Source organism: Hyla sarda, chromosome 3 (assembly GCF_029499605.1).
Source record: "Hyla sarda isolate aHylSar1 chromosome 3, aHylSar1.hap1, whole genome shotgun sequence".
In the NCBI taxonomy this organism is placed as follows: domain Eukaryota; kingdom Metazoa; phylum Chordata; class Amphibia; order Anura; family Hylidae; genus Hyla; species Hyla sarda.
The window spans coordinates 119,160,475-119,232,563 of record NC_079191.1 but is presented as its reverse complement, the minus strand read 5'-3'; the positions used below and the strand labels follow the sequence as shown (position 1 = coordinate 119,232,563).

The following is a 72,089-nucleotide window of genomic DNA, read 5'->3' as shown; positions in this document are numbered from 1 at the left end:
TGCATTTTAATTTTGATATTGGAATGCAGATTAAAGTTGTTACATCAGTAGCAGATTCACAGTCAGGTGTACAGAGCTTTTACAAAGAAGGAACAAGGTGTTCCCCATTTAATACACCAGACAAGTACAGTGGTCCCTCAACATACGATGGTAATCCGTTCCAAATGGACCATCGTTTGTTGAAACCATCTTATGTTGAGGGATCCGTGCAATGTAAAGTATAGGACAGTAGTCTACAACCTGCGGACCTCCAGATGTTGCAAAACTACAACACCCTGCATGCCCGGACAGCCGTTGGCTGTCCGGGCATGCTGGGAGTTGTAGTTTTGCAACATCTGGAGGTCCGCAGGTTGAAGACCACTGGTATTGGAAGTTATTCTCACATGTCCCCGCTGCTTCGGACCGTCACCGCTCGTCACCGCTGTTCTGGATGTCGCCCTCCATCGCTGTTGCCGCGTCCCGGGGTGTCCCCTATGCTTTGGCAAGGCCTCTGCTTCCCCGGAATCCTCGCTCTCCGTCGCCGCCATCACATCGCTATGCACACCGCTCCTATTGGATGACGGGATGGCGTGCGCAGCGACGTGATGACGACGATGAAGAGCACCGACTATGCAGGGGATCCTGAAGAGGACGCGCCGGAGCCCCGAGAACAGGTAAGTGATTGTCAGTGGACCACACTGGGCACCGTAAACGGCTATCCAGTGGCGGCTGAAGTGGTCTGCACTGCCGGATAGCTGTGTATGCGATGGCCCCGACATACAAAAGCATCATATGTTGATGCTGCCTTCAACATGCGATGTCCTCTGAGAGGCCATCGTATGTTGAAGTGATCGTATGTCGGGGCCATCGTAGGTCAGGGGGTCACTGTACACTGTGTTTGAATAGTTAATACCTCTTTTGCTTCACTAGAAATTTGTGAATTTTCCAAGATATATTTTGGTTCCGATTTGACGAATCTGACTTTTAGATTAGTTTTCAATTCTGATTCAGATTTGGCAGTGCCCCAATTTCCAAGCGATTGCCCATGCAAACTATGGACAGGACCAGTGATGCCTGCTAAATGCAGTAGTCCCTGCTCCTGTTTAATAGACTACATGGCTATGCCCAAAGCAGGGTGCCAGGCCATGTAGTAAGTAAAAGATGTGATGAATACAGCTGCCTGCAAACTAAATAAATCACAAATAGTTAGCATTTTAAAGAATCAGATTTTTTTTTGCAAAATTTGGAACAAATCTTATTTGTGCTGAATTAATTCACCCGTACAAAGGGCATCAGGATCTAATTGCCTCATATTACCCTAAATGGCTATTAAAAAGCAAAGAGGACAAAACAAAAATGCAAAAAAAGAAAAAAAAATGTATTGCTGTATTGTCAAGGGATAAAAAAAAAAGATGTGTTTTGTAATTACATAATTTTGGGCCCTTAACTATTTTCTTTTCAGGGCAAACCTCTTAAAACCTCTCTGTTGTATATGGGATAGTATTATTTTGAGGTACGTCTGACTTTTTATTAATTTTTTTTGTTTAAGTTTTTATTGCATTTACCATGCAGGATAACTGGGATAAATAATGTCATATGTTTGGTAATTATGGTATTGTATGTAATAATGTAAATGTTAGTGTTTTCTAAATACATTTTAATATATTTAAATTTTTATTAAACACACACACCTGCTCTGTAAGGATAAGCCTCAGTATCTGAGCCTACTTTCCTCACTGACGGGAAGGGGTTAAAGGGCTCATCACTTGCACATCCAACTTATTTAACTATTAATGATAACATTTCATCCTATAAAATGAACAATGGTTATACACTGCTCAAAAAAATGAAGGGAACACTAAGATAACACATCCTAGATCTGAATGAATGAACTAATCGTAAGAAATACTTTTGTCTTTACATAGTTGAATGTGCTGACAACAAAATCACCCAAAAATTATCAATGGAAATCAAATTAACCTGTTGGGGACGAAGGGCGTATGCATACGCCCTTGCGTCCTGGTACTTAAGGACGAAGGGCGTATCCATACGCCCGTGGGAATTTCGGCGCCCGCCGCGCGCCGGGCGGGGACCGGGCCGGGGTGACTGCTGATATCTATCAGCAGGCACCCCATGCAAATGCCCAGGGGGGTCATTAGACCCCCCCATGTCGGCGATCGGCGCAAATCGCAAGTGAATTCACACTTGCGATTTGCGCCGATTCCGGGTCATTACGGGTCTATGATGACCCGGTGACCCGGAATAGAAGGGGGATCGCGGGTGTCTAAGACACCCACGATCCCCCTAAAGCGATAGGAGTGAGGTGGCAGGGTTGCCACCCCTCCTATCTCTGCTATTGGTGGTCTAGACGCGACCACCAATAGCAGATCTGGGGCGGAGGGGTTTACTTTCGTTTTCCCCGTCCTGCCCACCCACAATAGGCGGGGCAGAACGGGGAAAACGAAGAGGACCGGGCGCCGACGTCCACTTACCCCTCCGGAGGCAGCGGAGCGACAGGGATCGGCGGCGGCGGCGACGGCGACGGAGATCTGCGGCGGCGTGCGGCAGAAGAGGACGGCTCCCGGATGCGACGGAAGCCGGTGAGTAGTTGCATAGCAACATCTAGAGGGCTACAGTCTGAGACCACTATAGTGGTCTCTAGACTGTAGCCCTCTAGATGTTGCAAAACTACAACTCCCAGCATGCCCAGACAGCTGTTTGCTGTGTGGGCATGCTGGAATTTGTAGTTTTGCAACAGCTGGAGGTCTGCAGTTTAGAGACCACTGCACAGTGATCTCTATACTGCCCTCTAGATCTTGAAAAACTACAACTCCTAGCATGCCCACACAGCTGTTTGCTGTCTGGGCATGCTGGGAGTTGTAGTTTTGCAACATCTGGAGGTCCACAGTTTGGAGATCACTGTTCAGTGGTCTCTAAATTGTAGCACTCCAGATGTTGCAAAACTACAAATTCCAGCATGCCCACACAGCAAACAGCTGTCTCGGCATGCTGGGAGTTGTAGTTGCGTACCTCCAGCTGTTGCATAACTACATCTCCCAGCATGCCCTTCTGTGATCAGACATGCTGGGAATTGTAGTTTTGCAACAGCTGGAGGCACACTGGTTGGAAAATACTGAGTTAGGTAACAGAACCCAACTCAGTATTTTCCAACCAGTGTGCCTCCAGCTGTTTCAAAACTACAACTCCCAGCATGTACTGACAGACCGTGCATGCTGGGAGTTGTAGTTTTGCAACAGCTGGAGGCTCACTGGTTGGAAAATACTGAGTTAGGTAACAGAACCTAACTGAAGGTTTTCCAACCAGTGTGCCTCCAGCTGTTGCAAAACTACAACTCCCAGCATGTATTGACAGACCGTGCATGCTGGGAGTTGTAGTTTTGCAACAGCTGGAGGCTCACTGGTTGGAAAATACTGAGTTAGGTAACAGAACCTAACTGAAGGTTTTCCAACCAGTGTGCCTCCAGCTGTTGCAAAACTACAACTCCCAGCATGGACTGACAGACCGTGCATGCTGGGAGTTGTAGTTTTGCAACAGCTGGAGGCTCACTGGTTGGAAAATACTGAGTTAGGTAACAGAACCTAACTGAAGGTTTTCCAACCAGTGTGCCTCCAGCTGTTGCAAAACTACAACTCCCAGCATGTATTGACAGACCGTGCATGCTGGGAGTTGTAGTTTTGCAACAGCTGGAGGCTCACTGGTTGGAAAATACTGAGTTAGGTAACAGAACCTAACTGAAGGTTTTCCAACCAGTGTGCCTCCAGCTGTTGCAAAACTACAACTTCCAGCATGTACTGACAGACCGTGCATGCTGGGAGTTGTAGTTTTGAAACAGCTGGAGGTTTGCCCCCCCCCCCCATGTGAACGTACAGGGTACATTCACACGGGCGGGTTTACAGCAAGTTTCCTGCTTCAAGTATGAGCTGCGGCAAATTTTTTGCCGCAGCGCAAATTCCTAGCGGGAAACTCACCATAACCCGCCAGTGTGACTGTACCCTAAAAACACTACACTACACTAACACCTAATAAAGAGTAAAACACTACATATACACCCCCTTACACTGTCCCCCCCCCAATAAAAATGAAAAACGTATTGTATGGCAGTGTTTCCAAAACGGAGCCTCCAGCTGTTGCAAAACAACAACTCCCAGCATTTCCGGACAGCCACTGATTGTCCAGGCATGCTGGGAGTTTAGAAACAGCTGGAGGCACCCTGTTTGGGAATCACTGGCGTAGAATACCCCTATGTCCACCCCTATGCAATCCCTAATTTAGTCCTTAAATGCGCATGGAGCTCTCTCACTTCGGAGCCCTGTCGTATTTCAAGGAAACAGTTTAGGGCCACATATGGGGTATCTCCGTACTCGGGAGAAATTGCACTACAAATTTTGGGGGCTTTTTCTCCTTTTACCCCTTATGAAAAGGAAAAGTTGGGGTCTACACCAGCCTGTTGGTGTAAAAAAAAAAAAAATTTTTACACTAACATGCTGGTGTTGCCCTTTACTTTTTATTTTCACAAGAGGTAAAAGGAAAAAAAGCCCCCCAAAATTTGTAACGCAATTTCTCCTGAGTACGGAAATACCCCAGATGTGGGCGTAAAATGCTCTGCGAGCACACAACAAGGCTCAGGAGTGAGAGCGCACCATGTACATTTGAGGCCTAAATTGGTGATTTGCACAGGGGTGGATGATTTTACAGCGGTTCTGACATAAATGCAAAAATATAAATACCCACATGTGACCCCATTTTGGAAACTACACCCCTCACGGAATGTAATAAGGGGTACAGTGAGCATTTACACCCCACAGGGGTCTGACAGATTTTTGGAACAGTGGAACGTGAAAATGAAAAATTCTATTTTATTGTTTGCACAGCCCACTGTTCCAAAGATCTGTCAAACGCCAGTGGGGTGTAAATGCTCACTGTACCCCTTATTACATTCCGTGAGGGGTGTAGTTTCCAAAATGGGGTCACATGTGGGGGGTTCCACTGTTCTGGCACCACGGGGGGCTTTGTAAATGCACATGGCCCCCGACTTCCATTCCAAACAAATTATCTCTCTAAAAGCTCAATGGCACTCCTTCTCTTCTGAGCATTGTAGTTCGCTCGCAGTGCACTTGACGTCCACACATGGGGTATTTCCATACTCAGAAGAAATAGGGTTACAAATTTTGGGGGGCATTTTCTCCTATTACCCTTTGTAAAAAAGTAAAATTTGGGGAAAAACCAGCATTTTAGTAGAAAAATATTTTTTTTTCATTTACACATCCGACTTTAAGAAAAAGTTGTCAAACACCTGTGGGGTGTTAAGGCTCACCGTACCCCTTGTTACGTTCCTTGAGGGGTGTCATTTCCATAATAGTGTGCGATGTGTTTTTTTTTGCTGTCCTGGCACCATAGGGGCTTCCTAAATGGGACATGCCCCCCAAAAACCATTTCAGAAAAACTCACTCTCCTAAATCCCATTGTTGCTCCTTCGCTTCTGAGCCCTCTAGTGCACCCGCCGAACACTTGACATACACATATGAGGTATTTTCTTACTCGAGAGAAATTGGGTTACAAATTTTGAGAGGATTTTTTTCCTTTTACCCCAAGTAAAAATTCAAAAACTGGGTCTACAAGAACATGCCAGTGTAAAAAATGAAGATTTTGAATTTTCTCCTTCACTTTGCTGCTATTCCTGTGAAACACCTAAAGGGTTAACACACTTACTGATTGTCATTTTGAATACTTTGAGGGGTGCAGTTTTTATAATGGGGTCATTTATCGGGTATTTCTAACCAGAAGACCCTTCAAATCCACTTCAAACCTGAACTGGTCCCTGAAAAATTCCGATTTTGAAAATTTTGCGAAAAATTGGAAAATTGCTGCTGAACTTTGAAGCCCTCTGATGTCTTCCAAAAGTAAAAACTCGTCAATTTTATGATGCAAACATAAAGTAGACATATTGTATATGTGAATCAATATATAATTTATTTGGAACATCCATATTCCTTATAAGTAGAGAGCTTCAAAGTTAGAAAAATGCTAAATTTTCAATTTTTTCATGAAATGTTTGCATTTTTCACCTAGAAAGGATGCAAGTATCGCTAAAATCAAATTTATAAGTAAAAGCATTCCAGAGTTATTAATGCTTAAAGTGACAGTGGTCAGATTTGCAAAAAATGCTCCCGTCCTTAGGGTCATAATGGGCTCCGTCCCCAAGGGGTTAATCAACCAATGGAGGTCTGGATATGGAGTCACACTCAAAATCAAAGCCAAATGACCTCCAGGGTATTGGGCTGTAAGCACAACCCCCACCTGTGGATGTTGGGCTCTTATACCACCCTCATGGAGCCTGTTTCTGACCGTTTGAGTGGACACATGAACATTTGTGGCCTGCTGGAGGTCATTTTGTAGGGCTCTGGCAGTGCTCCTCCTGCTCCTCCTTGCACAAAGGCGGAGGTAGCGGTCCTGTTGCTGGGTTGTTGCCCTCCTACAGCCACCTCCACATCTTCTGATGTACCGGCCTGTCTCCTGGTAGTGCCTCCATGCTCTGGACATTACACTGACAGACACAGCAAACCTTCTTGCCACAGCTCGCATTGATGTGCTATCCTGGATGAGCTGCACTACCTGAGCCACTTGTGTGGGTTGTAGACTCCGTCATCTGTTACCACTAGAGTGAAAGCACCACCAGCATTCAAAAGTGACTAAAACATCAGCCAGGAAGCATAGGAACTGAGAACTGGTCTGTGGTCACCACCTGCAGAACCACTCCTTTATTTGGGGGTGTTTTGCTAATTGCCTATAATTTCCACCTGTTGTCTGTTCCATTTGCACAACAGCATGTGAAATGGATTGTCAATCAGTGTTGCTTCCTGAGTGGACAGTGTGAGTTCACAGAAGTGTGATTGACTTGGAGTTACATTGTGTTGTTTAAGTGTTTCCTTTATTTTTTTGAGCAGTGTAAGTGAATTATATAAATATGGGTGATAGAAAAAACTCCAACAAGAACCAATCATTTTCAGCAATACATATCAGTGCCAGAGGAAGCTGGACACTTATGTTATAGTTTATTTAAAGCCTACAAGAATTACAGTTTTTCAATATACTTATTTCTAATTCATCCAAAATTTCTAAATCACACACGTTTCCATGCACAGTTTATGGTAACCAATAAACATGCTCATAACAGCATTATGTTTTTATAGTGTATGATCTGGCGTGTAGACAGAGGGGATACTTATTCTCACTTGGTTTTATAGGCTTCTATCATTAGAAAATTCATAACAGACGAGGGACTGGAAACTTCTGCACATAAGGAACTGCATGCACTAAAGCCATTTCATGAAAGCATAAAATAGCGTCTGAACTGAAATAATTACTCACAGAGAGATCTTCAGCACATTTAGAGACAAGCGCCATCCTCTCCCTCAGAATTTAAAGGGAGTGTCACGATGCCGGCTGGCAGGTAGTGGATCCTCTGTGCCGGAGAGGGATTGGCGTGGACCGTGCTAGTGGATCGGTTCTAAGTCACTACTGGTTTTCACCAGAGCCCGCCGCAAAGCGGGATGGTCTTGCTGCGGCGGTAGTGACCAGGTCGTATCCACTAGCAACGGCTCACCTCTCTGGCTGCTGAAGATAGGCGCGGTACAAGGGAGTAGACAGAAGCAAGGTCGGACGTAGCAGAAGGTCGGGGCAGGCAGCAAGGATCGTAGTCAGGGGCAACGGCAGGAGGTCTGGAACACAGGCTAGGAACACACAAGGAAACGCTTTCACTGGCACGATGGCAACAAGATCCGGCAAGGAAGTGCAGGGGAAGTGAGGTGATATAGGGAAGTGCACAGGTGATCAGACTAATTGGAACCACTGCGCCAATCAGCGGCGCAGTGGCCCTTTAAATCGCAAAGACCCGGCGCGCGCGCGCCCTAAGGAGCGGGGCCGCGCGCGCCGGGACAGGACCGACGGAGAGCGAGTCAGGTACGGGAGCCGGGGTGCGCATCGCAAGCGGGCGCTACCCGCATCGCGAATCGCATCCCGGCTGGAGGCGGTATCGCAGCGCCCCGGGTCAGTGGATCTGACCGGAGCGCTGCAGTGAGGAGAGTGTAGCGAGCGCTCCGGGGAGGAGCGGGGACCCGGAGCGCTCGGCGTAACAGTACCCCCCCCCTTGGGTCTCCCCCTCTTCTTAGAGCCTGAGAACCTGAGGAGCAGACTTTTGTCTAGGATATTGTCCTCAGGTTCCCAGGATCTCTCTTCTGGACCACAACCCTCCCAATCCACCAAAAAAAAGGTTTTCCCTCTGACCTTTTTGGATGCCAGAATCTCTTTGACGGAGAAGATGTCCGAGGAGCCGGAAACAGGAGTGGGAGGAACAGATTTGGGAGAGAAACGGTTGATGATGAGTGGTTTAAGAAGAGAAACGTGAAAGGCATTAGGAATACGAAGAGAAGGAGGAAGAAGAAGTTTGTAAGAGACAGGATTAATCTGGCACAAAATTTTGAAAGGACCAAGATAGCGTGGTCCCAACTTGTAGCTAGGGACACGGAAGCGGACATATTTAGCGGAGAGCCATACCTTGTCTCCAGGGGAAAAAATGGGAGGAGCTCTTCTTTTCTTATCCGCGAACTTCTTCATGCGTGATGAAGCCTGTAAGAGAGAATTTTGGGTCTCTCTCCATATGATGGAAAGGTCACGAGAAATTTCATCCACAGCGGGCAGACCAGAGGGCAAGGGGGTAGGGAGGGGGGGAAGAGGGTGACGGCCGTACACCACGAAAAATGGGGATTTGGAGGAAGATTCAGAGACTCTGAAGTTATACGAGAATTCGGCCCATGGAAGGAGATCTGCCCAGTCATCCTGGCGGGAGGAAACAAAATGTCGTAAATAATCACCCAAGACCTGGTTAATTCTTTCTACTTGTCCATTGGATTGAGGATGATATGCAGAAGAAAAATTTAATTTAATCTTGAGTTGTTTACAGAGAGCCCTCCAGAATTTAGACACGAATTGGACGCCTCTATCCGAGACGATCTGCGTAGGCAACCCGTGAAGACGAAAAATGTGTACAAAAAATTGTTTAGCCAACTGGGGCGCTGAAGGAAGACCAGGAAGAGGGATGAAATGTGCCATTTTGGAGAATCGATCAACGACCACCCAAATAACAGTGTTGCCACGGGAAGGGGGTAAATCAGTAATAAAATCCATACCAATCAGAGACCAAGGCTGTTCGGGGACAGGCAGGGGATGAAGAAAACCAGCGGGCTTCTGGCGAGGAGTCTTATCCCGGGCACAGATAGTGCAGGCTCGCACAAAGTCCACAACATCCGTCTCCAGAGTCGGCCACCAATAGAAGCGAGAGATGAGTTGCACAGATTTCTTGATGCCCACATGACCTGCGAGATGGGAGGAGTGACCCCATTTGAGGATTCCGAGGCGTTGGCGTAAAGAAACAAAGGTCTTTCCTGGAGGAGTTTGCCTGATGGAGGCTGGAGAAGTGGAAATCAGGCAGTCAGGAGGAATGATGTGTTGCGGAGAGAGTTCAACTTCCGAAGCATCCGAGGAACGAGAGAGAGCATCGGCCCTAATGTTCTTATCGGCAGGCCGAAAGTGAATTTCAAAATTAAATCGGGCAAAGAACAGAGACCACCGGGCCTGGCGAGGATTCAGCCGTTGGGCAGACTGGAGGTAGGAGAGGTTCTTGTGATCGGTGTAAATAATAACTGGAAATCTTGATCCCTCCAGCAGATGCCTCCATTCCTCAAGTGCTAATTTGATGGCTAGAAGCTCTCGATCCCCGATGGAGTAGTTCCTCTCCGCCGGAGAGAAGGTCCTAGAAAAAAAACCACAAGTGACAGCATGCCCGGAAGAATTTTTTTGTAGAAGAACAGCTCCAGCTCCCACTGAGGAGGCATCAACCTCCAATAGGAAGGGTTTGGAAGGGTCAGGTCTGGAGAGCACGGGAGCCGAAGAAAAGGCAGACTTGAGCCGTTTAAAGGCGTCTTCCGCTTGAGGAGGCCAAGACTTGGGATCGGCATTTTTTTTGGTTAAAGCCACGATAGGAGCCACAACGGTAGAAAAATGTGGAATAAATTGCCTGTAATAATTGGCGAACCCCAAAAAGCGTTGGATAGCACGGAGTCCGGAGGGGCGTGGCCAATCTAAGACGGCAGAGAGTTTGTCTGGATCCATTTGTAGTCCCTGGCCAGAGACCAAGTATCCTAGGAAAGGAAGAGATTGGCATTCAAACAGACATTTCTCAATTTTGGCATAGAGTTGATTGTCACGAAGTCTCTGAAGAACCATACGGACATGCTGGCGGTGTTCTTCTAGATTGGCAGAAAAAATCAGGATATCGTCCAGATATACAACAACACAGGAGTATAAAAGATCACGAAAAATTTCATTAACAAAGTCTTGGAAGACGGCAGGGGCGTTGCACAGGCCAAAGGGCATGACCAGATACTCAAAGTGTCCATCTCTGGTGTTAAATGCCGTTTTCCATTCATCCCCCTCTCTGATGCGGATGAGATTATAAGCACCTCTTAAGTCCAGTTTGGTAAAGATGTGGGCACCTTGGAGGCGATCAAAGAGTTCAGAGATGAGGGGTAGGGGGTAGCGGTTCTTAACCGTGATTTTATTAAGACCGCGGTAGTCAATGCAAGGACGTAGGGAGCCATCTTTTTTGGACACAAAGAAAAATCCGGCTCCGGCAGGAGAGGAGGATTTACGGATAAAGCCCTTTTTTAAATTTTCCTGGACGTATTCAGACATGGCAAGAGTCTCTGGGGCGGACAGAGGATAAATTCTGCCCCGGGGTGGAGTAGTGCCCGGGAGGAGGTCGATAGGACAATCATAAGGCCTGTGAGGAGGTAGAGTCTCAGCTTGTTTTTTGCAAAAAACATCCGCAAAGTCCATATAGGCCTTAGGGAGACCGGTTACTGGAGGAACCACAGAGTCACGGCAAGGGTTACTGGGAACCGGTTTTAGACAGTCCTTGGAACAAGAGGGCCCCCAACTCTTGATCTCCCCAGTGGACCAATCCAGGGTTGGGGAATGAAGTTGAAGCCAGGGAAGTCCAAGGAGAATTTCAGAAGTGCAATTGGGGAGGACCAAAAGTTCAATCCTCTCGTGATGAGATCCGATGCACATTAGAAGGGGCTCCGTGCGGAAACGTATGGTACAGTCCAATCTTTCATTGTTTACACAATTGATGTAGAGGGGTCTGGCGAGACTGGTCACTGGGATGTTGAACCTGTTGACGAGAGAGGCCAAAATAAAATTTCCTGCAGATCCAGAGTCCAAGAAGGCCATAGTAGAGAAGGAAAAGGCAGAGGCAGACATCCGCACAGGCACAGTAAGACGTGGAGAAGCAGAGTAGACATCAAGGACTGTCTCACCTTTGTGCGGAGTCAGCGTACGTCTTTCCAGGCGGGGAGGACGGATAGGACAATCCCTCAGGAAGTGTTTGGTACTAGCACAGTACAGGCAGAGATTCTCCATGCGGCGTCGTGTCCTCTCTTGAGGTGTCAGGCGAGACCGGTCGACCTGCATAGCCTCCACGGCGGGAGGCACAGGAACGGATTGCAGGGGACCAGAGGAGAGAGGAGCCGAGGAGAAGAAACGCCTCGTGCGAACAGAGTCCATATCCTGGCGGAGCTCCTGACGCCTTTCGGAAAAACGCATGTCAATGCGAGTGGCTAGGTGAATGAGTTCATGTAGATTAGCAGGGATTTCTCGTGCGGCCAGAACATCTTTAATGTTGCTGGATAGGCCTTTTTTAAAGGTCGCGCAGAGGGCCTCATTATTCCAGGATAATTCTGAAGCAAGAGTACGGAATTGTACGGCATACTCGCCAACGGAAGAATTACCCTGGACCAGGTTCAACAGGGCAGTCTCAGCAGAAGAGGCTCGGGCAGGTTCCTCAAAGACACTTCGGATTTCCGAGAAGAAGGAGTGTACAGAGGCAGTGACGGGGTCATTGCGGTCCCAGAGCGGTGTGGCCCAAGACAGGGCTTTTCCAGACAGAAGGCTGACTACGAAAGCCACCTTAGACCTTTCAGTGGGAAACTGGTCCGACATCATCTCCAAGTGCAGGGAACATTGGGAAAGAAAGCCACGGCAAAACTTAGAGTCCCCATCAAATTTATCCGGCAAGGATAGGCGTAGACCAGAAGCGGCCACTCGCTGCGGAGGAGGTGCAGGAGCTGGCGGAGGAGATGATTGCTGAAGCTGTGGTAGTAACTGCTGTAGCATAACGGTCAGTTGAGACAGCTGTTGGCCTTATTGCGCTATCTGTTGTGACTGCTGGGCGACCACCGTGGTGAGGTCAGCGACAACTGGCAGAGGATTTTCAGCGGGATCCATGGCCGGATCTACTGTCACGATGCCGGCTGGCAGGTAGTGGATCCTCTGTGCCGGAGAGGGATTGGCGTGGACCGTGCTAGTGGATCGGTTCTAAGTCACTACTGGTTTTCACCAGAGCCCGCCGCAAAGCGGGATGGTCTTGCTGCGGCGGTAGTGACCAGGTCGTATCCACTAGCAACGGCTCACCTCTCTGGCTGCTGAAGATAGGCGCGGTACAAGGGAGTAGACAGAAGCAAGGTCGGACGTAGCAGAAGGTCGGGGCAGGCAGCAAGGATCGTAGTCAGGGGCAACGGCAGGAGGTCTGGAACACAGGCTAGGAACACACAAGGAAACGCTTTCACTGGCACGATGGCAACAAGATCCGGCAAGGAAGTGCAGGGGAAGTGAGGTGATATAGGGAAGTGCACAGGTGATCAGACTAATTGGAACCACTGCGCCAATCAGCGGCGCAGTGGCCCTTTAAATCGCAAAGACCCGGCGCGCGCGCGCCCTAAGGAGCGGGGCCGCGCGCGCCGGGACAGGACCGACGGAGAGCGAGTCAGGTACGGGAGCCGGGGTGCGCATCGCGAGCGGGCGCTACCCGCATTGCGAATCGCATCCCGGCTGGAGGCGGTATCGCAGCGCCCCGGGTCAGTGGATCTGACCGGAGCGCTGCAGTGAGGAGAGTGTAGCGAGCGCTCCGGGGAGGAGCGGGGACCCGGAGCGCTCGGCGTAACAGGGAGGTTGTCTGCAGATTTTTCCTGCCTGAACAACAATCAGAAATATATGCCGACAGGTTCTCCTATCACTGACAAATCAGCTTTTCATCCAGAAGATCTTCATCCTGACTTCACCCTTCCCCCTCCAGACTAGGCTGTATTCATAAAAAGGGCCGGTGCTAGACTTGTTTGCGCCAGGGCAAGACCCCCAGAAAGATACAGACTCTACACCAGTTTAAAAAATACAGACCCCAAGAAAAATACAAACCCCCAGTGTGTATTTTCATGCTGCCAGGCCCCATAACTAACGTCATGCGCACTTAAACTGAAGGTGAAGTGGGACAAATCGGTCAGCACATAGGATGCAAGGAAGACTCAGGGATATGGCATCAGTATCTTGTAGGGGCCATGCAGCACATCACTGATGGCAAACAAGGACACAGCACAGGTCCTGTCAGTATTATTGTGAGCAATCTGTGATGTCCTGCAGAATGGCCCAAACACAACAATGCTCACTCACTGTCACACAAGTCGGGAAGCCGCAGGCTGGAGCAGGTCTGTCGGCGGCCCTTTGTACTACTCTCATTGGAACATTCATTGCAATATATGACAGGAGAGATGAGCAGCCCATGGACTGACAAAGTCTGATCCTGCCCCCCAGGAGTAGAGATCCATGGGCTGCAGGCTATTATGCCATTGGAATCTGGGGGAGGCAGCCAAATGCGCCTTAGGCGGTTGCCTAGTTTGCCTTACAGCAGCAATGTCTGTGTTGATAAGTGTTAATAAGCAGAAATTTTTGACAGCCCTTTTTAGCCCGGTCTTGGTCTACATTTCCTGTGCTGCAGCCATAGAAATAATGCTAAACTCATATGTCCATGATTATATATGTATATATATATATATATATATATATATATATATATATATATATATACATATATATATATATATATATATATATATATATATATATATACACTGTATATATTCACATTTTATGTATACTTTCTTCTAATATCAGCTGAAAGGGATATCTTCCTAGTGATACTTTTTAAAGTATACTTGAAATACATAAAACTTAAATAAGTTTGTTGTGAGTGACAAATGGAAGTTTTAGCAGAAAATCATGATGATATTTCTTTTAAGATTAAGTAAAGTGTCCTCCAATCTCTGCAGGATTCACCATCAAGTGTTCACCGCACTTAATTACGATACAACTTGTTGCGAGCTCTTCAAGACGTAACACAAGAGAGTTCCACCACTGATGTCCTCCATTAATTAAACACTTTCTGTACGTGCTACCAACAACTCTACACTCAGCTTCTTATCCCTCTCTCCACAAGAAGCTTTAGATTCCAGTGACAGAAAATAACACTTTTATGCCATATACAATTATTATTTTTTTTATTGAACTTCTACATAGAAGTTACAGGGTCTTAAATTAGACTATAGTAATACCATGCCCTGTTTTATTTTTTATTTTGCTATGGCTCCCTACCAATCAAACATACTACACCCCAAGGGGTTAAATATATACAAGACCCAATAGTTCATAGCTAGCAATAAACTGTTTCATTTTATGTCGTAGTAACAACATGCCTGACAGCACATGTAATTCCTTGAAATTGAGTCATCCTTACATTAACAATATAAATCTTTAATCTTTAGATTTCTCATTTTAATGAAGTCATTGCAAGAAAGTTCTAGTAGTTATGATCTTCATCCATGAATTTCACATGAGTCACATGCAGCTTTCTTTGTGGTCCCTGGCAACCAAATCCCATGACTACCACCATCTAAAGATCACAATTGACAGAATCTTTATGTTTAAAGTTAGAAAAGTTGGGACCCTTAAGTATTGATAAGTCATTTAGTTAAGACATGGCTGCTGGCATCCACACCGATAGTAAGGTTAAAGGGTGGACTCTTGTCCATGTACTGTCTGGTATTGGTTCACATAAATAGGGCTAAGCTGCAGTACCAGACTTTGTGAATGGATTAAGGCAATACCACCTAGTTATATACTTACTGATCTTAGAAATATTTATTCATGTTAAAGGGTAAGTTCAAAGAAATCATATGGACACTATTGTAAGCAGGGATGCCATCAGAAATTTTGGGGCCCCTTACACAGCTTCAGGCCTGGGCCCCCCATCACCCCCCTCAGGTAGGTAATGCCCCCTGTGACCCCAGTAGATAGTTCCCCATGTAGGTCATGCAGGTAGGTAATGCCCCCAGTTAAGTAATAATGCCCCCAATTATACCCTGGTCACATTCAGTATATCCATGGTGGGTAATAATGCCCCCAGCTAGTTAATAATAACCCCAGTTATGTAATAATGCCCCTCACATAGGTAATGCCCCAAGTTATGTAATAATGCCCCTCACATAGATAATACCCCCAGTTATGTAATAATGCCCCCAGTTATGTAACAATACCCCCAGTTATGTAATAATACCCCCAGTTATGTAATAATACCCCCAGTTATGTAATAATGCCCCTGACATAGGTAAAAATTGCCCCCACATAGATTTTCTAAAACAAATAATAAAAATCCACTCACCTTTCCGCCGATCCCACGTTGAGGCAGGGCTGTCAGCAGCCTCCGGGGCGGCTTGGGACTTCTCCGGCAGGTTGCTTGATGAAATTACATCATCACGCGGCCTGCTGCGCAATGTACGCTCTTTGCAATTTGCGCACTGTACGTCCAGAAGCTGGAGACCGCTGTTTACACAGCAGTGTCCTGCTTCTGTGCTTCTGCTGCCGCAGTGGGGGCCCCTTACTGGTGTGATGGCTGTACCCCCCCTGACGGCGGCCCTGATTATAAGTCAACAGGATTCATTAGATGCCTCTAAGATCTGTGATTAGAGGGATCAGCATAATGTTGTAGCCAGGGGTTAAGTCCACTCAAGGGCTGGTCCTGCAGGACTAGTGCTATTTGGAACAATATTCCTATTTTGAAAAAAGTGCAGGAACCCCATTCCCATGTGTTCCTGCAAGATGTGAGCCCTAGTTGTAGCCTCTGGTATGAATGTAAGTCATAGCCTAAACCTGAATGTCTAAAGCAGACAAGGACAGGATAGAGCAGCAGCCCTAATTTCTTATAGGGGTACTCCACTGCTCAGAGTTTGAAACAAACTGTTTTGAACGCTGGAGCCGGTGCCAGGAGCTTGTGACATCATAGCCCCGCCCCCTCATGACATCACACCCCGCCCCCTCAATACAAGTCTATGGGAGGGGGCGTGAACGCCCCCTCCCATAGACTTGGATTGAGGGGGCGGGGTGTGATGTCATAAGGGGGCATGGCTATGACATCACAAGCGCCCGGTGTTGGCTCCAGCGTTCGGAACAGTTTGTTCCAAACGCTGAGCAGCGGAGTATTCCTTTAACCAGGCCATACACATTAGATTTCACCGACACAAACTGATCACCTAAAGTGCATAGGGCTTGTCAACTCTCCCCCAACAGATAATTTCAGGGGAAAGAAGGATTAGGCAGTTACATTTTAACATTCCCTATCCTTTTGTTCATGGGAGAGATGAGCAACCACCAGAAGTGTTTGGTTTTGACCTATCACCTTCTTTCCATTAAAAGCACTTGCAAGCTTGGCTGAGCTGAGCATGCATATCAATTGGTCGTTGAGATGTGGATGAAGGAGCGTTCAGCCAACAACTATTTACTATGTATGGCCAACATAATCATCATACCACTGATTCTAATATTAATCATTTTGTAGACACAATATTAATAAAGTTACATTCATACTTCAAGAAAGTGTTATATAAAGCAAATCATTATTTACCTCACTTCTGAAAGTTCAGCAACTGGGCTTTCTTTACAATAAGTACTTTTTTGGCCAGGTTACTGTGGGTACAGTTAAAAAAGAACTTTTTTTTAAATAATAAAGAAATTTTGTGTAAATGTTAGGCAATGTGCAGAGAAGTGGTCACACATTTTTAAAAGAACTGCAGATTTTTATCCTACCATTAAAGGGGTACTCCCGTGGAAAACTTTTGTTTTTAAATCAACTGGTGCCAGAAAGTTAAACAGATTTGTAAATTACTTCCATTAAAAAAATCTTAATCCTTCCAGTACTTTTTAGGGGCTATATACTACAGAGGAAATGCTTTACTTTTTAGATTTCTCTGATGTCATGACCACAGTGCTCTCTGCTGACCTCTGCTGTCCGTTTTAGGAACTGTCCAGAGCAGCATATGTTTGCTTCGGGGATTTTCTTCTTCTCTGGATAGTTCCTAAAATGGACAGCAGAGGTCAGCAGAGAGCACTGTGGTCATGACATCAGATAAATCTAAAAAGTAAAGCATTTCCTCTATAGTATACAGCCCCTAAAAAGTACTGGAAGGATTAAGATTGTCTAATAGAAGTAATTTACAAATCTGTTTAACTTTCTGGCACCAGTTGATTTAAAAAAAAAAAAAAGTTTTCCACGGGAGTACCCCTTTAAGTGCAACGTTTCAGCTGTTTATCCTTTATCAGGCAGCCTTTTGTGCCAAAATGTTCATGTGATTTACAATACAAATCAGGAATACCTGGATTGTGAGAGACTTTATCAGAGCATTCTATAGTGAAGAAGCATGGAGCAACAAGATGATATGAGGGAAATAAAACAATTTATTAGAAATCAGTTTAAGGGTAGGGTCACACATAATTGATCTGCAGTATATCTTACAGTGTCTGACCCATAGTGTGCCTCAAGCTGTTGCCACCCCCTGCCCCACCTAGCCCCGCCCCCTGGCCTGCTCAAAGCGGCAATACACCGCTCTGAGCAGCCACACAGGTGCCTACGAGTCACCGCACGCATGCGCAGTGTATTCAGACATCGCAGCTGCTCCGCTATGTCTGAGTGCACTGCAGTGCACTCGGCAACTCGCGGGTCCTTGTGTGGCTGCTCGGAGTGGCGGATTGTGGCTGTGAGCTGGCCAGGGGGCGGGGCAAGGTGGGGCGGGGGATGGCCACAGTTGGAGGCACACTATGGGTCGGGTCACCTGCCATAAAATACGCTGAGGATCCGTTACGTGTGACCCTACCCTAATGCTGTAAGCTGTCAGGGAATAGCTCCAATTTTAAAGTAGATCATTGGTTTATGCAAAAATATGGGACTTTTTATGCATTTATGCCATGACTACCAATGGCCAGAGCTACTCCTAAGGAAGTGTGGCAATGTTGTTTTAGCATCCTTAGTATGGTTTATTAATTATACAGTAAAAATGCCTGAAATCATTACTGGAATCTATATAATCTCAGAGGTGGGGTAGATTTCAAAGTGCTCTGCTAGGACAGTCGGTCATGTGCTACATTTATTAAGATGCCTGTGCCTCTAGATCTAGTTAATCTATGGCACCAAGATTTTACTTAAAGGATAGGGGATAAGATGTCTGATTGCGGGGTTCCTGCCGCTGGGGACCCCAATGATCTCCCTGCTGCACCTAGCATTCGTTTAGAGCGTCGGGTGCAGTTCCGGAGGCTCGTGACGTCATGGCTGTCCTCCGCTCGTGACATCACGAGCCATGGCCCCTCAATCAGACATCTTATTCCCTATCCTTTAAGTAAAATCTTGATGCCACAGATTAACTAGATCAACTCATGTCTGGGGTGTCTGGGGTGCCACAGCCGAGATTGAGGGGGGTCCCCAGCTGGGGGATAATGTGTCTAGGGGTGGAGTACCCCTCTTAACACTGGTATGTAAATGCTGGTCTTAAAATGTTTTCCCCATTAATATAACTCAAAAAGCTTTAACAAAGTACAAAAGTTAATAAAACCTAGACCGTGCAAAATGAAGAGCATAGTGTAAAATTCACATTTTCTTGGTGTGAAAGTATTTGAAAATGTGGTGTAAATGTTTTACGGCAAAATGAGGAGCAAAAGCCACTAAAAGGGATGTGATTCCTATTGAATATGTCTCCCCATGTGTCTCCTTCTCCTTTGCTCCTTGCAGGGTGCACACAAGTAGCTTTGAGCCCCCTCCCGGAGTTAGTAGGTGCAGATTTGATCAGTTTGGTAGACAAGCCTCAAATTACAACCCTGGAGAATTTGTTTCACAAAGGTTCATTCTCCAAGCGGCACAGACAATATCCACTCACTACAAAACAGCTGAAGAATTTTCCTGGTGCATCCAAGGAGCTTTTTTTTTTTGTCTTTTTTTCTGAAAGGGTCTTGAAATGATGAAATTATCCCCCACCGGTCTCCCCCTGTATTCACTCTAAGCCCACAGAAATAAGAAGGAGTTTTCTTTGAAGCCAATTATGGGAGAAAGTTTCAATTAAGACATTTGGCTCACATGAAAAGAGTAAGGATGACATAGCTACCAGCTATCAGGAACAAGAGAGAATCCCTAAGCCTCATTACTAGAGTAACACAGCTCCATATGCTATAAGGGGCAATGTATATTAATATATGTTAAATTATAAGCATTGGTGATTTTAATGTATACATGTATTTTCCAATTTTGTTGTTGAGTAAGCAGTGCTGCCCATAAACATCATATCAACATGGACCATTCATGCCATGAACATCAGTTTTAAATTACAGTCGTGAAAAATATTGCTAGAGTAAAATGTAAGTGTATTACCTGTATTTTCAAGTATTTTTTTTTCTAAATCTGCATGGTTTTATTAGATTAACTATTCAAAGTGGTGATAAAGTGATTTTAATGCTCTCACAGCTATTTCTAATTTTCTCTTTCAGGAAGCAGCGCCAGAGCTAAGATGTTTGCCAGCAGTACTCACACAGGGACTTCCTTTCCTCCACCTTTCTGAACAATCATAGAACGACACCTACTCATCTCTGCTATGCCATGACATAGTGCCCAGAGAAAGCGTGTTGGACTAAACAAGCTGGCAATGTGCTGAGGGATGATTTATAGTGTAGTACTGTATATCGCCACAAGGAGTTCTCAGCAGTAAACTGTTGCTGCTGGTGATGACAAGCTGAAAGAAGGAGGAGAGGAATATCAATTTGTCAAGTGCTGAGGAATTTGTTTACAATATATGAATATTATTATTTTTATTATAACATTTAGAAGGTAGCTCTATGCCCTTTCTCTGCTCTTTCAGAATTCCACACGACATCACCACCTTTTCCCTTCAGTGCCATCCAATCTACAAAGCTAGAAATCGTAATCCCCTTGCACACTGAACAATCATTGCATTAGGAACACCTACTCAATAACAGGTTGGCCCACTGTTTTAGGTGATCACGGTGTTCAAAGCACAAAGAAACAGATTTTACAAGGTGGCAAACATTCTAAATGTGCAACTTGACCCTTGTCCACTGCTGCAGCAGCTCCAACAGTTGGTGCATTTTTTAGAGGAATGGGAGCGGATCTCACAGCTGGTTCAATGACTAACAACATTGTGCTCTTAACAGGGGAAACTGTGGTTCAGGAAGACCTTGTTAAAGGGGTATTCTGGGTTTACACATCTTATCCCCTATCCAAAGGATGGGGACCCCCGCGATCTCAGTGCAGCCCCCAACATTCTGTGCCCGGCGCTGCTTCTGGGACAGGGATGTGACATCACAGTCACATCACACCCCCAACGTGACAGCTGATGATCACCTCTTGAATCACACTTGGCCTTCGTGATATTTCGTCACATCTATTCATGGTTTGTTTTATCTTGGTACACTCTTGATACCATGGTTTTGGAAAAGACAACAAGTACAGCTGTTTTAGAAACACTGGTACAACAGCTCTGAGCCCAACAACCTAAAGACATTCAAGTCACCATGTTTATCCATGACTGGCAAATGTTGCCTTCTCCTGTGCAGAGAGGAGGTCAATGTATTATCTGGGAGAAGATCGTGAGGGGCCTCCTCATCGCATTGTGTTATTTGTCACAAGATGTCAAGCGTCAGGTGTGATTGTTTGCTGAATATAGATTATAAAGATTCCTGTGGATGAATGCCGAATATAATTGCGCATCATTCTGACCAAGTTTTTAACCCATTAATGCCTAATACTAATACAGGGTGTATAGCAACAACTGAGCATGACGGTTCCGGTGACCTCTAGTTTGAATGCATTTTATTCTGTCAACCATTGGGAACTAGAACAAATCCTGTTGTGTCAATGAGATGGAGCTGTCCAATTAAAGAGCAGGGATAATGGCGAAGTTTAGCAAGGGAGAATCATCTTATCTCTGGACGACTTGAGCTCATTCACCAGCATTTAGCCAATTAGAAATCACAATATGATATAATGAAAAGTGCTATAAGCTTCTTTGGATTGACATGTATGTGCATAAAACCTTATTCTAAAAATCACTGCAAACAATCCGATCAGGAGTGGCTGCTTCTTTGCCCTCTTAATGAGGTGTAGACTACACAAAACGCTGCGTTCGCCGCTAAGAGACGAACAAGATCTCTTATGAGCCAGGAGCTTATTACGGCTTATTAGAGAGACAGACAGCCAACATGATGAGATTCAAAGAGAGGTCTTATTGAGGAGAACTAGGACAAGCCCATAGGAAATGCCTTGTTTATATGGAAGCAATTAAAAGGCAGTTAGCGGATGCTAAACCTTTCGGAAACATGTCCTTGGTAGAAATCAGGATTGGCAGGCAAGTTATCTGTCAGCTCATATCCTGCTCGCCCTCTGTTCTTATTCCAGCTGTAGAATCCGCTCCTTTGTAATGGTAGTTTGGTTGATGTATGAGCTGAGGTTTTCCATAATGTCTGCCTATCTGATTTCTGCAGCTACATGTCGTAATGTTATGTATCGTAACACAATATTAAGCAGTCTCAAGAGCCACAATAATATAGAATCTGGATACCGCTATTGCCTCATACTTAGAGTCTGACAAATATCTATATAGCAGAGTAAAAGCCAAATGCTTACAAATGTGTTCTACACAGCTATTGAGCTCGTTTTTTGTCTGCGTTTGTTCATTTACTCCCATTTGCCTATATTTTGTTGTTCCTGGTTGGTCTTTCAAGGTTTTCACACAGGGTAATACATAACAAATTGGTCAATGATCTTTCTTAGTGTTTATCCATTTTCTGTGCGTTCTCAAATATTGCTTATAACTGCACCCAAAAACTCAAAAAGTCATTATATCAGATCAACTGTTCTAAAGAAGTCTGACTGGTCAGAATCTATCAGACCCCAACAAATGGTCTATACCTGTGTTTCCAAACCAGGGTGCCTCCAGCTGTGATCTTTAGCTGTCCGAGCATGCTGGGAGTAGTGATAGATTTACCACAGCTGGAGGCACCCTGATTGGGAAACCAGCCTAAATAGTCCTTTGGTCATCTTAAGTGTAGAGCTAACTTCTGTGTAACTCCAGCTAAAAACTAAATATCACTGCATCTGAATTTTGTCTTTAAGTGCACCAGTATTGTGGCAATTAAAGGGGTTATCTATCAAGAGGGTTTTTTTTTTTTTTTTAGATCTATGGCATCATGTGTTATATATAAAAAAAAATACTCACTCACCTCCAGTGATCCCCGCAGTGCCTCCAGTGTCCTGCTTCGGTAAATTGGTGCAATTGTCTTCCTGAGCTGAAGTGTGAACCTTGGGCCCAGAAAGCACCCAAGTCCAATGTGTCATACTGCCCCACAACTAATACCGCCTTGGCTAGCCATTCGCAAAATGGCAGTAGGACACATTGGACCTAGGTGCTTCCTGGCCCAGGCATCATACTGCAGCTCAGGAAGAGGATTGCACCGGAGGACTGGACCAGGACACCAGAGGCACCATGGGAGTGCTGAAGATACAGATATTTTTTTTTTAATAAAAAAAACACAATGGGCATAGTTCTAACCTCCCCACCCCTCACCCTCTAGCTGTATAACCCTTATTCAGCAATTAAGACACATTTACTATATAAAGTGCCCAAAAAAGGAACAGATACTCTGCCAGGGGATATAATGTATCGGAAAGGGGTTTAAAATAGGCGGAAATAGGGTAAGGCTTAAAATGTGATGCAATTCACCACAGATGCGCCAACATTTTGGGGAACTCTTTTGGCCTAAATTAAGCAAACTTAAAACTAGTCTAAACTTAGAATAGATAGTGCAAATGAATACTAGACAGTCAACAGTTGTGCCAGATTAAACAACCAGGGTGAGCTACTTTGTTAAATTTGGCACATATGTCTGTCTAAATTTTAAAGTATAAAAATGAAACAATATTAACAGGAAATTTGTCAATCAGTACATGGACAGCTCGTGGTTATGCTTGTCGCCAATCTGTGCAAGTTACTGTGTTATTTCTTTATACAAGGGATGCACACAATGATGACAGCATAGAGAAAATACATACTTTAAATTCAAAATACATGGATAATTTACTAACAGGTAAGATGTAGGGCAAACAGTAATGTCACTGTCACGATGCCGGCTGGCAGGAGGTGGATCCTCTGTGCCAGAGAGGGATTGGCGTGGACCGTGCTAGTGGACCGGTTCTAAGTCACTACTGGTTTTCACCAGAGCCCGCCGCAAAGCGGGATGGTCTTGCTGCGGCGGTAGTGACCAGGTCGTATCCACTAGCAACGGCTCAACCTCTCTGGCTGCTGAAGATAGGCGCGGTACAAGGGAGTAGACAGAAGCAAGGTCGGACATAGCAGAAGGTCGGGGCAGGCAGCAAGGTTCGTAGTCAGGGTGGATAGCAGAAGTTCTGGTACACAGGCTTTGGACACACAAAACGCTTTCACTAGGCACAAGGGCAACAAGATCCGGCAAGGGAGTGCATGGGAGGAGGTCAGATATAGTCAGGGACCAGGTGGAAGCCAATTAAGCTAATTGGACCAGGCACCAATCATTGGTGCACTGGCCCTTTAAGTCTCAGGGAGCTGGCGCGCGCGCGCCCTAGAGAGCGGAGCCGCGCGCGCCAGCACATGACAGCAGGGGACGGGAACGGGTAAGTGACCTGGGATGCGATTCGCGATTTGGCGCGTCCCGCTGTGCGAATCGCATCCCCGACAGCCATGACAGTGCAGCGCTCCCGGTCAGCGGGACCGACCGGGGCGCTGCGGAGAGAGAGACGCCGTACGCGCTCCGGGGAGGAGCGGGGACCCGGAGCGCTAGGCGTAACAGTACCCCCCCCCCCTTAGGTCTCCCCTTCTCTTTGTCCGGTAACTGCCCCCCCTGGGATGAGGACACCGGGAAAGGATGGAGGGATTCCTCAACGGCAGGCAGTACAGCAGGAGTGGGAATGGGGAGGGAGGGCAGAGGGCGAGGCCTGGCACGGGGCAGTGTGACACCAGGACGAGGGCCACGAGGAGGCACCGAGGCTTGCCTGACTGGACTGGGAGGGGGGGAGAGGCACTTCTTAAGGCGGGCAGAGTCCATAACGACCTTAGGGAGACCGGATACAGGAGGAACCACAGGGTCACGGCAGGGAGTACTGGGAACCGGTTTAAGGCAGTCCTTGAAGCAAGAGGTACCCCAGCTCTTGATCTCCCCTGAGGACCAATCCAGGGTTGGGGAATGGTGTTGAAGCCAGGGTAGTCCAAGGAGAATTTCAGAAGTGCAATTGGAGAGGACCAAAAACTCAATTTTCTCATGATGAGGTCCGATGCACATTAGGAGGGGCTCCGTGCGGAAACGCACGGTGCAATACAACCTGGCTCCGTTGACCACGGAAATGTGGAGTGGCTTGACAAGACGGGTCACCGGGATGTGGAATTTATTCACCAAGGACTCCCGAATAAAATTCCCAGAGGCACCAGAGTCCAGGCAGGCCACGGCTGAGAGGGAAGAGCTGGCTGAAGAAGAAATCCGTACAGGCACCGTGAGACGTGGAGAAGCCGACTTAGCATCAAGAGACGCCACACCCACGAGAGCTGGGTGCGAGCGTGCGTTTCCCAGACGTGGAGGACGGATAGGGCAATCCACCAAAAAATGTTCGGTACTGGCACAGTACAGACAAAGATTCTCTTCCTTACGGCGATTCCTCTCTTCCAGGGTCAGGCGAGACCGATCCACTTGCATGGCCTCCTCGGCGGGAGGCCTAGGCGCAGATTGCAATGGAGACTGTGGGAGAGGTGTCCAGAGATCTAAGTCTTTTTCCTGGCGGAGCTCTTGATGCCTCTCAGAAAAACGCATGTCAATGCGAGTGGCTAGATGAATGAGTTCATGCAGATTAGCAGGAGTATCTCGTGCGGCCAGAACATCTTTAATGTTGCTGGATAGGCCTTTTTTAAAGGTCGCGCAGAGGGCCTCATTATTCCAGGAAAGTTCAGAAGCAAGAGTACGGAATTGTATGGCGTACTCGCCAACGGAAGAATTACCCTGGACCAGGTTCAGCAGGGCAGTCTCAGCAGAAGAGGCTCAGGCAGGTTCCTCAAAGACACTTCGAATTTCCGAGAAGAAGGAGTGTACAGAGGCAGTGACGGGGTCATTGCGGTCCCAGAGCGGTGTGGCCCATGACAGGGCTTTTCCAGACAGAAGGCTGACTACGAAAGCCACCTTAGACCTTTCAGTAGGAAACTGGTCCGACATCATCTCCAAGTGCAGGGAACATTGCGAAAGAAAGCCACGGCAAAACTTAGAGTCCCCATTAAATTTGTCCGGCAAGGACAGGCGGAGGCTAGGAGTGGCCACTCGCTGCGGAAGAGGTGCAGGAGCTGGCGGAGGAGATGGTTGCTGCTGCTGTAGCTGAGACTGAATCTGCTGTAGCTGCGACTGGAGTTGCTGTGTCATGGAGGTCAAGTACGACAGCTGGTGATCTTGTTGGGCAATCTGTCGGGCTTGCTGGGCGACCAGTGTGGGGAGGTCGGCGACAACTGGCAGAGGAACTTCAGCGGAATCCATGGCCGGATCTACTGTCACGATGCCGGCTGGCAGGAGGTGGATCCTCTGTGCCAGAGAGGGATTGGCGTGGACCGTGCTAGTGGACCGGTTCTAAGTCACTACTGGTTTTCACCAGAGCCCGCCGCAAAGCGGGATGGTCTTGCTGCGGCGGTAGTGACCAGGTCGTATCCACTAGCAACGGCTCAACCTCTCTGGCTGCTGAAGATAGGCGCGGTACAAGGGAGTAGACAGAAGCAAGGTCGGACGTAGCAGAAGGTCGGGGCAGGCAGCAAGGTTCGTAGTCAGGGTGGATAGCAGAAGTTCTGGTACACAGGCTTTGGACACACAAAACGCTTTCACTAGGCACAAGGGCAACAAGATCCGGCAAGGGAGTGCATGGGAGGAGGTCAGATATAGTCAGGGACCAGGTGGAAGCCAATTAAGCTAATTGGACCAGGCACCAATCATTGGTGCACTGGCCCTTTAAGTCTCAGGGAGCTGGCGCGCGCGCGCCCTAGAGAGCGGAGCCGCGCGCGCCAGCACATGACAGCAGGGGACGGGAACGGGTAAGTGACCTGGGATGCGATTCGCGAGCGGGCGCGTCCCGCTGTGCGAATCGCATCCCCGACGGCCAGCGCTCCCGGTCAGCGGGACCGACCGGGGCGCTGCGGAGAGAGAGACGCCATACGCGCTCCGGGGAGGAGCGGGGACCCGGAGCGCTAGGCGTAACAGTCACCAAAGGCGGGATCATGTACAGTAAAGTCATAAAATATCACAGAAAAGTCATAAGGCTTATATAATGACATAATACTGAGATAAGAAATAGCAAAAAGATAATGCCTACAGTGATGTCACAGAGGTGAAATGATACATGTCACTGTAAAGTAATAATAATAATTATTAAAACAAACAGTACAAAGATAACACAGCACATGAACTAATCACATAATTATGTCACACTATAGAAATAATGTACATAAAAATACATAAAAGGTGATGTTATAGTGTGGAGATGATCTACATTCAATTGTTATTTTCCCAATTTTTTTCATTCCAAGTCATCGCTAAATACAGTTTACCTAAACTCTATATGACCTCCTTATTATTATGTTTGCTAGGCCCCATAAACGGCTCAGGTATCAATCTAAGATTGATAAAAGAAAATAACCAGGCAGGGCAGTTTTTCCCCCATACGATATATTGTATAGAAGATAATATTATAGGCTGCACCGGCTGTACATGATTTTCCCCACTGCAAGTTGTAAGAAATTTATGAAGTGTTGTAGAACATTTCTGAAGACATTTTGTAGATTCAGGGACACTGGAGTTATAAGAAATGTGTTGTAGAACTGTCAGTTCTGCAATCTCTTCATCATTAACAGCCCCGGCAGAGGCTTCCATTACTGCCGTAATATTGCAGTTTGTGACAAAGATCTCAGTATTATGATGAAGAGGTTATAATTGTAAAGTTTTAAATATATAAAGCATCTATAGGCTTTAATTGTCATGTCTCATTGTACATAGAATTAAATACACAAAAAACAGGCTGAATTCATCAAGACCTCTAACCTGCATTCAGTTTCCATCAATAATATTGACTTTAAATTGGCACTGTCATATCCAAACACTTTTAATATGTTGTTACTAATGAAAATTAAAAACCTTTTGTAATATGGTTGCTTACATTTTTTAAAATATTTAATAAAGAAGACAGCTCCTGAAAATCCCACCACTAGGGGTCCCTATACCTACTGGGACACTAACCAGTCCTGCAGCACCATCAGGCTTGTCCAGCACCAGCTGCATGACAGACACACCAATCACCTCCCACCACCACAAGGGAGGGACACGCCCCCTTCCCCGGAGAGGATTTCTAACACTGTGAGCTAATGAAAATATAGTGAGCTTATAATGAATATGGGTGATAGAGGCATAACAATTGGATGTACATGGTCAGGATTAGGTACAGAGTAACATTTTAATGATTTTTTTTTAATCTAATGGGTACTCTTTAATGTGTAAAAAAAAATTTGGGGGATGTTGACATCTCTTCCTGGTACCACTGTGGCGGTGGGTACCTGGGTAATAATTGAAGGTTAGCACTAGCTGTTTTTGGGGCTAAGGCTAAGGGCTGGCTTAGTAATGAACTCCGTATATGAGATGGCTCCTACTACGAAGCATATCAAATTATTTTAAAAAAACACAACACACAATGTTTTAAAATTATTATTACAAACAACATTCCCCCTGGCCTTTTTTAACCATTTAATTAAAAAAAGAAAATGCTGGTCATCTTTGTAGTTCACCCAATTGGAAGTAGTCGTCTGCTTTCATGTATCTGAAATGAAAAGAAAAGACAAACTCAAAAAATGGGGAGAGTGCCCATACAGAACATAAATGGTTTGTTCACATTTTGCAAGACCAGGCCAGAGCAGGAATGAGGGGGGTAAGTGGACATGATGGTTCACTGTACACAGTATACAGCTATCTACATAGGTGACTGTATACTGTAAAGCGCCGCACAGCAGTACGACTTAATTCTTATCACTAAACCAATGCATAGCACTCAGCCCAGCAAGAGGCTACAGTAAACCAGTGATTTATATGGAATGCTGCCTTACTGTATGTTCTTGCTGAGCAGGAGTCCATGCTAGGAACAAGGCCTTCCTTCAGTATAGCTACAGGTGTCCCCGGGACAGAGGTTCGCTATGCACTGCTACATATCGTATGGCCTACCGTGACACTATGCAACACTATTTACCTCCTTACACTCCGTGGGCCGGGCGCTCTGCATCCAATCTACAGAGTGGTAACCTGACAGCAGTGAGAAACTGCCACAGGGTCAAAAAATTGCATTTTAAAACACCAGAAGAAGCAACAACAACAAAAAAAATAGGCAAAAACCAGTGGTAGCTTTTATAGCATTTTTTCCTAGTGTTTTTCAAGCCTGATGCTAAACAACTGATGACATCTGATATATGTTGTGGCATCAGTTATGGCATTAGTTGTGATGAGTTTTAGGCTGGTTTCACAGAGTCGGACACCGGACATACGTGAACCCAGCCTTACATGAATTCCTTTAGGGTATATAGCTACTGATAAGAGCTAGAAGGCTTGAGATTTTTTAAATCAAAGTAGTTTACAAATTTGTATAACTTTGTGACACCAGTTAATATTTATTTTCTCCGGAGTATCCTCTGGATATGGAATAACTAGCTAATTGGTGAGGATCTGGACAGTAGGGACCCCCACTGATCCTTAAAACGAAGGTCAGTTGCCCCTCCAAATTAATGGAATACTAGCTGTTCATGTACGCTGACACATTAAAGAAAATAATCACAGAAAAATGGGAGCATATATTTTTTATTAAGTGGTCTGGCCTTGGGATGCTGGGGGAGTCTGAGGTATCAGTGCATTTTGGGTATCACATATAGGATGCAGGGCAGCCCACCTGATAGAATAGTATGGGCGTCACTAATAGGTCGTAAGCCAGCATGATGCACTACATGCCATAATGTAAATGGCACCCTTTGTATGCCTTATCTGTGTGCAACTATAATACTAAGCCCCTAATGAATAGGAGGTGTGTGAGTGGTTGTTTATCAGTATTTTGCACCTATGTGACCTCACCCTATAACATTGTGGCTGATCTGCATCATAGTGGGAATAGGAGCATATTTTGGCAACTATTTCATTCATGGCCCAATTTTAGACATTTTTTTTTCTATTTAAAAAAATAAAATAAAAGGTACACAACTGGATACCAATAGAGTATTGGTTTTCTCTTACAAATCAGTAAAATATTACCTTTAAAGGTTATGCTTTGATAGGAAAAGTGAATAGTTTTTCTCTCTTTTTCTGATGGAGCCCCATTCACATTGTACACACATATTCAATTGTAAACTCTTGGATCCATCTGCCATTGTCTTTCATTATAAATAACACATACTTGATTGTATGCTTTTTCTAGTTCCATATGTTGCTGCTACATTCAAATGTCAGATTTGGCACATGTCTGCTCTAGAGAGGGTGGTGGGTGTATTACAGTGCATCTATTTAGTATACATATATATCTGACAAAGCCAAACCAGAGCAAGAATAGAGGAAAATGATCCCCCTATCCACAGAGTATGAATAGCTGATTGTTGTAGGTCCAACCAGTGGCACCTCCACCAATCTATAGTCAATGCAATTCAAGTCAGTAAATGGAGTGTCAGCATAAAAAAATCACAGAAAAGAGGCCACACTTACTGGTTACTGGAACAAGGGCAGGTGACACTGATCACAATGGTCTTTACCTTATTTTCCTACATGGCACCATTACCAAGAAATCACTAAAAATCCTAATATGTAAATTATGTTCTCTGATGCTCTTGGGGCTTTCCATATCCCCTTGGTGCACTGGTCCTCCTTCCTGGCCGGCCATGATGCAAGCCCCTTAATACATATTTATAATCTCCCTCTTCTTCATGTAGCCACTAATGTGCATAGATCTCTTACATGTACGGTGATAGCAGCTGGGACCCCCGCTATCTCTGTGTAGCACCCGGCATTCATTTAGAACTCTTGGATCGGGCAGCAGAGGTCTTTGCGTCACTATCAGGCCCCTCGTGATGTCGTCCCACGCCCCCTCAGTGTAAGTCTTCGGGAGGGATCGTGGTGGCCACCACGCCCCTTCCCATAGACTTTCATTAAGGGCATGGTGTGACATCCTGAGGGCATGGCCGTGACATCACGCCTCCCCACTGCCCATGCAAATTTTAGGAACAAAATGTTCTGAATGCTGAGGCAGCGGAGAACCCCTTTCAGTGCACCAAAGACGCTATATTACATATAAGGATTTTTAGTAATATCTTGGGAATGGCGCCACCAAATACAATTGTGATCAGTGTAACCTGTACTATCAAGCAGCACCAGCAGGTTAGTGTGTGTGACACTGCTGTCATTTTCCATTTAAGATATGTCTCTGATCAGCAAAGATGGCACAGATTTGATCAGATGTGCATTATATTCCCAGAAACGTGCACAGATATTTGCAAATGGTGTGGTTATCACATCAATATACACATTCCGACTGCGAAATATTGAAATACAGCACTGGAACACTAGGAGCAATAAAAGCAAAGCTACTAAACATGTTGCAGTAGGAATGGTATACTCTAGTATGTGTATCCAGTGCACAATAAACTTTGTAGGATAATTGATTTTTTATATCTCTTCTGTACTTTAGGCTTGAATCATTTCACCAGTTAAAAAACCCTTTGACAAAATATAAGAACTCACAGTTGCCATGAGCTGTTGACAATGCTGCATGCACTTATAGGATGTAGTGAACATCTACCATTTCTGCCAACAAAAAGCTAAATTGTCATTTAAATGTTTAAGAGGAAGAGAATATTAGGGTGCCTGTTTATCGATTTTTGGGTATGGGTGGTGGCCAATGCCTGCACAAATTTTACGGCAGTTTTCCATTTGCTGCTCCATTTCACGCATGCAAACAGCCAGTCATGTGGTTAATCCAGGATCCTTATTCCTCATCCTTATTGCTCATGTACAGTCGTCTTGATTGAATATCAGTGAAATTTTAGTTACATGGTACAAAGATATTTAGGGTGCAATCACATTAGCGGATTTTGTTTTTAAGGGGTACTCCGCTCCTAGACTTCTTATCCCCTATCGAAAGGATAGGGGATAAGATGTCTGATCGCGGGTGTTCCGCCGCTGGGACCCCCGCGATCTCTGTGCAGCACCCGAACGATGGGTGTGAGTGGCGGGGGTTGTGACGTCTGCCATGCCTCCTCAATGCAAGTCTATGGGAGGGGGTGTGGCAGTCGCCACACCCCCTCCCATAGACTTGCATTGAGGGGGTGTGTCGTGACATCACAAGGGGTGTAGTTGTGACATCATGAGGGGCGTGGCCCCTGCCGCCAGCACCCAGCATTCAGAACAAAATGTTATGAACGCTGGGGCTGCGGTGTACCCCTTTAAACTCGCAACTGGAAGCAGAATCTCCACTGTGGAAAATCTGCTGCGGACCCCATGGAAGTCAATGGGGTCTACAGCATTATTAAGTAGCGGAGATTCCTCTGCTGAATATCTGTAATCTGATTTCAGTCATCTACAATGGACCTGTCTGGGCATTTCACATTGAGACAAACCTTAAAGCGTACCCATCAGATCCAACTAATTTTTTTTTAAATATATCACTCAGTACCTAATCCTGACCATGTACATCTAATTTTTGTGTCTAGCACCTTTATTTATTTTTTTATTACACTTTTAATTTAGCTCACTAGTCAGAATTCCTCTCAAAGGTTGGGGGCGTGGCCTCACTGTGCAGGTCTCCGCCCCCCTCCCTCAGTATGCTGTCTTCTCCCGTCTCCCCTAGCATTAGCAAAACTACAACTCCCAGCTTGTCCTCACTGACAGTAGCGGGACACAAGCTGACAGTGGGAGGATTTTTCCTCCAGGTGTGAGCCCTGCGCTCACTGCTGTCAATCAAGGAAATGTGTCCATGACATAGATGATGATGCATGGACACAGCAGGAGACTAGTATGTGTCCAAGCAGGCAGGGGGGGCAGTTTTTGACTGGCTTTTTCAGTATGAAATACTGAATATGTCCTAATGAAAGCAATTGCAAAACCTATGCTTTACAACATATGAAAAGATTTTGTATCTGACAGTGCCCATTTAAAGATGATGAAAGCGAATCAATTTGCACTCATCAGATCATTGTGTCCTTTAAAGGAATTAGACTGGAACCACACCGGGGACCATGACCGGTGTCATTGTTTACAATGTCTTTACAGCACCAAAGAATTTATTAGCGTTTTATAGGTTAGACAACGGTATCGTAATAAAGAATAGGCCACAATGTAATTTCAATTTAAACGTCATAAAGAAATATCACACGAGAAGATCAAATGGAACTATTTTCAGGACTCTCACAATATATAGGTTAAAATAGAGATGAAAAATGAGCGAGCAGCATATCAGAGAAAATGTATGAAGGGAACGAAAGGCTGAGCGTTGTGTGGGAAGGAAGATTGATGCTTTCAAATCTGCATTTTCAGCACAGGCTTATACAGTTTTATGATCTGCAATTCAAAGAGCCTGTTTTTCAAGATGCCGAACTTCACTTCTGGCATGAATCAGTAGATTTTCTCCTTGTGTTTGTGCTCACCCTACTGGGAATAGCAGTCTTATCCCAGATGTCTTGTCTCTTGGTCATTGAATGAGGTGCATTGAGACTGTAATTCACACCAACTGGCAGCCTCATCTATACAGACTTGGACCAATTAGTTGCAGCTAAGGTGCCAAGTGGACACTTATGTGTTTGTCACTGACTAGCAGGGCTGCCATTTCCTGAACTATGTGGCTTTACAGAATGAAATTCAAAGCAAACTTGGCAAAGGTTGATAATCTCCTCTCATGGAGAATTCTCTTACTACAAAAAAACAATCCGATAGGTGATGGTAGTGAAGGAAATGAGTTGAAAAATTAAATTACGTGCAGAAAAGATCTTTTATAAAGCGTATTATAATAACAATTATTCCCCAGAACAATTATAGCTGCATGTACAAAACTGCGTTAATGGCAGTACTAAGAATAATCTTTAGTAATTAAGGCAGGCCGGATAGTGCCAAGGAGATGGATGGGTGAGATCTTCTTTTCTAAAGAATGACCTTTTTGTCTTAAGTTACTGCATAGCTGTTTTTGACAATTATTTCATTTTATGTTTAAGATTAAAAACATTCCCTTCTAAATTAATGGGATCAATTGTGTGTGTCATATGTCATAAAAAAGGAGTATTCTGACTTAAAGGGGTACTCCACTGGCCAGCGTTTGGAAGTAAATGACGTCACGGTAACACCCCCTCAATGCAAGTCAATGGGAGGGGGCGTGACAACTGTCACGCCCCCTCCCATAGACTTGCATTGAGGGGACGTGGCTGTGATGTCACGAGGGGCGTGGCTGACCCCCACTGTGTGAAAACAGCATTCAGAACATTTACTTATGAACGCTGGCCTGTGGAGTACCCCTTTAAATAAAAAACAAGCTGTAGTAGAAATACAGCACTCTCCTATATTGTAGGTGCCAAAGTAGAATATCTTTTAAATCTGTACAAAGAACACTTTGCACTCCACTTGGTGAAAATATGCTTATAATTTTATTGGCGATCCAAACAAAAAGTAATGCTTTAGTCAAAGTACCTTCCTTGCTGCGCAGCTAGGCAGGCATAGAGAGAACAATGGTCAGATATCCCACAGTAAGAATATGGAGATGGGTGACCTATAGCCGTAAGTGTGTGACTATAGGTTACCCACCTCCATATCTCTACTGCATTGCCAATAAAAATATAAGCATATTTTTACCAAGTGGAGGGCCAAGTGTTCTATAAATAAAAACCAAACTACAGCTACTAGGGGTGTAAAATAACAAACTGTACCATACTAACCTCGCTTGTTGCAGCATCGGCCCACTGGTCTGTCCTTGCACTTCTGTCTCTTATGATGAGCTCTCCTTGCTCTCCTGATGAAGTTTTCTACACGCTGTAGAAAATCACTGAGGCTGCAGTGGGATGAAATGTCATCAGAAGAGCAGGGAGAGCTTGTTTTCAAGGGAAGTAAACAGCAGTACAGGATCAGACTGGAGTGACAGTTTTGGATCAGGCAAGGTTAGTACAATGCAGTTTGTTATTTTACACCCCTAGCAGGCTGTAGTTTTGTTTTTAATTAGATCAGAATACTACTAGAGAGTACCTGTGACAACTTTAAAAAAAAAAGACACCATCCATATTCCAAGAGGAGCAGCTGCTACACAGATTTCTGCACTTTTTTTTTTACCCCCCCCCCCCCTCCCCTAGCTATATGCTAATAATATATTAGCATATAACATCACTCATGTTTTATTGGGGAAATAACTCAGGTTTATGTATCCTTGAGAGCAGTGGTGACTACCTCCTTGACAGTCTATGGATATTATTGTAGTCTAAGAATTGTCAGCAGGTGGACACTATTGCTCCCTATAAGACATTATAGGTGGCTGTCCAGTTGTCAATCTATTTGCTATTGTTATTGTTATTATTATTATTATTATTATTATTAATATTTCATTATTATGCTAAATCCATCCCTGTGTTGTTATTTGAATGGTCACTTTTTCCACCAAAAGAAATCTAGAAAATCTGGTACTACTCACTAGGGAATACACAAGAACGGAAGAAGTGCATCTGTCACAAAACGGCCGCCGTTTGTGGCGTGTATACTGTTTGTTTCCTTCCCCCGCTCCGTGTTTATGAGTTTGCAGTAAATAAAGAAGATTTTAGCTGCAGGGTAAGTGCCACGTCATATTTTCTATTGCAAATTGCTGAATAGTGGTTTTGACAACATCCAATAGCCACTGGTGTCATTTTATGGGAAGTCAAAGAGATGAATTTTGATATTAAGGGAATAGCTGTGGGGCATGTATTTGTAGGATAGGCTCCTCTGCCACACTGTGATACACCAGTATTAATACGTGAAAAATAGTAGGTTGGGAGTTTTATTACAGATTTTATTTTGAGGTCCATAATCCTCATGTTAGGTGTCTGATTGCTATGACTTCAGATGTTGAGTTCTCATTGGCTATAGGCAAGAAGGAGTCTAAAACACTCCCTATAGGCTGAGCTGGGCTTTTCTACTTATTACATTAGTGATTGGAGTGGTTAGCAGTAGTGTTGCTTGCGAATATTCGCAACTCGAATTTTTATCGCGAATAATGCATATTCGCAAATTCGCGAATATTTCGAATATAGCACTATATATTCATTATATATACGAATATTCACTTTTTTTTCACAGTACACATCACAGTGATCACTGCATCCCTCTCTGCTCTTCGCATATACGCATATTCGCATATATTGAGCCCTCCCTTCTTTAATGGTATAGGAAACTAAAGGGCTAGTGCAGTAGTTTCCAACCTGCGGACCTCCAGATGTTGCAAAACTACAACTCCAGCATGCACGGACAGCCAACGGCTGTCCGTGCATGCTGGGAGTTGTAGTTTTGCAACATCCGGAGGTCCGCAGGTTGGAGACTACTGCACTAGCCCATTAGTTCCCTATACCATTAAAGAAAGGAGGGCTCAATATTCGCGAATATGTTCATATATTTTAGCATATGCGCATAAATGCAGGGGGAAAAAAAGTGAATATGCTAATTTCGCGATTATATGACGAATATTCGTCCATATATTCGCTAAATATCACAAATTCGAATATGGCCTATGCCGCTCATCACTAGTTAGCAGGAAAACATAGACATTGGGTAAATGAGACCTTACACTTGTAACTTTTACCGATAGCACAATAGTTATTATTTCAAGGGACCATCTCAGATTAGAGAAACAGTAAACAGCAAGTTTGCCATCAGATTGTGTGTAGTATTGCAGTTTTGTTCCATTGAAGTGAATGGAGCTAAGTTGTAATACCAAACATAACCCAAGTACAGGTGTGGTGCTGTTTTTGGAAGAAAGCTGCTATGTATTTTTAACTTTGGATACTACCTTTATGTGAACAAAATTGCAGAAAGTGAAGTAGATAGTGGTAATCCACATAGATATTAGATTTTGTGGGATCCCTTAATAACAGTCTTACTGGGTTACTGGGTAAAGCTCAGTCAAATAATGTCTAGATCTACACAGAGAACATCTTTAGATAGAGAGATAAAGTATTTGATCTCCCATAATACAGAAATATTAATAAGTGCATAGCATATTTTCGTTTTCTGATATATTGCAGAAAAAAATTAATCAACAGGACACAGATTTCTAATTCAGGAAAATGGCATTTATCCAAATGAGGCATCGTAAACTTGGCATTTCAGACACTATTTGCTTTCTTACACCACTTCATGGACACATTACATTAATATCTATAATCTGCACCCCAAATAAAGCACATCTTAGTGCATTGTATGACCGCTCTTAAAGGGGTACTCCCATGGAAAACTTTAAAAAAAAAATCAACTGATCCCAGAAAGTTAAACAGATTTGTAAATCACTTCTATTAAAAAAAAATCTTAATCCTCCCAGTACTTTTTAGGGGTTGTATACTAAAGAGAAATCCAAAAAAGAAATGCATTTCCTCTGATGTCATGACCACAGTGCTCTCTGCTGGCCTCTGCTGTCCATTTCATGAACTGTCCAGAGCAGGAGAAAATCCCCATAGCAAACATATGCTGCTCTGGACAGTTCCTAAAATGGACAGCATAGGTCAGCAGAGAGCACTGTGGTCATGACATCAGAGGAATTTTTTTTATTTTTTTTTTATTTCTCTTTAGTACACTTCCCCTAAAAATTACTGGAAGGATTAAGATTTTTTAATAGAAGTAATTTACAAATCTGTTTAACTTTCTGGCACCATGATCGTGATGTCACGGCAACGCCCCTCGTGATGTCACACCACACCCCCTCTATTCATGTCTATTGGAGGGGGAGTGACATCATGTCCACTGCCACAGGAACCCGGCATCTGTTTAGAATGCTGGGTGCTGTGGGAGATCATGTGTGGACTCCAGCAGCGGGACCCCTGCGATCAGACTTCTTATTCCCTATCCTTTGGATAGGGGATAAGATGTCTAGCAGCAGAGTACCCCTTTAAAAGAGTCTTTATGATGAAAATATGACTATTGCTGGTTAAAAAAAAAAATTATAATCATACTTCCCTTCCCCTATCCCTGCAGCTTCAGTTCCATCGTTCTTGCTCCATCTAGTCACCACTTCTTCCTCGTTCCAGTGATGCATTGTCCCCTCAAAAACTGTCCTACTAAACCAGAAACCTACTGAGGTGGGACAGCACAGCAGCCAGTAATAAGTATCGAATATATATTTACCCCTTAAGGACGCAGGGTTTTTCAGTTTTTGCATTTTCATTTTTTCCTCATCACCTTCTAAAAATCATAACACTTTCAATTTTGCACCTAAAATTCCATATTATGGCTTATTTTTTGCTCCATATATTCTACTTTGCAGAGATATTAGTCATTTAAAAAAAAAATCCATGGCGAAATGGAAAAAAAATTATTGTGCGACAAGATTGAAGAAAAAATTCAATTTTGCAACTTTTGGGGGCTTCCACTTCTACGAAGTCCATTTTTCAGTAAAAATGACACCTTATCTTTCTTCTGTAGGTCCATACGGTTAAAGTGATACCCTACTTATATAGGTTTGATTTTGTTGTACTTCTGAAAAAAATCATAACTACATGCAGGAAAATATATACGTTTAAAACTGTCATCTTCTGACACCTATAACTTTTTTATTTTTCTGCCTTTGGGCCGGTATGAGGGCTAATTTTTTTTTGCACCTTGAACTGAAGTTTTTATCAGTACCATTTTTGTATTGATCGGACTTTTAAATCACTTTTTATTCATTTTTTCATTATATCAAAAGTGAACAAAAATACTCTATTTTGGACTTTGGAATTTTTTACTTTTACACCATTGACTGTGCGGTTTAATTAATGATATATTTTTATTGTTTTGACATTTCCACACGCAGCGATACCATATATGTTTATTTTTATTAACACCGTTTTTTTTTTATGAGAAAAGGGGGGTGATTCTTACTTTTATTAGGGAAGGGGTTAAATGATGTTTATTCATTTTTTTTCACACTTTTTTTTTGGAGTGTTATAGCCCCCTCTAGTGGCTATAGCAATGCATATACCTATCAGCCCCATGCATTAACATGGAGATGATCAGTGTTCTTGGCGGTCGATTGCTCAAGCCTGGATCTCAGGCTTAGAGCAATCAATCGCCGATCGGACACGACGGAGGCAGGTAAGGCACCCTCCATTCACATTCTAGCTGATCATGACATCGCGATTTCAACGCGATGGTCTCGATCAGCCTGACTGAACTGCCGGGAAGCTTTCACTTTCCTTTTAGACGTTGCAATCAACTTTGAACGCCGCGTCTAAAGGGTTAATACCACGTGGCACAATGATCAGTGCAGCACGCTATTAGCCCAGGGTCCCAGCTTTCATTAGCCGCCGGGACCGACCCGCTATGTTCATTATATACTGGGACCAGGCGCAGGGCGTACAGGTACACCCTGTTCCCTTACGAGGTTAATGATGAATCGGTATGTAGAATAAAAGAAAACATCATTGCAATGAACTTCAGACTATGAAAAGGACGCACAGCACTGTACGGAGAAGCCATGGATGCCTGCAAGTGAATAAGGAGGTTACACTTGTAATGCAGAGAGCTCTCTCCCTCCAGACTTCTATGAGTATATACAGTTGCTGCTTTTTACAGATAAAGTGCTCTTGAAAACTTTACAAGTCCCTGTGCAGACTGAGGTCTCGATATCCTGAGATGACTCTTCAAATCAATGAAGATAATTTAGTATTATTAAATTCAAGACTGGAAACATTCGGTAAAACACAGCAGCCTTTTATCTTTCAGCTTGATTAAAAAAATATGAGTCGATTTTGTTTCATCTGCATAGCTTCTTCCCCCGCTTTTAAAGTGGAACTAAACAGAAAATATAATGTGCACAGCCCAAAACTGCTGTGACTGTGTGTTACAATCCGTGACATTCCTCAAGTCTAGCAAGAGCTCCCTGTACATGCAACATTCTCCTACACTTTAAAGAAGAAGGACATGGACTAAAATAAAATCAAAATATGATGTATTTCAGTTGCATGCAAGTGGCTACGGAATCTGTCATTGGACAAGAGTTGAAAGCTGAGCATCAAGATATTTCAAATTTGGAATGATGAGGTCACCATATGATCAGGTAATCCCCTTTTTTTAGCCTGGATTTTACAAACTTCATTTAAAATAGTTGTGCTCTAATTAATAATAGACCTAAATAGAATCAGCCAACTTTCATTGCATTTATTACTAGTGATGAGCGGCATTGCCCATATTCGAATTTGCGACATTCGCAAATTTTGCGTATTCATTATGTTCACATATTCGCATATGTGAATATTCGCATATGTGAATATTCACATATTTGAATATTTGCATATTCGTGTATTGGAGGAAGAAAGCAGTGAGGGGGTGGGCGACTTTACTATTGGTTGCTAGGGATGTTGTTGATAACCTCTGACAAGTGTATTTGCATCATTCCAATTGGCGCACAAGTGAAAATAAGGAATATGCGAATATTCACATATGCGAATATGCACATATGTGGAAAAAAAGCGAATATTCGCAATTTCGAATATATAGCGAATTTATTTGCAATATTCGCAAATTTGCAATATTCATGATAAAAATTTGAAATATGAATATTTGTGCCCAACACTATTTATTACCTTTATTTAAAATAAACAGCTATTGTACAATAAATAATAATAAAAGTAGTAATAATAATAATAATACTAATTGAATTTTTCATCATCATTATTATTATTATTAATATTATTATTATTATTTATTCATATAGCGCCAGCATATTTTGCAGCATTTTACAATTTAGGGGATACAAATAAAGACAAAATATCAGACATTCCAATGTTACACACTAATTATTCAAACAAAAAGGTTGAGGGTCCTGCACGCTGGGGCTTACAATCTATGAATACGATACAATTAGATACAACTTGTCCTTGTCCTTGCATTTGTCCTGATCAGCTTCCTCTCCACTATTCTTCTTCTCAGCAACAACACATAATTAATGTTCATTTTTATTATTATCAGATTATTGCTGTCTGATTCTATACTTCAGCTTCCAGTTATGTTATATGTCTTCTGCTGCATCTATGTATCCCAATTGTAGTTGGCATCCACCATTATGTCACAACCTTGGTCCAGGGGATCCTCTGGTTTCCTGGTGGGCCAGTTTAACCCTTACTGGACTGTATGTACACCAGATAATACATGACGTTTAGCTTGTGTCTTCCTAGTTATATTGGAGCCATTTGTCATGAGATGTGGGACATTGCAAAAGCTATTACCCAAACATTTCTTGCCCGAGTCCTTTTCCTATTATTAACAAATGTGCCCCATGGGTCTTTCAGAGGGTCCGCTGGGCAGCGGCAGTGTAATCTGAATTTCTCTGCATCCTAGAATGTTTTTTACCTTAACATTCCCTCCCCCCATATGGAGCATTTTTGATAATAAGTAAATTGCAGTTCTTTGTTCTGTTCCCTGCCAGCTCCCAAGGTGGGGCTTTATTATAAGACAGGCAGACTAAAGAGATAAATATACAGGGACATCTTTGTTGGACTTGAGATATAAAATCAGATTATTTCTCAGTCTCAAGTACTCCTTGAGATTCCTGAAGTATTACATAAAACCGTCTGCCATTGTGATGCATGGTGTTCCATTCCAGTCTGTGCCTGATCAAAAAGATACTTGTGAAGATAAAAGCAATATAAAGACTACGTACATCCCAAACTATTAATATGAGAATGTCTGTAGCATGTAAAAGTGGGTCCGGCTGAGCGGCGCGCACAAATAGTAAACATACGGGACATCTGAAAATCACAGAGGCTACTTCATGTCCTGCCAGGTATTTATTTGTGGTGCGATGAAGAGGATTAAAGTTGCACTTAATAAAAATCCGGCTGCACGGATATTTTTATCCTTTGCTTTGTGGCTGCTGTGTGTAAATTGCCCGGGATTGTCTGATGTATACTTGTAAAATTCAGTCATGTCTGGACTTCCCTGACTGACAACCTGCAGACACACCTGGAGCACAGCGCCTGAACCACACACCCTGCACAGGAAAGGTGAAACAATAATTAAAACAAGTCTTCAAAGCAACAAAAAAGGAAGTGGTGCACACCGGGATCCCACAAGGGAACCATGCCTGGAATTTATGTACCTATCCAGAGATCATTACTACTATCACAGCTCAGTTGCATCCTCTGGTATTTATTATAAGAATCCTAAATTGGCCAATAAATTTGGGATTAAAGGACATTACAGAACTTAAGTAGGCAGCGTGGAGTTTATCTTTCTGTGAAATTTTTAACCTATTGTTTGTTGCACAGAGCAATAAATCCCTTAGTGTGTAGTTACCTGAAAAAAAACAACAATTAAATCATAAAACTATATATTTTCCACAGAATAGAATATGACATAAATTGGACTTAGATTTACCAGAGTCAATAAACAAAACCTGTATTTACTAGATCATTCTTCATTATAGCAGAATAATGATAGCATGGATTAATATAAAACATAGACGCATATGTAAAGGTTTGACCACAGCTGGTTCCTTTGGGGGTTATAGCTGGCCATATACTTTGCAGTTATAGTTGTGCATGTATATTTTGATAAATGTCTGTTACTCTGAAGGCAAAGACCAGAAATATTGTGCACCAGCAAAGAATATTCAATATTTCTGATGTACATTTCAGTTGTGTTTTGAAAGCTGAACATGAACATGAGAGCATTTTCTCCATGTAAAAATCTCCCCGATTTCCATATAAAAAACAATGTGCTGTCACCTTGAAAAACCCTGCTAATTAATTTCAATGTGAGACATGGGAACTGGTGAAAAATAAGTGACATATTCTTTTTGCGAGGCTATGCTCTGAAGTTTCCATTGTTATCAATAGGAGCTTCAGTGCGAGATTTCCCTGTGTTGACCACGGATCAGAGAAATCTGCAGCACAGTGCTGTACCCAAGTGTGGGTTTTTTCCTTTTGCACATGCCCTAACCGGGTAGTAGGTATTGGATATCTGACCACCGATCTGCAGAATGAGCAAAGAGAAGTGAGAACATAAGTGCTTCACTCCCTGGCTTATTGCGATCTATGTACTGCAGCATCAATATAAGTCTGTGGGGCTGTCCATAGAGGCTCTGCAGAGACTGTTCTGCTGACTGGTGGGGGTCACAGCGCTCCAATCAGTCAAAACTTTGCTATTTCCCTTTGACAGCTACTGTCATGACTGACTGATGGAACAATGAGAGTGAGCACCAAGCTGTCCTTAATAACACTTTCCCTGCCTACTTGCTCATCCACCCTAAACGGCGTATCGAAAACCACGGTGCCGGTCCCTACCTGAGCTAAAGTGCAGTGAGTGTAAATCAAAAAATAATATACATAGTCTGTCACAGGCCAGAAACATAACGGGAAAACTATCAAACAAGCACATATACAAGACAGAATATATACAGGCAAACAGTGCAGAATATAGTGTACAAACAGTTATATATAGTGTACAAACAGTTCAAAAACCGGAACGGCAAGATAAACGGCAGACATAAATTAATGAACAAGACAGGGTATAGAATAAGTACACAGCAGAAACCAGAATATGCAGGGGATAAACAGGTGAACTGAATGTCAAACACCAAACTGATAAGGAACATAGAACACTGTTCACACTGAGACACAGAACAGAAACACACTGGATACCCCACTCCACAAAAGGAGGAGACAGCAATGATAAATACAGATAGACTTCTAGCCAGCAGGCACACTCCAGTGTGTGATCAGGATACTGACCTAGAAAGAAGCAGAAATATAGTACACGGAACACTAGACTGAGCAAAGAGGATGAGTCTGAACATACTCCACAATACCAAACTCCACAAGGGGAAGGAACACAGGTCAGGATACTCACAGTGTCAACACAGACTAAGATACATACATGGACATACAATAATCCTAAAAACAGACAATTGTACTTCAGACTAAATCTACCATAAACAAGACTATTAACCATAGTTAAAACTCAAATATTAGAGATAAATACAAAGGGCATGATAAAGCAGACATGGTCAGAGTAATGCACAAATGCCCAAATAACCAGCACAGAGTGATGGAGAGCTCGGGTTTAAATAGCCATACCTGGGTTGCAATTGGCTCAGAGGATTAACTATTCCCCAGCCAGGGAAAATAGCAAAGAAAACTGATATAGGCACAAAACTAAAACAGAAAAATACAAAAACGGACATTACAGCTACACTGTAAGGCTCTATTACACTTGGGGATTATCAGCAGAATAGGCTCATATTGCCCTTTGTAATAGTTCCAGAAAATGGCCAATGAACTAGCAACCATCCTATGTATTAGGTGATGAGGGGGGGACAATGATGAAAGTTATGGGCCACAAGAATTATCTAAAGAATGTTTGTGCTGCCATACACACTGCACTTGTCCACAAACCTTATCCCTTCTACTGAGAATCTGCCCTAACTGATGGATCCACAACAACGAAGATGGTCTCTGCCTATCTACTTGCTGGGACTTCAGAGTCAAAAAAACTAACTACAGTAAACTCAGTCAACATGTCCAAAAATTTCAGGAATACAAAAAGGGTAAATACAATTCAATACTCAGGGGATACAAACAAACACACAGGATAGTCAACATGCCAAGTCAGAACCAAGAGGACAAATTTAAGTCAAGACGCAAAACCACAGCAACTGAGTAGACAACAAACAGACATTTAGGCTAGGTTTTCACACAGGTTTTTTTCTTGCATTTTTTTGGAAAAATGTCACTGCAGTTTTTGAGTCAAAGACAGAAGTGTATTCAAAAGGAATGGGAAATATAGAGGAATAACTTATACTTTTCCTTCTTATTGTATCCTTTTTCTGACTCAAAAACTGCAGTGACAGTTTTCCAAAAAATGGCATAAAAAAAACTTGTATTCAAACCTAGCCTTAAAGAGACACCACTCTTACACACACATTGTATTTGAGCCATGTAATAGGCTCCCAAAATTAGCGCAGATCAATTTGATAAGTGCTTTAATCAGGCCCATGTAACATTACCCTATACTCGGAAAAAAAAATCAAAAAGGGCACCAAGATCCTAAATTCGGGAGTAGGGCTTAAATAAACTCTGTGGACATTATAATATAATCATACACAAAAGACATAAGAAACACTAATGGCAAATAAATAATAGTTAAATGACAATATATGCAGTGATAATGAAACAGCTCAAGAGCCCAAGAACAAAACAAAGTCAGCAGAAATGCAGGAACAAAAGCAAGACTTTGAACGACGATGACAACAATCACCATGTAGTGAGAATGATCAGGAGAGCACTGGTCTGTTACACAGATCGGCCATTAGCAGATCCGCTGATCATTCCAGAGCAGTGCCATTATATTGCCATTTTTTCCCATTTTTTTTTTGTATCTACTATAGGTTTCTTGCAGCAGCAGCAGCAGCACGCAGGTCTTGATCCAGATTTACCCCACATGAGGTATAATACACACTAAGATGACAGTCCACTGTATTTTGCGATCTTACTTGCTATTATACGATCCAAAGGTATCACACAAGGTACTATCCTTTTTTTTTTCCCTCCTAATTTTACTTCTCTGATCTTGGTTATTTTTATTTCTTGCACTTTGCAGATGCCCATTGCCCCTTGCTGGATGTGTTCTGCAGGATTTCTGAAGACAATAACTAATAAAACCTGTTTCTTCATGTGCTGGGAACCTCTGAAACAAGCTCACAGCGCAGATAAGTTTATAGCACCATAAAACTGGCTCAATGAAATATTTAATCAGTGTGATTGAGCCAATAATAAGAAAACAAGTGTGTGAATATATCAAAGAAACCAAATCCTTCTAATATCACAATGTTAAGAAAGGAAAACATTTTAATGAAATTTGCATAATCTATGATGAATCGTGAAGCTCACTAACACAGCTGTATTGTCGGGCTGGTTCTTCCTTTACATTTTTTTGCTGATAAAAATGGGAAATGTCTTCAAGAATGCAATTTGGAACTTGTAGTACACACCTTAAAAAGGTAAATACAGGAGCCCCCTTTATCTGATATGGGGATCATTGGTTGATTTCAGGATTTCAGAGACCGGAAGAAGCGTTAGTGAAACAGGCTGTCGTCTCTATCTCCCCCACCCTTCCCCCGCACGCCACTACCCTCCCGCTGCACCGCTAATACATGATGAGGAATTGTGTCCTTTGAACTGGATGGTTGCACAGTATCTTCTTCAATAAAGAAAGAAGCCCAAAACGTGGTGAGTGCACTGCACATCTTTTTTCTACATGCTTTTGCAGTAAATGGTACTATGTGAACACAGTAGCACCGCCGGATAGCTAGTGATGTGAGGTGGTGAATAGAGTAAGGAGCAAATCTCCAGCTGTACCAAAGTGCAATTTCCTTTTGTTCAACTACCATATCCATAAATCACAAAATTAGTAATGAGGGTGCCATGTTACCTAAGATCCCTATACATACATTTAAAGGGGTACACGAGATGAAAAAAAAAATAATTATTATTAACTGGTACCAGACAGTTATACAGATTTTTAAATTACTCCTAGTAAAAAATCTTACCCCTACCAGTACTTATCAGCTGCTGTATACTACAGAGGAAGTTGTGTAGTTCTTTGTAGTCTGACCACAGAGCTCTCTGCTGCAACCTCTGACCATTTTAGGAACTGACCAGAGCAGGAGCAAATCCTCATAACAAATCTTTCCTGCTACAGACAGTTCCTGACATGGACATTGATGGCAGCAGAGAGCACTGTGGTCAGACGGGAAAGAACTACACAACTTCCTCTGGAGCATACAGCAGCTGATAAGTAAGTACCAGAAGCCATAAGAATTTTTAATAAAGCTGAAAGCTTTCCTGTCCTGGATTGATGCCTCATTCCTATACTGATGCATTATAACAAGCACATCAGCTGTTTAAACAAGTATATTGCATTTACTGACAGCTACTACAATTCTAAGAAATGACTTTGTTTCATTTTAACATAACTTTTTTTTTTTACAGACATGAGGCGGAATGTTTTTATACTACATTGCCTATTTAACTGTGAAATATGTATACAGAATAAGAATACTGATACCCGACTGCTGCAACTGGAGTCCTTGGTGAGAAGCTGGAGGATGGATATAAAGACAGCTGTGTGTTTCATAGGAAATGTTCGTGTTATTATTTATATCTGGAGGGTTTTGATGGGAGGATGGGTGCCCCCATAGCCGTTCAAACACAAATTCAAATAGCCTCAAGGCTGCGATCACTGCGGAGACCCTACTGAAGTAAAGGTCACAACCTCGGTTTGAGCTTTCAAGTGTTTTCACGTGTGGGACAACTCAGGAGATACTTGTCAGTGACAAAAATAATCAAAAAGAGAAGAGACAGATGGCAAGTGGAGCGCTACTATGCCGCCATTCAGCTGTGCCCAGCATATAATTAATAGCATCCAGCACATTTCTGCTCATAATTAGGGTTTGGCAAAATGCGGAATTTGTTTGCATTACTAGCAGTGCCGAGGCTTAGGGTGAGAACCACATTTGTACATTTATTTATAATTTCCTATCCTGAAACATTTGACAAATGACATATTTCCAGAGCTACGTGCATTGCTATTAAATTATACAGACATAAAAAGTTATCTAGATGGAAAGTGGTGGGAGCTAAGTTTGTTACTGAGGTTAAAATGGGAATCTGTCAGCATATTTGAGCCCTCAAAACTGCTGACAGTTCCATATAGAGGACGGCAAGAGAAGATCAAATCTAAAGTTTTGGTCTAGCAGGTTGAATGACCTAATAAAGGTCTTGTAAAGTCCTGGGCACTGCTATTGCATCTTTGTGATAAAGAGCATTGAGCACTTTCTTAGCCCCCCTCATGTGACTTCACTAGTGTCTCATCAGATGACTGCCAGAACTGTCACAAAGAGCTGAGAAGAACAGCCCGGGAGCTCTGAGCACTTATCAGGATTTTGCCACATGGGCACTTGCCATAGTGGTGCCCACAATCCTATAAGAGTTTTTCTTTGGTCCTGCTATGTGCATAATGGGAACTTCAGGTCTGTTCTAACTACTCTCTCGATACTCTGTATTGAACTGTCAACAGATTTAAAGGGGTACTCCGGTGAAAACCTTTTTTCTTTTAAATCAACTGGTGGCAGAAAGTTAAACATATTTGTAAATTACTTTTATTAAAAAATCTTAATCCTTCCAGTACTTATTAGCTGCTGAATGCTACAGAGGAAATACCTTTCTTTTTGGAACACTGACATCACGAACACAGTGCTCTCTGCTGACGTCTCTGTCCATTTTAGCAACCATACATAGCAAATGTATGCTAAGGGCAGCATGGTGGCTCAGTGGTTAGCACTGCTGCCTTGCAGTGCTGGGGACTTGGGTTTTAATAGAAGTAATTTACAAATATGTCTAACTTTCTGCCACCAGTTGATTTAAAAGAAAAAAGGTTTTCACCGGAGTACCCCTTTAAGGTCACTAAACAGTAGGCAGATTCCCTTTAAAAAAGAGACCTACATTTGACTAGAGTTCATTGGGCACCCCAAAAGAGACGATTCTATACACAACATGAACATTCCTAGTATTAACTGCACTGTAACTATTGTTGGTATCATTGTCATCCAAAAGTAATTATGAATTTAATCCAATAGGTTATTGTGGAAAAGGTTAGTAAACTTTTAATGACATCAAAGTCAACTCCAAATGAAATAGCCTTGTCTTTGAACTTTAAGGCCAGAAAAGGAAATCTGTCATCAGTGTCACCTTGCACTAACCTATTGGTACAGACAGGTAGTGCAGGTGACACTGATTACAATGGTACTTACCTTGTCCAGTCCCGTGCTGTCATTCTCCGGCAATCTTCTTCTGTATCTTCAGCTCTGGGCCCGATTTGGAGCATGGGCAGAGCTTAGTTACATCACTGCTTCTGTTCTCTGCTGGGTCCCACTGCTAGCAAACAGCAGAGGTGACATCCCTAAGCTCCGCCCATGCTCCAAATTGTGCCCAGAGCTGAAGATACCGAAGAGGATTGCCGGAGAATGACAGTACAGTACGGGACAAGGTAAGTACATCAGTGTCACCTGCACTACCTGTCTGTACCAACAGGTTAGTGCAGGTGACACTGATGACATATTTCCTTTAACCCCTTAAGGACTCAGGGTTTTTCCGTTTTTGCACTTTCGTTTTTTCCTCCTTACCTTTTAAAAATCATAACCCTTTCAATTTTCCACCTACAAATCCATATTATGGCTTATTTTTTGCGTCGCCAATTCTACTTTGCAGTGACATTAGTCATTTTACCCAAAAATGCACAGCGAAACGGAAAATAAATCATTGTGCGACAAAATCGAAAAAAAAACGCCATTTTGTAACTTTTGGTGGCTTCCGTTTCTATGCAGTGCATATTTCGGTAAAAATTACACCTTATCATTATTCTGTAGGTCCATACGGTTAAAATGATACCCTACTTATATAGGTTTGATTTTGTCGCACTTCTGGAAAAAATCATAACTACATGCAGGAAAATGTATACGTTTAAAAATGTCATCTTCTGACCCCTATAACTTTTTTATTTTTCCACGTACGGGCCGGTATGAGGACTCATTTTTTGCACCGTGATCTGAAGTTTTTATTGGTATGATTTTTGTTTTGATCTGAATTTTTGATCACTTTTTATTCATTTTTTAATGTTATAAAAAGTTACCAAAATACGCTTTTTTGGACTTTGGAATTTTTTTGCGCGTACGCCATTGACCGTACGGCTTAATTAATGATATATTTTTATAGTTCGGACATTTACGCACGCGGCGATATCACATATGTTTATTTATTTTTTTTTTTACACTGTTTTATTTTTTTATGGGAAAAGGGGGGTGATTCAAACTTTTATTAGGGAAGGGGTTAAATGACCTTTATTAACACTTTTTTTTAACTTTTTTTTGCAGTGTTATAGGTCTTATAGGGACCTATAACACTGCACACACTGATCTCTCATCCTGATCACAGGCGTGTATTAACACGCCTGTGATCAGCATTATCGGCGCTTGACTGCTCCTGCCTGGATCTCAGGCACGGAGCAGTCATTCGTCGATCGGACACCGAGGAGGCAGGTAAGAGCCCTCCCGGTGTCCGATCAGCTGTTCGGGACGCCGCGATTTCACCGCGGCGGTCCCGAACAGCCCGACTGAGCAGCCGGGATACTTTCAGTTTCACTTTAGAAGCGGCGGTCAGCTTTGACCGCCGCTTCTAAAGGGTTAATACCGCACATCGCCGCGATCGGCGATGTGTGGTATTAGCCGCGGGTCCCGGCCGTTGATTAGCGCTGGGACCCACACGATATGATGCGGGATCGCGGCGCGATCCTGCTTCATATCGCGGGAGCCGGCGCAGGACGTAAATATACGTCCTGCGTCGTTAAGGGGTAAAAGGGGTGCTCCCGTGGAAACCTTTTTTTTTTTTTTTTAATCAACTAGTGTCAAAAAGTTAAACAGATTTGTAATTCACTTCTATTAAAAAATCTTAATCCTTCCAGTACTTTTTAGGGGCTGTATAAGAGAAATCCAAAAAAAAGAAATGCATTTCCTCTGATGTCATGACCACAGTGCTCTCTGCTGACCTCTGCTGTCCATTTTAGGAACTGTCCAGAGCAGGAGAAAATCCCAATAACAAACATATGCTGCTCTGGACAGTTCCTAAAATGGACAGCAGAGGTCAGCAGAGAGCACTGTGGTCATGACATCAGAGGAAATGCATAACTTTTTTGGATTTCTCTGTAGTATGCAGCCCCTAAAAAGTACTGGAAGGATTAAGATTTTTTAATACAAGTGATTTACAAATCTGTTTAACTTTCTGTCACCAGTTGATTAAATTTTTTTTTTCCACCGGGGTACCCCTTTAAGTGAATGGGACACAGCTGCAATAACCTGTGCAACTGCTACTAGATGTGTGGTGTGGTGGTGTATGGAGCCAATAAACTGTAAAGAGGTCACAGTGCTTTTCAAGGGAAGCAGGTTCTTGTTGATAGCCAATTCAAAAGCACATCGTACACCTTAGATATGTGTCAGCAGAGACGTAACTTGTAGATTTTGGGCCCCAATGCAAAATCTGTAACAGGGCCCCATGTCTACCATGTGTTATTTATACTACTGGTGTCTTCTTATGAGGCAAAGGTGCCTTGGTGTCCTTTCAGTCACAGGGTCCTGGTGCCACTGCTACCTCTGCACCCCCTATAGTTACATCCCAGTGTGTCAGCTAACCCCACTGATTTTGGTTGGATCGGCTAACTATCTAATGTGTATGGTGGCCTTCCAGCTTTCCCCTAAGAGAAGGATCAGGCAAGCTGGATGTCAAGTGCCCAATCCTTTTGTTCTCAGGGAGAAACGCTGTTAATGGAGAAGTTTGGCAGCTTATCTCTACCTTATGCTCTTTGAGAACACATGCATACCAAGCTTGAGTATGTCTATGTATGGTGGGATAAGGAGAGATAGCTGTTAGCAGAAATATACCTCTGTATGTGTATGGATAGCTTAAAGGGGCACTCTGGTGAATTTATTTATTTATTTTTAAGTCAACTGGTGCCAGAAAGTTAAACAGATTTGTAAATTACTTACATTTAAAAATCTTAATACTTCCAGTAATTATCAGCTGCTGTATGCTCCACAGGAAGTTTTTTTTCTCTTTGAATTTCTTTTCTGTCTGACCTCAGTGCTCTCTGCTGACACCATGTCAGGAATTTTCCAGAGCAGGATAGGTTTGCTCTGTGGATTTGCTCCTGCTCTGGACAGTTCCTGACATAGACAGATGTGTCAGCAGAGAGCACTGTGATCAGACTGAAAATAAGTTTTAAAAGAAAAGAACTTCCTTTGGAGCATTCAGCAGCTGATAAGTACTGGAAGGATTATGAATTTTTAATATAAGTAATTTACAAATCTTTTTAACTTTCTCACCGGAGTACCCCTTTAAAGCAGTGTTTGCCAACCAGGGTACCTCCAGCCGATTTAAAACTACAACTCCTAGCATGCCTCGACAGCCTTTTGCTGGGAGATTTGCCACAGCTAGAGGCATTGTTGTTGGGAAGCACTGCCTCCAGAACAAGCTATTAATATTATTATAACTCATTAGATGAACTATAATCTTGGTGGTAGACATTGGCTCCTTGCTGATATGTATTAAATCAAATGCTTTGCACAGATTCTTCTTTAAAATAATGTAATGGTGGCGGGAGATAATAATATTGGCTTAATGTACAATTACAGAGATAAGGAATTTGGTCCAGATATCTTAATGTAACAGCAGTTATGTCTTTAATAGCTATTATAGAATGATGAACAAATGCTCTCCATTACTGTCTGTACTGGCAGAAAACTACAAGTCAAATGATGAATTGTACCAGTTACATGCAGAATTTACATTGTTATTGATCTGACTCCAAGAAACGGGAGCCATTGGATAGCCCTGGTGTTAGGGAGCTTGGTGGATCTGTAATTCTGAGCGTCAAGGGCAGGTGCTAAGCACCCGTGAGGAACATGAGTGACATTAGGATAATCTTCCAGTATTTATCATGAACTAATGCTCTCATTTCGCAGTGACACTCAATTACACTGATGGAGTCAGATATTGGATGCGAGCGCTCCCTGACAATGAGTGTGTTTTGAAGCGAATGACACATTCCTAAATTAAATGTAACACAATGCTTTAACTATTTCCTTACTAAAGTGCATTGCAAACCTTTGTGGTTGGGCAAACTTATATAGAAGAATATATGAGGGGCAAGGAGCAGTAGAAGATTTTTCAGCATTTATTTGACTGATTTTGAAGTAATGTTGTTCTCTGTAATGTAGAGGATACAATAAGATCAACTTGGGCTCCCTAGGACCGAGGCATTGATATGACCATTATACTGTATCTCCTATTCTAAAACATAATTCCTCCGCTTGTTTTTGCCATAACTGCATCAAAAACATTTCTTATTTTTCTTTTCATTGGAGCATTGTCTAAAAAAAAGTCTCTATACTATTACCATGACCGCTTTCATCCCTCTGCAACACTCCCAACTCATGTCTAACATACATCCTAGATCACCATCTTCCCGCAGTACTGATCACGTGACCACTGATAATGTCATCAATGCATCTGACCAGTGGATGCTGGTTAGGTTTTTGACTTAGGGAGGCAATGGCAGTCTGGGGCCTGTGACAAATAGAAACCAGGACTGGTGCAGAGGCGAAGAAAGTGATCTGGGGTCTCTAATAGACAAAAGCCGTGAAGCAGTGATTGTTTTTTTATCTCCCAAATACCCCTTAGGGACTGAGAGGAAAGCATAAGCAATATGCCTATCAGTACGTACCCAGAGGTGAGAGTCAATATTCTAAACATCGTCTTCATATGCACTAAGCACTCTGCACCCAGCCCATTGAGTGTAATGCCAAAATTGAATATAAATAAATGGACAATTGGCGGTAAATTCTCTAGTCAGCCCCCTGAGTCAAATCTTTGGGTAGAAAATGCAGTATGGTAATTTTTCTTACTGTACAGAACTGAAAAATAGAAAAGCAGACATGGTCACACATCATCAACTTGTACAATGATCTAATTGCTTCTCAGCATAATTTCAAAAACTAACAAGTTGTTATTGTACCTTTTGATCAAAACGTTCAAGCCCACTCACCTTGTCAAGAATATATAAATATAGAGAAAAAATACCCGGTTCCACAGCGCAGTCCACAAATTCAATCAGAGGGTAATGATGAATATATATGATATTTATTAAGCCAGGGTGCAACGCGTTTCGGGGCTTAGGATCCCCTTCGTCAGGCAGGTAGGCATCACGAAGGGGATCCTAAGCCCCGAAACGCATTGCACCCTGGCTTAATAAATATCATATATATTCATCATTACACTCTGAGAGAATTTGTGGACTGCGCTGTGGAATTGGGTATTTTTTCTCTATATTTATATATTCTGTTCTGAATCGGCCTGCTCATCGCTGGATCCGATACCGGGAGGCTGCACCACTATCTTCATGCGCTTGTGTGGTTGTGTCAATTACACAACCGTACCAGGTGAGAGGACCACTAAAACGTTTGTGATTCCTGCACCCACCTACTTTTACATTGTCTACAACGTATTGTCCTATGAGGAGCTCTGCTATTTGTTGTTTTTAGATATATGAACTCACCTTGTCAAGGCCACTTGATAAGAGTGGGTCCCTAAACTAACACAACCAGCGCAGCAACACCAGGCCCAAAGGGGGAATGACCCAGTGACCAGGCAGTCCCACTGCTGCCTGACCAAGCTCCTGTCTGTGGGCCACGCCACCATACACACAAAGCACCACAGCAACAAGAACCACTGCACAATGCCCCACCAGTGTGAACACCTACCGTTTGCTACCTGCCCAAGGGCTGAGAGAATGTCAGGAGATAACACCTATGCAGTCTCCTGCTGTAAAGAACCCTTATGTATATAGTAACTTTTTGGCCTTACAGTTTATAAGACAACTGTGAGAAAATTCCATAATACAAATGGCAACATTGGGGGAGAGTGATGTTGTTGCCCATAGCAACCAGGTTGCTTCTTTTATTTTTCACAGACTTTTTTAAAAATGAAAAAAGCGTTCTGATTGGTTCCTATGGGGATCTGCCCCACGCTTCCACTACACATGTTTTGATAAATCTCCCCTATTGTTTCTAAAATGGTATGAACTGACTCAATTACACTTTATATGTGTTATTATTATTTTTTTATTGCAAATTTGTTTGGAATATTGTTTCCATTTGCAAAGCAATCAAACCTAATCCTACCTGACATCCCGATGAGATGTAGTATTCCTGTAAAAAGCAACATGAAAGCACAGGGATCAGGTAGGAATAGTCTACGACATTCACAGGTCTTCTGATTGCCTGGATGATCTTGTTGGATTACCGCAGATTAGTGTTCAGAACAACAACATCAACATTAGAGAATTGGCAAATGATCAAGTTTAAGGCGCGACGGGTGGGATTCCATGTGTCTGGTCTGGAAGGAATGTATAAAGTGCCCCTACAATCAATTGTGGGAATGCATTAGTGCTGATCAACTTCAAGAATATCCACATTATAGGCTAAACCGTATTCAGCATTAGCAGGGATTTATATGGGTGTGAGGTGTGTCTACCTGCTGTGGAATTAACAAGCGAAGAATGAGAACACAATTGTTTATACATTAGTGGTTGCAGAGTGCAGCCAGGAGGATAAGTGACTTCACTGTGATGGATGTTGACAAAGCGGATTGTGAAAACACCGCCTGACCCCCAACCTTAAAGAGTGAAATCTGAGTCAGTATGTAGCAAATGCTACTGTCTGGGAATGGCTGAAAAGTTCCCATGTTATTGTGGATTAAAGCATGTACAAACTGGTAAAACAGAGGCAAAAAGTTGCAGGTAGTTTATATTGCATGTCTACGCTAAATAGGCATTGACCATATGCTTTGTGTAATGAGGAAAAAGAAAAACAGGCAAGAAGGTGAAGAACATTCTCCAGGAGAAACAAACAGGTTGACCGAAAACCTACATTTACTGTAAATGGGTGAAGGTCACATATATATGACACACAAATATCACAGCAGGAATCAGATCTGCCCGAAGAACAATTATTCAAAACACCGCTCTTATAGAACCAAAGTGCAAAAAGATTAAAAGAAACAATGCTTTATCTACAATTATTGTCTATATAGTGTCAGCATTATTGTTTTAAAGGGCATCTGACAGCTTTGTGTAATGGAGGCAGGACCTGACGAACCCCACATTCCTGCCTCCATCCCCTCTGCTCCAATATGAATGCTCAACTCGCACTCACATGGGTGTCACGTATGGGCAGGGAAGAGTGAAACCCTAAACTCACTAGCTCCCACTTGCCCAGCCTATTTGCGTACCCACCCTAGGCAACAGGTCCAAAACCACGGTGACAGTCCCTGCCTGAATAAGTGCACAGAGTCAAACGTCAACAAAATAAACTATAATACAGAGGGAGGTCAGGACACTGTAGGAAAACACACATGCTACCAGAAATGATAACTAAACAAACATACACAATTGGTCACAGTCCACAAACTGAGTCAGTACCAAGAGATTACAGAAAAGCCAAATCGTAGAAACAGGAGAATAGTCAGAGAGCGGAGCCAATGGATCAAATGTGCCAAAGATACAATACAAACGCTAGCTAGGAGTATGAGCTCTTTCGCAGCCAACACCTGGATGAATACTGAGGGTTTAAATAGGGAGATAAGAAGGTGAAAAGCCAACAAGGTCAGCTGACCATCCAGAGAACAAAGCGTTTCCACAGTAACGAGAATAACAAAAGTCCTCAGTGCAGATTAACCCTTCGGGTTCTTACAATGGGCAAAGGAGGTCGGAGGCTGAGGGTCGGAGGCAGGGATGCTGGATATGCAGGGTCCCCTCTCCATTGCACAAATCAGGCCATTTACATATTAGCAATGGAAGCTGATATACCCTCTATCTCCAAATTGGCGACACAAACCTGGTTGAGTGATACATCACTTGGAGCATTATTATTTTAATTCGGTTCACCTGCACTGTAATCCTATGTATTGGGTTTAGTGTAGGTTGGCAGAAGATCTAATGCTAAGACCACTGCTTCTTCTAAACTGGGGCCTACTTAATTTTTTTTTAAAACCTTTGCCTTTCAATTTGCTCAACACTGGCTGGGATACCCAAGGTTTGGTAGAATGAATGTGTGGCTTTTTGTGGCATGAGTCTAGATTTGTCCATGAAGAGCAGTACTCAGTCCAGGGAGTTGGCAGGTACTACTGCTTAGTCCCTTTCCTTGTAGTTCTTTCCACTATTGCTCAGTCACTTTCCTTGTAGTTATTTCCACTACTGCTCAGTCCCTAACATAGACATGAATGGAGGGGGCATGGTGTGATGTCACGAGGGGGTGTGGTGTCATGTCACGTCTCCTGTCCTCGAAACAAAGAGGTTTCAGAGACTGGAGATGCAGCCCCGCATAGAATGCGGGGAATGCACGGAGATCGAAGGGGGGGTCCCAGTGGCGGTCCCCCGTGATCAGTCATCTTATACCCTATTCTTTGAATAGGGGATAAGATGTATTTGGCTGGAAAACGCCTTTAGGGTCTTTTCACACGTACAGTATTCTGCGCAGATTTGATGCGCAGAGTTTGTGTGCAGGATTTTGTGCTACAGATTCCAATGTAAACTAAATGACTGAACAAAGCTTCAAATCCTGTGCATTAAATCTGCACATCAAATCTGCACAGAATAATGTATGCGTAAATAGACCCTTAAGGTTGAAAAAAACCTTCAACAAAATGCCATCAAGTTCAACTTAAAAGCCTACTTTGTTGACATCACATATGCATTGGTTGTCCTCCCTATAAAATTTTATTGAAATAAACAGATTTAACTAAAACATTTAAAAACATGGAAATTAAGCATTTCAACTTGCTGATATTTTTTTTACAGAGGAAATAAAAGAATCAGTACACAATGGATTTTACTGGAAGAGAAATTTCTCGTCAACCGCAGAAGAACACCTGCTTGTGTGTCCATATACACCCTGTTCCAAATTATTATGCAAATGATATGTTTCTTATTTACCTAAATAATTTATGTAAATAACAGTCAGCATAATTCTCATGTTATCAACTATTAAGAGTACAAATCAAATTGTATTGAACAAACTTCCTAATGATAACAGTATTTTTTTAAACATAAAAAACTTACAATGCACTGTTGCAAATTATTACGCACAACAAGTTTCAAAACACTTTATAGGTTGTAAAGAACTGTAAATTGTCATTTGTTGTGTTTGCAGCATATTTACTGAAATAAAAAGCTATTTCAATAAAACTTTTAACATTTTAACTTTTTAAACATTGTATTAGGTCACATTACATTTTAACACAGGGCCCCTTATTTTATAGCAGCTTCACAAGTCTTGCATCCATTGAACTTGTGAGTTTTTAGACAGTTTCTGCTTAAATTTGTTTGCAAGATGTCAGAATAGCCTCCCAGAGCTGCTGTTTAGGATGTAAACTGCCTTCCACCCTCAAAGATCTTTTGCTTGAGGATGCTCCAAAGGTTCTCAATAAGATTGAGGTGTTACGCCGAGCGCTCCGGGTCCCCGCTCCTCCCCGGAGCGCTCGCAGCATCCTCGCATTTGCAGCGCCCCGGTCAGACCTGCTGACCGGGTGCGCTGCAATATCTCTCTCAGCCGGGATGCGATTAGCGATGCGGGAGGCGCCCGCTCGCGATGCGCATCCCGGCTCCCGTACCTGACTCGTTCCCCGTCTGTCTTGTCCCGGTGCGCGCGGCCCCGCTCCTTAGGGCGAGCGCGCGCCGGGTCTCTGCAATTTAAAGGGCCGCTGCGCCAATGTTTGGCGCAGCAGGCTTAATCAGTGTGTTCACCTGTGCACTCCCTACTTATACCTCACTTCCCCTGCACTCCCTCGCCGGATCTTGTTGCCATTGTGCCAGTGAAAGTGTTTCCTTGTGTTTTCCTAGCCTGTGTTCCAGACCTCCTGCCGTTGCCCCTGACTACGATCCTTGCTGCCTGCCCTGACCTTCTGCTACGTCCGACCTTGCTCTTGTCTACTCCCTTGTACCGCGCCTATCTTCAGCAGTCAGAGAGGTTGAGCCGTTGCTGGTGGATACGACCTGGTTGCTACCGCCGCTGCAAGACCATCCCGCTTTGCGGCGGGCTCTGGTGAATACCAGTAGCAACTTAGAACCGGTCCACCAACACGGTCCACGCCAATCCCTCTCTGGCACAGAGGATCCACCTCCAGCCAGCCGAATCGTGACAGTAGATCCGGCCATGGATCCCGCTGAAGTCCCACTGCCAGTTGTCGCCGACCTCACCACGGTGGTCGCCCAGCAGTCGCAACAGATAGCGCAACAAGGCCACCAGCTGTCTCAACTGACCGTGATGCTACAGCAGCTATTACCACAGCTCCAGCAACAATCTCCTCCGCCAGCTCCTGCACCTCCTCCGCAGCGAGTGGCCGCTTCCGGCCTTCGATTATCCTTGCCGGATAAATTTGATGGGGACTCTAAGTTTTGCCGTGGTTTTCTTTCGCAATGTTCCCTGCACTTGGAGATGATGTCGGACCAGTTTCCTACTGAAAGGTCTAAGGTGGCTTTCGTAGTCAGCCTTCTGTCTGGGAAAGCTCTGTCATGGGCCACACCGCTCTGGGACCGCAATGAGCCTGTCACTGCCTCTGTACACTCCTTCTTCACGGAGATCCGAAGTGTCTTTGAGGAACCTGCCCGAGCCTCTTCTGCTGAGACTGCCCTGCTGAACCTGGTCCAGGGTAATTCTTCTGTTGGCGAGTACGCCATCCAATTCCGTACTCTTGCCTCCGAATTATCCTGGAATAATGAGGCCCTCTGCGCGACCTTTAAAAAAGGCCTATCCAGCAACATTAAAGATGTGTTGGCCGCACGTGAAATTCCTGCTAACCTGCATGAACTTATTCATCTTGCCAACCGCATTGACATGCGTTTTTCCGAAAGGGGTCAGGAGCTCCGCCAGGATATGGACTTTGTTCGCACGAGGCGGTTTCTCTCCTCGGCTCCTCTCTCCTCTGGTCCTCTGCAATCCGTTCCTGTGCCTCCCGCCGTGGAGGCTATGCAAGTTGACCGGTCTCGCTTGACACCTCAAGAGAGGACACGACGCCGCATGGAGAATCTCTGCCTGTACTGTGCCGGTACCGAACACTTCTTGAAAGATTGTCCTATCCGTCCTCCCCGCCTGGAAAGACGTACGCTGACTCCGCACAAAGGTGTGACAGTTCTTGATGTCAACTCTGCTTCTCCACGCCTTACTGTGCCTGTGCGGATATCTTCCTCTACCTTCTCCTTCTCTGCTATGGCCTTCTTGGATTCCGGATCTGCAGGAAATTTTATTTTGGCCTCTCTCATCAACAGGTTCAACATCCCGGTGACCAGTCTCGCCAGACCCCTCTACATCAATTCTGTTAACAACGAAAGATTGGACTGTACCGTGCGTTACCGCACGGAACCTCTCCTAATGTGCATCGGACCTCATCACGAAAAAATTAAATTTTTGGTCCTCTCCAACTGCACTTCTGAAATTCTTCTTGGATTACCGTGGCTTCAACGCCATTCCCCAACCCTTGATTGGTCCACAGGAGAAATCAAGAACTGGGGTACTTCTTGTCACAAGGACTGTCTTAAACCGGTTCCCAGTACTCCTTGCCGTGACCCTGTGGTTCCCCCTGTATCCGGTCTTCCTAAGGCTTATATGGACTATGCTGACGTTTTTTGCAAAAAGCAAGCTGAGACTTTACCTCCTCACAGGCCTTATGACTGTCCTATTGACCTCCTCCCAGGTACTACTCCACCCCGGGGCAGAATCTATCCTCTGTCTGCTCCAGAGACTCTTGCCATGTCAGAGTACATCCAGGAGAATTTAAAAAAGGGGTTTATCCGCAAGTCCTCCTCTCTTGCCGGAGCTGGATTTTTTTTTGTGTCCAAAAAAGATGGCTCCCTACATCCTTGCATTGATTACCGTGGACTTAATAAAATCACGGTAAAAAAACGCTACCCCTTACCTCTTATCTCGGAACTCTTTGATCGCTTACAAGGTGCCCACATCATTACCAAACTGGACTTAAGAGGTGCTTATAATCTCATCCGCATCAGGGAGGGGGACGAATGGAAGACTGCATTTAACACCAGAGATGGACACTTTGAGTATCTGGTCATGCCCTTTGGCCTATGCAACGCCCCTGCCGTCTTCCAAGACTTTGTTAATGAAATTTTTCGTGATCTCCTATATTCCTGTGTTGTGGTTTATCTGGACGATATTCTGATTTTTTCTGCCAACTTAGAAGAACACCGCCAGCATGTCCGCATGGTTCTTCAGAGACTTCGGGACAATCAACTTTATGCCAAAATGGAGAAATGTCTCTTTGAATGTCAATCTCTTCCTTTCCTAGGATACTTGGTCTCTGGCCAGGGACTACAAATGGACCCAGATAAACTCTCTGCCGTCTTAGATTGGCCACTCCCCTCCGGACTCCGTGCTATCCAACGTTTTTTGGGGTTCGCCAATTATTACAGACAGTTTATTCCACACTTTTCCACTATTGTGGCTCCTATCGTGGCTTTAACCAAGAAAAATGCCAATCCTAAGTCCTGGTCTCCCCAAGCGGAAGACGCATTTAAACATCTCAAGTCTGCCTTTTCTTCTGCTCCCGTGCTCTCCAGACCTGACCCATCTAAACCCTTCCTATTGGAGGTAGATGCCTCCTCAGTGGGAGCTGGAGCTGTCCTTCTACAAAAAAATTCTTCCGGGCATGCTGTGACTTGTGGTTTTTTTTCTAGGACCTTCTCCCCGGCGGAGAGAAATTACTCCATCGGGGATCGAGAACTACTGGCCATTAAATTGGCGCTTGAGGAATGGAGGCACCTGCTGGAGGGATCAAAATTTCCAGTTATCATATACACTGATCACAAGAATCTCTCCTATCTCCAGTCTGCCCAACGACTGAACCCTCGCCAGGCCAGGTGGTCGTTATTCTTTGCCTTGACTTTGAAATTCATTTTCGCCCTGCTGACAAGAACATTAGGGCCGATGCCCTCTCTCGTTCTTCTGATGCCTCTGAAGGTCTCTCCGCAACACATCATTCCTCCTGACTGTCTGATCTCCACTTCTCCAGCCTCCATCAGGCAAACTCCTCCAGGGAAGACCTTTGTTTCTCCACGCCAGCGTCTCGGGATTCTCAAATGGGGACACTCCTCCCACCTCGCAGGCCATGCGGGCATCAAAAAATCCTTGCAACTCATCTCTCGTTTTTATTGGTGGCCGACTCTGGAGACTGATGTTGTTGATTTTGTGCGGGCCTGTACTGTCTGTGCCCGGGATAAGACTCCTCGCCAGAAGCCTGCTGGCCTCCTTCATCCTCTGCCTGTCCCCGAACAGCCTTGGTCACAGATTGGTATGGACTTTATTACGGACTTGCCCTCATCCCGTGGCAACACAGTTGTTTGGGTGGTCGTTGATCGATTTTCCAAGATGGCACATTTTATTCCTCTTCCTGGTCTTCCTTCAGCGCCTCAGTTGGCAAAGCAATTTTTTGTACACATTTTTCGCCTTCATGGTTTGCCCACGCATATCGTCTCGGATAGAGGCGTCCAATTCGTGTCTAAATTCTGGAGGGCCCTCTGTAAACAGCTCAAGATCAAATTAAACTTCTCTTCTTCTTATCATCCCCAATCCAATGGGCAAGTAGAAAGAATTAATCAGGTCCTGGGTGACTATTTACGGCATTTTGTTTCCTCCCGCCAGGATGACTGGGCAGATCTTCTACCATGGGCCGAATTCTCATACAACTTCAGAGTCGCCGAATCTTCTGCTAAGTCCCCATTTTTCGTGGTGTACGGCCGTCACCCTCTTCCCCCCTCTCCCTACTCCCTTGCCCTCTGGTTTGCCCGCTGTGGATGAAGTGACTCGTGATCTTTCCACCATATGGAAAGAGACCCAAAATTCTCTTTTACAGGCTTCATCCCGGATGAAAAGATTTGCCGATAAGAAAAGAAGAACTCCCCCCATTTTTGCTCCCGGAGACAAGGTATGGCTCTCCGCTAAATATGTCCGCTTTCGTGTCCCCAGTTACAAACTGGGACCACGCTATCTTGGCCCTTTCAAAGTCTTGTGCCAGATTAACCCTGTCTCTTACAAACTCCTTCTTCCTCCTTCTCTTCGTATTCCCAATGCCTTCCATGTTTCTCTCCTTAAACCACTCGTCATTAAATGCTTCTCTCCCAAACTTGTTTCCCCCACTCCTGTTTCCGGTTCTTCTGACGTCTTCTCCGTGAAGAAGATTCTGGCCTCCAAGACTGTCAGAGGGAAACATTTTTTTGGGTGGATTGGGAAGGCTGTGGCCCAGAAGAGAGATCCTGGGAACCTGAGGACAACATTCTAGACAAAAGTCTTATCCTCAGGTTCTCAGGCTCCAAGAAGAGGGGGAGACCCAAGGGGGGGGGGGTACTGTTACGCCGAGCGCTCCGGGTCCCCGCTCCTCCCCGGAGCGCTCGCAGCATCCTCGCATTTGCAGCGCCCCGGTCAGACCTGCTGACCGGGTGCGCTGCAATATCTCTCTCAGCCGGGATGCGATTCGCGATGCGGGAGGCGCCCACTCGCGATGCGCATCCCGGCTCCCGTACCTGACTCGTTCCCCGTCTGTCTTGTCCCGGCGTGCGCGGCCCCGCTCCTTAGGGCGCGCGCGCCGGGTCTCTGCAATTTAAAGGGCCACTGCGCCACTGATTGGCGCAGCAGGCTTAATCAGTGTGTTCACCTGTGCACTCCCTACTTATACCTCACTTCCCCTGCACTCCCTCGCCAGATCTTGTTGCCATTGTGCCAGTGAAAGCGTTTCCTTGTGTGTTCCTAGCCTGTGTTCCAGACCTCCTGCCGTTGCCCCTTACTACGATCCTTGCTGCCTGCCCTGACCTTCTGCTACGTCCGACCTTGCTCTTGTCTACTCCCTTGTACCGCGCCTATCTTCAGCAGTCAGAGAGGTTGAGCCGTTGCTGGTGGATACGACCTTGTTGCTACCGCCGCTGCAAGACCATCCCGCTTTGCGGCGGGCTCTGGTGAATACCAGTAGCAACTTAGAACCGGTCCACCAACACGGTCCACGCCAATCCCTCTCTGGCACAGAGGATCCACCTTCAGCCAGCCGAATCGTGACATGAGGTCATGGGAGGATGGAGGCCACTTTCTCTCCTTTTAACCCCATATCAGCCATTGATGCAGAGGTATTCTTTGTAGCATGAGATTGTGCATTGTCATGCATTAAGACGATTTTATTATGGAAAGCATAGTTCTTCCTTCTGTACCAGGGAAGAAAGTGGCCAGTCAGAAACTCCACATACTTTGCAGAGGTCATCTTTACACCTTGGGGTACCCTAAAGGGGCCAACCAGCTCTCTTCCCATGATTCTGGCCAAAACATGACTCCACCACCACCTTGCTGAGTTTGCAGCCTTGTTGGAACAGGGTGGCCGTCCACCAACCATCCACTACTCCATCCATCTGGACCATCCAGGGTTGCACGGCACTCATCAGGGAACAGGAATGTTTGAAAATTAGTTTCCATGTATTTTTCTGTCCAATGCAGCCGTTTCTGCTTGTGAGCATTGGTTAGTGGTGGCCGAATAGAAGTTTTATGCACAGTTGCAAGACTCTGGAGGACTCTACACCTTGATGTCAGTGGGACTCCAGAGGCACCAGCAGCTTCAAGTATCTGTTTGCTGCTATTTAATGGTATTTTAGCAGCTGCTCTCTTGATCCGATGCATGGATCTGGCTGAAATCTTCCACAATGTGCCTTTATCTGCATGAACCCATCTGTGCTCTGAATCAGCCACAAATCTCTTGTACGATGATCACGCTTAAGTTTTCGTGAAATATCTAATGTTTTCATACCTCATCCAAGGCATTGAACTATTTCACTCTTTTTGGCAACAGAGAGATCCTTTTTCTTCCCCATATTGCTTGAAAATGGTGCTCTGCTTAATAATGCGGAACACCCACCTTTAGTAGCTTTTCCTTAAATTGGGCTCCCCTGGCAATCTAATTATCACAGGTGTCCCCTGACCGGAGGAGTGGTAGACGGAGCACTGAAGTGGGGCAGTACACAGGTATACAGCCTCCAGCCATACACTGTATATGGCTGAAGGCTGTATGTCTGTGGGGGAGCTATACTGCACCTAATGTGGGGAACTATACTGCACCCAATGTGGGGGAACTATACAGCACCTAATGTTGGAGAACTATACTGCACCTAATGTGGTGGAACTATACTGCACATAATGTAGGGAACTATATGGCACCTAATGTGGGGGAACTATACTGCACCTAATGTGGGGGAATTATACTGCACCCAATGTGGGGGAACTTTACAGCACCTAATTTGGGAGAACTATACTGCACCTAACGTGGGTGAACCATGCTGCACCTTATGTAGGGAAATACACTGCAACTAATGTGGGGGAACTATACTGCAACTAATCTGGGGGAACTATACTGCACCTAATCTGGGGAACCATACTGCACCTAATGTGGGGGGGGGGGGGGCTATACTGCACCTAATGTGGGGGAACTATACTGCAACTAATGTGGGGAACTATACTGCACCTAATGTGGGGGGGGAACTATACTGCACCTAATGTGGGGGAACTATACTGCACCTAATGTGGGGAACTATACTACATCTAATGTGGGGAACTATACAGCACCTAGTGTGGGGGAACTATACTGCAACTATTGTGGGGGAACTACACTAATGTGGGGAACTATACTGCACCTAATGTGGGGGAACTATATTGCACCTAATGTGGGGGATCTATACTGCCAACCTAATGTGGGGGAACTATACTGCCAACCTAATGTGGGGAACTATACTGCCAGCCTAATGTGGGGAAACTATACTGACAACCTAATGTGGGGGAACTATTCTGCCAACCTAATGTGGGGGGACCTATACTGCCAACCTAATGTGGAGGAACTACAACCTAATGTGGGGGAACTATAACCTAATGTGGGGGGGGGACTTATACTGCCAGCCTAATGTGGGGGAACTGTGCTGCCAATCTAATGTGGGGGAACTGCAACATAATGTGGGGGAACTATACTGCCAACCTAATGTGGGGGAACTACAACATAATGTGGGGGAACTATACTGCCAACCTAATGTGGGGGAACTATTCTGCCAGCCTAATGTGGGGGAACTACAACCTAATGTGGGGGAACTACAGCCTTATGTGGGGGAACTATACTGACAACCTAATGTGGGGGAACTATACTGCCAGCCTAATGTGGGGGAACTACAACCTAATGTGGGGGAACTACAGCCTAATGTGGGGGAACTATACTGACAACCTAATGAGGGGGAACTATAGTGCCAACCTAATGTGGGGGGACCTATACTGCCAGCCTAATGTGGGGGAACTACAACCTAATGTGGGGGAACTATACCGCCTACCTAATGTGGGGGAACTATGCTGCCAACCTAATGTGGGGGAACTGCAACCTAATACGGGGGAACTATACTGCCAACCGAATGTGGGTGAACGATGCTGCCACCCTAATACAGGGGAACTATGCTGCCAGCCTAATGTGGGGGAACTATGCTGCCAAGCTAATGTGGGGGAACTATGCTGCCAACTAATGTGGGGGAACTATACTGCCAACCTAATGTGGGGGAACTATGCTGCCATCCTAATGTGGGGTAACTATTCTGCCAACCTAATGTGGGGGAACTATGCTGCCAACCTAATGTGGGGGGACCTATACTACCAACCTAATGTGGGGGAACTACAACCTAATGTGGGGGAACTATGCTGCCATCCTAATGTGGGGGAAATATGCTGCCATCCTAATGTGGGAGAAATATGCTGCCATCCTAATGTGGGGGAACTATACTGCCAACCTAATATGGGGGAACTATACTGTCATCCTAATGTGGGGGAACTATACAAAAATATAAAATTGTACTATTCTGATCCCTATAACGCTTTTATTTTTCTGTATATGGGGATGTATGTGGGCTCATTTTTTGTGCTTTGATTTCTAGTTTTTATCAGTACCATTTTTGTTTTGATGGGACTTTTCAATTGCTTTTCAGATTTTTTTTATGGTATTTGAAGTGACCAAAAATGTACAAATCCAGTTAGTGCACTATTACGACTTTTGGGGCCTCACTTTTGATTTTGCCCAGGGCCACGCTAAGCCTAAAACGGGCCCTGGTGACACTTAAATAGAATTTGCATAATAATTTTGAACAGGGTGTATTGAATTACCAGGAGACAATTTTACCCTGCAGTGCTAACCTAAATGGGATTTTTAGCATCAAACATGGTTGCTACTATAGATTTTGTTCATGGATTGAGCAATTTCAAGTACACTTATTTTGAGAATTTCATTTTCCCAGTAAGGAAGATATATATATATATATATATATATATATATATATATATATATATATATATATATATATATTTCTTCAGCTATGAGATAGACTAGAAAATGTTCTAGATGTAGGATGAGCATTTGTTCTATTCTAATGCCTGGGTCATGTCTGGTTGTGGCTTGCCTGCTGGCTTCTCAAATAGAGAAAAGAGATAAAGGGATAATATCTCGTTTTATTTCCTATCGGTTCACTGCAGGGGGAAAAGTGAACAATTTAGGAGAATCTCCAGAGAGCAGATAACTGTGATGAGTGCTAATTCTGGATACAGTATTGTAGGGTGGTTGCACAGAGATGATAATGTTCATGTGACCTTCATCCTTAATGGATACATCCTGTGTCATGAATCACCAGAGACAGGAGTGAATGGACACTGAGTGTTAGTGACAAACCAAGCTCATGCAGTATTAACCTGGGAGTGCAGGACCTCAATGGAAATTAGATATAATCTAACCTTAAAAATGACTGTAAATCGAGTTATTGGAGAAGTAAAAAACATGAATAAATGACTAATGATCTAGAAACACGACAAAGCTGAGAATGAAAGAAAACATGATACAAGAATATATATATATATATATATATATATATATATATATATATATATATATATATTTATATATTGCTAAAAAAAATAAAGGGAACACTAAGATAACACATCCTAGATCTGAATGAATGAACTAATCGTATGAAATATTTTCGTCTTTACAGAGTTGAATGTGCTGACAACAAAATCATACAACTTATCAATGCAAATCAAATTTATCAACCCATGGAGGTCTAGATATGGAGTCACACTCAAAACCAAAGTGGAAAACCACAATACAGGCTGATCCAACTTTGATGTAATGTCCTTAAAACAAGTCACAATGAGGCTCAGTAGTGTGTGTGGCCTCCACTGCTCTGGCAGTGCTACTCCTTGCACAAAGGCGGAGGAGGTAGCTTTCCTGCTGCTCCGTTGTTGCCCTCCTATGGCCTCCTCCACGTCTCCTGATGTACTGGCCTGTCTCCTGGTAGCACCTCCATGCTCTGGACACTACGCTGACAGACACAGCAAACCTTCTTGCCACAGCTCGCATTGATGTGACATCCTGGATAAGCTGCACTACCTGAGCCACTTGTGTGGGTTGTAGACTCCATCTCATGCTACCACTAGAGTGAAAGCACCGCCAGCATTCAAAAGTGACCAAAACATCAGCCAGTAAGCCTAGGAACTGACAAGTGGTCTGTGGTAACCACCTGCAGAACCACCCCTTTATTGGGGGGTGTCTTGCTAATTTCCTATAATTTCCACCTGTTGTCTGTTCCATTTGCACAACAGCATGTGAAATTGATTGCCAATCAGTGTTGCTTCCTGAGTGGATAGTGTGATTTCACAGAAGTGTGATTGACTTGGAGTTACATTGTGTTGTTTAAGTCCTCCCTTTATTTTTTTGAGTAGTGTATATATATATATATATATATATATATATATATATATATGTGGATATAGATGATAGATATATATAGATAGATAGATTTTGGGGGTACAGATAAAAGATTAAAGTATAAGACATAACAATATTATACACTAAATATTTAAATATTCAAACAGGAGGATTGAGGGCCCTGCTTGTGAGAGATAGCAGTCTATATAATTTTAACATTACTCGTTAATTACTGAATCCAAGAACACTATAAAAATAAATAATAATAATATTATTAATAAAATAATAATATATAGTGCAAGATATCACAAACAGATATGAAATAATGCAGTACATACAGTGCTCACACCTGTTAACATGTAAATGTAACAATGTAGGGGGAGATTTATCAAAACTTGTTCGGAGGAAAAGTTGCCCAGTTGCCCATAGCAACCAATCAGATCGCTTCTTTCATTTTGCAGAGGCCTTGTTAAAAATGAAAGAAGTGATCTGATTGGTTGCTATGGGCAACTGGGCAACTTTTCCTCTGAACAGATTTTGATAAATCTCCCCCGTAGTTCCTTTGAGCTTCCTTTCTGTCTTGAAGAAAAACAAAAAAAGAGTTAAAAAAGAGCAAAAAATGTGCTCACCCTTTAGGAATTGTGGTAAAATGACATTAAAAACAAACAAACACGTAATAACAAGCAACGTTTACCTATTTAACCCTAACCGATTCCAGAGCCCCAACTTCTGCCCTCTCAACATCAGTCTGCAGCCAATCATTGGCATCAATGGTCTTGTGCCATATGTCTCTGAGGCCAGTGATTGGCTGCAGCAGTTACGTGAGCAAAATCACACAGTCCTGTGTGTGATTTTTACTTTGGTCAAGTAATTCATAATTTGAGCCAATCCATCTTTGGCGCAATTTTTTGCCTTTAGTTTTTTTTGGCGCAATTCACCGCCAAGATATTTTGTACATGGAAAACACACATAGCAATATCAGAAATTGTAAAGGCGTCAAAATACATAAAAAATATTTTTTTGTGAAAGCAGAGACACCTCCGGAGCTGCTCACTACTATCCTGCGACGTAGTTGTCTCTGAGGGACCTTCACCCTCCGTTGAGCCAGCATTGGGCATGGCCACACAGGTTCAGGAAAGGTAAGCACTAAAAGTAACCAAAAAAAAAAACAACACTCAAGTTAAAAATAAAATCCATTTCACATGGTGGCTATAAACCCCACAAAAGAAAATAACTCATGTTGCTTGCTGATATACTGCAGGAGGGACTCCGAAATGGCTGCTCTACAGGGTAAAATCCTCTGTGGCGGTAAATTCTGTGTAAAAGGCGCTGTGAACAGCTGATTTCAACATTTACACCAAAATTACTAACAACGTGCACCAAATGAAACTGTCAACAGGCAAAATTGATAAATACCCCCCTTATGTATATAGTAATGGAGACATTGGGACCGTGGATGTTGAGATCAACCCTGAGGTGTTCATTTCTTTGTGCATTTGATTTTATGCATAATATTTTTATATATATTATTTTATGTATATGTAATGCAGCATATGTCCTGCCTTTTTGGAAGACTGAGAGATGTTGGAAACCCCCTGAATAATTAAATGGGTGATTCTTGCTTTACAGCTTGTATAAACCCCTTTATTAGCTTAGAATCTTCTCACAGATTTTATTAGGGGGTTGTATAGACTCTAAAGCAAATGTGGTTGTTTGCTTTATACTCAAGTAGTATTGTAGTCGTGCACGTGACTGAAGATGTGTACACTTTGTATATGGACTCAAGTGGGGGCATTGCATTACAAATGCTGCTAAAGGCTGAGAGGGCGTTTATTTCCCACCAACCTGCCTGGTGACATTTACAAGACTTTCTCTCTATGACAGTTGGCAAGTCGCGGTAGGACAGATAACAGACAGACATCTTTATCCTCCACATTCAGCCTGCATCTCCTTCATTTATCTCCAGGACCTGTTGGAGATGTGGCCTCCAAGAACCTGTCAAAGACTATAAGGATCAAACAAGGCAGTGCACTGCAGACCCCCCACACTCTGCTGTGTGCCCTCCAGATAAGCAGTTTCCCTTCCAACCATGTCCTGTCACATTGTATTTGTCTGAAATCCCTTCTGTATCCCATAGACAAGGAAAAATGGAGGAAAATTCTCTCTCATATTTGTTGATCTAATATAAAACGATATTATATTGTTACATTTTCTCCACATTTCACCTGAAATTATGGCCAGTATTTCAGCCTCAATGTAAATATTTAGTTTTGTCATTTTCACGTGACATTGTGCATAGACATGGCATGGCCTTTCTTCACCCAGGGCAGAGATTCGGGGCCATGCACCTACTCAAGCCAAGGTAAGGTATCATGTTAACCCCCTGTGACACCCAGCTCCATCATTGGATAAACACATGGGAAGCAGCTATGGTGTTTTAGGATATGTGATTAATTTTCCAAAACCTATAATAGGTAGTTCTAAGTAGTCCTTATGTTGATATGTGATGGTATTCCCTTTTACTATATACGTGTACCATTGCTTTTATGCCCTGATACGGTTTTGCTTTTTAGAACTGAATTTACCCCTTTGGAGACAATGTAGACTTAGAGACAGATGCCTCTTTAGGCTGCTTTCACACTATATGTTGCTCCGTTTTAAAGACCCATTACAATGTCACGTTAAGAAAACCCTTAAAAACAGACATCAAAAAATCCAATTCAAGTCTATGGGATTTTTTGATTATCCGTTATCATCCGTTATAGCCGTTATGAATAACAGATGTTATTTGTGAAGGGGAAAAAAAATGTTACATGCACAACGGATAAAGGATAATCTAAAAACCCCATAGACTTGAATGGGATTTTTTAACTGCCATTTTTAAGGGTTTTCTTAACGGGACATTTTAACAGGCCTTTAAAACGGAGCAACATATAGTGTGAAAGGCGTCTTAGTCTGAATGCATCAAATAGCCTTCCTGTAGACCTGGTCGCTGCAAATACAGTAATGGAGTATAAGCATGCATGGGAAGCATTTCCATGTTTCTTTACTGTCTCAGTTTTTTTTTTTAGATAGTAAATAAGCAACTTTTCTATAAGTGAATTAACCCCTTAAGGACCAAGCCCATTTTGGCCTTAAAGGGGTACTCCGCTGCTCATTGCTTTTTTGTTTTGTTTTATTTTGCCTTGTTCGGTGGTGTATCTTTCTCCTCCCTATGGTATTTTACTTTCGTTCTTTTTCTTGTGGAGTGCATATTACATTCGTGTCCTCTTCCGTTTTCACCGAGGCTGTAAACTAAGTTTCCCAAGGTTCTTTGCGGCTGTGTTTTTTTTTTTCATTTTGTGTCTGGTCATTTGCCGCCCTTTGCCTCTAGTGTCCACACCACTTCCGCCTCCTTTTCTGGGATGTTCCACCCACCTCCCGCCCTGCTAAATTGCTTAGTCAACACCCCCTGTGCTTTGCATTCCCGCCCTGCTAGCGAACGTAGAGTGTTTGTTTGTGTGGAATCCTATGTCACTCCCTAGGAGACATAAACTATAAAGAAATGGGGGGTCACCACATAATTGAATGCAAGGTGGGTGCTACTACTCAGTATAGGAAAAACCTACAAAGTACCCTGAGGAAGTCACTGATTGTGATGGAACGCGTGGGGTTCTGGGGTCCTGTCCCTGCACGTACTGTTCTTGATCCTCTGTCTGTGGCTGCCGGATTTTGGTGATATCATGCACTCTACTTGCACTTTGCCTATACTTGTTATCTAGTACTATATTGCATGTGCTGTTTATTTTTCAGATTCATTTAGTGTGTTAGTTCACCTTGTCATCTATGTACTAGCAGCCTGTGACTGTGCATATTTCAGGGACAGGACATTGGTGAGAGGGGGTTTCATGGCCCCTCTCCCATGTTGGGTCATGCTCTGTTGAGCTTTTAATTGGTTTTAGCCCTCCGTGTGTATTTTTATTGTATTTTGTAAGTAATAAAGACTCATGATTATATTCATATAGTTGTGCTGTGCACTCTATACAGTATTCTCTTTGCTTGGTACTCCCTAGGAGACCTCAGACACCACGCATGTGCAGTACAAGAAGTCTTTCATACACACTACTGCCGGCCAGAGAATCAAGTATGCAGGTGCACAGAGCT

At 43.7% G+C, this 72,089-nt stretch overlaps 1 long non-coding RNA gene across 1 annotated transcript; it reads left to right on the top strand.

The window, feature by feature from the left end:
• The first annotated feature begins 38,874 nt into the window (after positions 1-38,874).
• On the top strand, positions 38,875-57,240 carry LOC130360616 (uncharacterized). The gene is made up of 4 exons (XR_008890736.1): positions 38,875-39,583; positions 45,124-45,752; positions 46,515-46,615; positions 56,986-57,240. It is a non-coding gene; the product is annotated as an uncharacterized LOC130360616 (long non-coding RNA).
• The last annotated feature ends 14,849 nt before the right edge of the window (positions 57,241-72,089 follow it).